The sequence below is a fragment of the Amblyomma maculatum genome, chromosome 3, assembly GCF_055883805.1.
Source record: "Amblyomma maculatum isolate TAMU_Amacu chromosome 3, ASM5588380v1, whole genome shotgun sequence".
Taxonomy (NCBI): Eukaryota; Metazoa; Arthropoda; class Arachnida; order Ixodida; family Ixodidae; genus Amblyomma; species Amblyomma maculatum.
Window position 1 is genome coordinate 39747936 of NC_139346.1, and position 71115 is coordinate 39819050.

Sequence of the window (71115 nt, forward strand, 5' to 3'; positions counted from 1 at the left end):
GGTTGCCCAGTTGTTGTTGTTGTTATGAACTTGATTTTTCCACCGATGTAGGAGGCCCCCTACTCCCGCCCCCGGCACGCAGGCCTATGGGACAAAGGCCGGGGCCTCCGCGACTAAAGACAGGCGAAGCGACAGTGTTTCTTCGCGGCTTCAGCCGCCAGGCGGATAGCTTGCTGCTGGTTGGCGGAGGACTCGCTCCGCAGTAGCAGTTCCCAGCCTTCTCTACTATTTATGTTTTCCTTGGCGCCAGGCGAATCAAGGCATTGCAAGATTATATGATCCAGAGTACCCCTTTTTTCGCAGGTTTCGCATTCATCGTCCGCCTTTTCCTCCACTTGCGTGTGGAAAAGCCAGACGGGACTTGGGAAATTCCCAGCTTGCAGGCGCCGCCAAGCGACGGCCTCCTTGTTAGCGTTCGGTCCGGTGGTGGGAGGGACCTTCTGCTAAGTCTGTAGTGTTCTAAAATTTCCTTATAAGTTTGCAGCCTCTTGTCCATCCCATCGCAATCAGGCGGCTCTACGGCTGCCCGGAAGTAGAGAGCTCGGGCTAGCTCGTGCGCCGCCTCGTTGCCGGGGACGGACTCGTGCGCGGGGGTCCAAATAATTCGAATCTTTCAAGTTTTCCTTTCTCTAAAATTTTGGCTGCCTCCGTCGAGACCCTCCCTTTTCCAAAGTTCCAGACAGCTGTTTTGCTGTCACTAATAACTATGCTGGCTTCCGTTCCAACGCAAGCGAGCGCTATTGCAACTTCTTCAGCCGTGTCTACATTTCGGCTTCTAACGGACGCGGCGGCGGCGGGCACGCCGCGGCCGTTGACGACCACAGCCACCGCCGCCCCCGACTTCCCGCTAGCCGCGTCCACATAGGCGACCTCCCCCGGCTTCATTTTCCCCGCTTTCTTTGCGAGAGTCTCGGCCCTCTTTTGTCTCCTCTCCTTGGTGTACGTAGGGTGCATGTTTTTAGGTAGGGGGGGCACTGTTATATATTCGCGACACTCTCGTGGAATGTCTTTGTGGCTTGTTCCTCTATCTGACTGCAGTCCCACCCAGCCGAGGATGGTTCTGCCCGTGGTGGTTCTGCTCAATCTTTCTAGTTGCGCCATGCGCACAGCCTCCGCTAGTTCCGTCCAATTGTTGTGCACCCCCATTTCGAGGAGGCGTTCAGTCGAGGTCGAGATGGGTAGTCCCAGAGCCCTCTTCGCGCATCGTCTGATGAGTGCGTCTATTCTCTGCTTTTCGTCTGATCTAATGTTTAGGAATGGTGTGGCGTAACATATGCGGCTAGTGATGTAAGCCTCCATTAATTTCAGGAGGCTTCGTTCCTTAAGGCCCCGACCCTTGAGTGCGATTCTCCTGAACAGACCCGTGACTTGCGTGGCGTACGCGTTCAGTTTCTTTACCGTTGTATCGTTGTGCCCATCTGCTTGTAGAAACAGCCCCAAGGTCCTAATTTGTTCGACTTTTGGCATTATTTGGCCGTCTACTGTTACGCTGATGTTTATCTGGCGTTTACACCTGAGCGCCTTCGGGTTGAAGATAAACAGTTCAGATTTTTGTGGAGAGCACGAGAGGCCCCTTTCGGCCGCGTAGGACACCACGGTGTCCGCCGCCGCTTGCAAGCGCTCCTCGATGCTCGCGTCACTCCCCTGGGTGACCCACAGGTTGACGTCGTCCGCGTTAATGCTGAATTTCAAATTTTCCACTTTCCTCAGTTCTGCCGGGAGGTTTCGCATGGCAACATTAAAGAGGAACGGGGACAGCACCGTACCCTGTGGCGTACCCCTGCTTCCTAGTTTGACGGTGGAGGATTCAATATCCTGAAACTTTATCGTTCTACCCGACAGGAAGTCTTTTACGTAGTCGTACGTTTTCTTTCCGACCCCCAATTCTTGGAGGCCAGAAAGAATTGCCGCGTGTATTACGTTATTGAATGCCTTTGTCAGGTCTAGACCTAGTAGTACCCTCGCTTTCTATGATTTCGTGTCTCAAGCGGAGCATTGCGTCCTGTGTGCACAGGCCGGGCCGGAACCCAACCATTTCGTGCGGCCACAGGTCGTTAAGCTCTATGAAACGCGTTAGTCGCGTTTGGACTACCCGCTCCATCAATTTCCCTATACAGGACGTTAGAGAGATTGGTCGTAAGTTCTCTAGTTTAGGCGGTTTGCCTGGCTTCGGTATCAAAATTACGTTTGCCGTCTACCACTGTTGTGGGAGGCGGCCTCTGTCCCATACGATTCTCATGTATTTGGTGAGCGTTCGGATGGAATTATCGTCCAAATTTCGGAGAACATTGTTTGTGATTCCGTCTGGGCCGGGAGCCGATTTTGTTTTTAGGCCTAATATTTCGGCGCGAACCTCCGCCTCCGTGATCGGCGCGTCTAGGGCCTCGTTTAAGGGTCATTCATAATCCGGCAGGGGTAAGGTGTGTCGCCTACGTACATGTTAATTAGTTTCGCCATGGGTTCCCCGTCCGTGCCCTCGAACGCGTGTCTGACTTTCGTCAGTCTTATGCCCAATTGAGTTTTCGAATCGTCAGGATCAAGTAGGTGTCTGAGTAGGCTCCACGTATTAGCAAGGCTCATGTCCCCTTCCATCTCGTCACACCTACTACACCAGTTTTGTTCGCAAAGTTTTACTGCGTAATCTTCAATCTCTGTTATATCTTGCTATCCTTCGCCTAAGGTTCCTGTTCCATCTTTGCGACCGGAGACGCCTCTCCATGCCGCATTTTGCTTCCCACGAGTTTGCTGTCAACCGTCACCGGCGCATCGTCCTCCCGTAGGGTGTGGTTGCTTTCTCTACTTGTTTCTTAAGCGTCTCTGCCCATTGCTCTATGTTTTGGATTTCAGCTCCCGATTCGCAGTTTTCTCTGATTTGCCTAAACCTGCCCCAATCGGTGATTTTGGGATTTTTGAGGCAACGCGTTTTGACGCCCTTGCTGAGGGTGAGAGCCGGAACAAAGTGGGCGCTGCCAAAATTTTGAGCTGTGTTTATTCCAGACTGCGTCTCGTGTTTTTTCCTAGGGTATGGTCCGGAGTGGTGTCTGCACAGACGCTGTTTCCCATCCTGGACAGACAGCTAGGGTCCGTCAGGAGGGTTAGGCCGAGCTCATTTATGTCCTCCCACAGTTGCCTACCCTTGGGGTCGTGTCTATTGTAGCCCCATTCTTGGTGGACGGCATTGAAGTCTCCTACAATTATAAGAGTATTGCTTCCTACTGTTTTGATCGCTTTGCGGAAGAGGGCGCGGAAACGTACCTTTCTCTGCTGGGGGGTGCTGTACACGTTTAAGATGAAGAGACTAGCCTCTTCCTTGCGACCAGTGATAATTTCTATTAATACAGCTTCGATGTCTCGCGAGTTGACCTCATGCTCGACTACCGCTATGTGTCTTTTAACTAGCGTGGAGACGCGGGATTTTTCTCCCCGGTCACCGTGGAACGCCTGATATCCCGATAATTTTGGTAGACCTTTTCCTGTTTCCTGAAGGGCTATAGCGAAAGGTTTTTCTTCGCTCTGCTCTATGTGCTGTTGCAAGAGCGCTCGCTTTCGTTGGAAGCCGCGGCAGTTCCACTGCCACACCAGAGTCTTCATTTTTACTGCGCCTGTCCATTTTGTTGCATTTGGGTCATTCTTTTCTAATGTAGTTAGCCTCTCGGTAAAAACGTTCTGCATCGCGGTGAATTACGTCTGCATTTGATTTACCGCACCCATTAATTGGGTGAGGAGGGTCTCGATTCTTTCAAATGTTGCTTCGTATTTAGCGTCCAGTCTCCTTTCTAATGCCACCAACGGATCCGTCTCGTCCCCTTTACGTTTTTGCGGGGGTGGCCTGATTGTTTCAGTAATCATTTTCTCCTCTTCATTATCCCTCGGCTCAGGGCGCGCGACTAGACCTTTGTAGGCGGGGGAGAGGGCATCGGTTTCTGTACCTGTTTTTGGGGTACCAGTTGGTTCCTCGGTGGAGGAGGGGGGGGGGGGGGGGGGGGGGTACTCTTTTCCATTCTTAAATTTTGAATCTCTGCAGTGAGCGTGCTGAGCATGCTTTTGAGCTCTCGATTCTCTTTTCCTAATTTTTTAGTTCTCTCGTCTGCCTCCCTATTTACCTGGGAACTGCTAACCGCGAAGCATACCGTTTTTCGATCTCCGCTCAGACTGCGTCTGCGTGCAGGTGGTCCCCACGACGTCTTGGGGTCCCGTGTAAAGCCCCCGGTGCTGCTGACAGTGGATGAGTCGGCCAAGGTCCTCGAACTGGAGCGCCTTCGTCCAGAGCTGGATTGGTCCCTTGTGGTACCGGAGCTCGAGCGGCGTCGCGTACTTGGCGGTGGCTCCTTCCTCCAGCCTTGCGAAGTCTCCCTCTTTGGCTGTGAAGTGGTGGCAGTCCTTACCCTACTGAAAATAACTCTATATAGGACCTATTCATATAGGGTTATTGGACATGGGAGTTGTGGGAAACAGGAGTTGTGGGATAGGAGTTGCGGGATAAAGGACATATGGGACAAGCGAAACAGTGTGCCTATATATATGTATATATATCCTAACACGGTTTAAATTTCCAGGTGCACTGTTTCTGCAGCACTAACTGCTTTGCATGAAACGGATAAGCAGCTTTTACTTCTCATGGATGAAAATTGTCACACATGCTCCAGCTACAGCGAGCTCGGTGTAGAGGAATTAAAGTGTACATACAACTTAGGAGTGACGTGCCCGTGTGTTTATTTCCAAAATCACTTGTTGAAATCGTTTAACATCTCTCCGATGTATCTGTTCATTTTTTTTATGCGGGCATTTCCTGGGAGCTCTGATGGGTTTGCAGCGACGTACGCTTGAAAGGCATCTGAAAAAGATTAAGCACAAAATGGTTGTAACATACCGATGGGTTTCAGAACGCTCATTTACATCTCTGAATTCCTCGCTAGCATCAATCCTAAACAATGTTTCAATATGCAGCAAATATTATACAGTCGAACCCGGTTATATCGAACCCGGATATATCGAATTTTGGTTATATCGAACTCACGAAATATCCCCTTGAAAATCCTATGTAAAAGTATAGGAAAGCCGGTCGTTCGATATATCGAACTCCGCACCACGCACTGGAAAGTGTGCCTTCCCCAAAGACGATCGCATCACCCTTGGCCGTTTGCCGCGTGACGTTTTCAAGCCACGTGCGGAAGGAATGAGAAGGGACAGTTCGGCGACAGCAGGTCTGGGCAGCGCCGCACCCATTCCCCAAAGGCGCGTGCATCTGCAGTTGTCGTTTCCCGCGCGCCAACACATGACGCTTGCAAGCCATGTGCGTGGGCGTGCCCATTCTTTTGCTGAGCCATCTCTCTCCTTCAGCACGCGCAACGCATGCGCCAAGCCAGCTCAGCCCGTTTTCAGACAGAGGTCGGACGCTTTCTCCAGTGTGTGTTGCGAACCCTCTACGTGCGGCAGCGCAGCGCGGCGGCGGACGTGGCTATGGCGCCTGCGGATGTTAAGAAGCGCCAGCTATGTTTTTTTTTTTCGAGAGTCATTCTTTCCTATCGTTGGGCTGTACACGCGGCGTAGCGCAAGATATGGCGGCTGCGGACGTTAAAAAGCAGCAGGAATTTTTTTATTTTTTTTTTGCGGGATGTTTATTTTATATTTTTTTTTAATCGTTTCTCCTTGCATGATGAATCAGCGAAAGCACGCGGTCAACTGCTGCGATCATGACGCCCGCCCCAAGCGCGGCATGATAAATCGAACCAGGCTTGTGCAATCAAGCCATCACGGGCACTCTGCCAAGTTCGCTCCCCGCCACCGCAGGAGCTATAAAAAGATAAACGCGCCCTGACGTTATTGCTGCGCAGCATCTTGGCACGCTGCCAATGAGCTGTGGATGAGACGACCGAAACGGACTGACGCGCGCCATCGACATGCAAGTAAAGATGCTCGCGATTTCCTGCCGCCGTGGCGACACAGAAACCTTGTTTTGAGCTGCCGCGGTGGCTCGAGCGGTTCCAACAAGTTTGAAAATTTTCGCTCTGTCGCTGCCGCTCGTCGCTTGCATGTGAGCGAGCTAGCCTTAACACATTTTTATTTTTTAAAATTCTCGGATGCAAAAGTGGAGGGTGGGTTCATTATGCGAGTGGGTTGATTACGCGACAAATACGGTATCGTTTTTTCGCATCGTAAGTGCCGTCGCAAGTCGATTTCTGTATATCGAATAATCGATATATCGAACTATTTCGCGATCCCCTTAGAGTTCGATATATCCGGGTTCGACTGTATTTCTTGTAATTGTAAATTGAGTTTCAAAACTTTCCTGACGTACTGTACACCTCTGAAATCTCCCGTGCATCAGTGCTAAACAATGCTGCAATACACAGAAAACAATCTACTTCCTGTAATTAGTTTTTGCCAAACCTTGAGAAAGTGGCGGTTATTGATCCTCTCTCTCTGGGAACCAATATGTTAAATAGCTAAGATTACAGGGGCGAGCATGCAAAAATCAAGCAGCCCTGTATTAATGTGCCGTGAACATAGATGAAGTGTGGCAAGATTGGTTTAATTCTCTGGCAAGCACTAACAAAGAGTGAATTAAGGTACATTTACAGTGGCATGTGCTATTTGCAACTTTTTGCAATCCTGGCCCCTCCCTATATTTAGAACAAAATTTAGCTGGTGAGAAGGTGATAGCAACTTCTTTTGGAACTGCTATTCCACACTAGTCGAACCCAGATATATCGAACTCAAAGGGGATCGCAAAACAGCTCGATATATTGATAATTCGATACAGAAATCGGCTTGAGACGCCACTAGTGATCGTGAAAAATTATACTATTTGTTGCGAAATCAACACACTCGCATACTGAACCCACCCCCCACTTTTGCCCCCCAGAATTTGAAAACCAAAAAAAAAAAAAGCGTTCGGAGGCACGACCTTCCGTTTCAGCCCTTGCATCCACTGCTCATTATTGGCAACGCACCAAGATGTATGCAGCGATAACATCACGCCGTGTTTATCTTTTGACTATACTTTTGATAGATACTGCAGTAGCAGGGAGCAAACTTGGCGATAGAGCGAAGTGCAAGAGTGTGCCCACTCTTCTGCCGAGCTTTATCTCTCCTCTTCCTCTCCCTTTCCCAGTCTGTGTTCGCAGCAGCCTGCACTATGCATGCGCGGACAAGCCAGCTCAGCCCGTGGCAGACGCTTTTTCCAGTTCTCCAGTGTGTTGTGAACGCTCTCCGTGCGGCGGCTGACGCGCGTCTCGTGTCCTCGCGCTGCACGTGCGTTATCTACGACGGCTGCGGATGCAAAAAGCGGCAGTGTTTTTTTTTTTTTTTTTTTTTTGCGGGAGCTGATCATTGCTATCGTGCTGAACATGCGGTGCAGTGTAAGCCATGGCGACTGCAGACGTTAACCCTTTCACTGTCACGAACGTACCGGTACGTATTTGCGTTTCCTCCCCGCAGTGTCAATAACGTACCCGTACGTATTCTATCTTGCGTTCAAATCTTCGCGCCTCACCGTAAAGCTGCCGCGCTTGGACTTGCTCCGCCATCTGTTGAATCTTTCTACAAGCTGATATGCTCGCCCCGCGCCGATAAGACACATATATGGAAGAGTATGGTGCAACCGCGCCCGCCCGTTCTTTGCTCGTGGGAGGGGGCGTGGTCGCTCCGTGACACTACTCTCTCGAGCGAGCGATCCTTCGGCGCGCGCGTGCGTTTATGGGTTCAAAGTTTGTTCTGCCATCTGCGGCAGGTTTGGAGGTTTTTATTTTTATTCTTTGTCGCGCTTCCGCTACGGCGTGGCAAGTTCAGGGTCGCACGCGGTTGCCTCTCTCCGACTGACATATGACTCGATTGCTGCATTCGCTCTCTCCACGCGCCCTCGCTTGAGGACAGCTTGCCGTTAGCAGCAGCAGCACACGAGTGTTTTAGCCCCTTTCCATCTTTTTCTCTTTCGACTTCACTACGCGCCGTTTCTCTCCCTTGTGCTGGCCACTGAATGTGCGCCCTCCGCGCGCGCTTACTTTCGGATGGCGGACCGCGCGGGACCTTCGACGGCTGACTGGAGCGATGGCTCTTCGGGTTCTGATTACCAGCCAAGCTCGGATTCGGACTCAGGATCCACCACACTCTGAAGAAGTATTGAGCGTGTTTTTTTTTTATTTTATCATATATCATTTATAGTCAGACTGATGATGATGATGTTTATTTAAACACCTGCAGAACACTGAAATGTGCAAATTGCATTGACTAATTTATTTGTATACCCATCATGATGCAAAATAAATCTTTATGCTCGTTCCCTGATATGCTCGTTCTCTGAAACCAAGCCGACACTGGGGGTGCGTCCCAGTCAGAAACAGCCGACAGTGAAAGGGTTAAGGACTGGCAGGCGTTTTTTTTTCTTTTTTTTTTGCGACAGACGTTCAATCTTACATCTATGAATCAACGAAAGCACGCGGTCAGCTGCGATCATGACACCGACTTTTAGCATTGTTCGTTTCAAACGGCCGTGACATTTAGCATCTTGGAGCGCTGCCAATAAATGAGCTGTGGATGCATGGAGGGACGTGATGGTTGAAACGAAGGGACACGCCTCCGAACACTTTTTTTTTTAATTCTCAGGGGCAAAAGTGGGGGGTGGGTTCATTATGCGAGGGGGTTGATTACGCGACAAATACAGTATCATTTTTCACGATCTCAAGTGGTGTCTCAAGCCGATTTCTGTATATCGAATTATTGATATATCCAGTTTCGACTGTATTTTACTGCGCCGTTTAGTGCCTCTATGAAAAATTCCGATGAAGACAGAATGCCTGAAGTAAAAGTTACACTGGATATAGCCATAGATTGCACTCACAGTGGGCGGCTGCCACACACCATTTTGTGTGTTAACACGATATGTTTCAAGATATCATTCAGTAAGAGATTGTCCCAAACAAGGTAACTGGCAACTTGCCCCCCCCCCCGCCCCCATTAAAGGTGATTTGACAGTTACTAATAGCTCTACCCTCTCATGCAATTGCTTGATCAATTATTTGGACAACTTTGAAGCAATAAAACCAGTCACCTTGCGATTTTACTTCTTGATGCTTCAATTTCTGTCACTGATACGTACTGATATAAGAATTTTCTGCTCAAGCTACCCAGTTATGCCACATTTCTGTTGTCTTCCCCATTTTTGACATGTTTCCTAATTAGTGGCACAGTAAATGCCATTAACCACACAGTGCATAATGACTTCACTCTTAGAAATTGGATCTTATGAGCCAAGATGAAGCACCACAGTTGTGCATACTCACTTGCAACAGCTTCAAGTTTCACTGGAGTCAAGGCCTTTCTTCCTTGCGTAGCTGGCCCGTCTTTGTTGGAAAACCGCCGGCTGGGGTTCCCTGTCACACTGCGATTCTTGAGGGCTGGCACGCCCCAAAGAACCTTTGTAGCCTCCTTGCAAAACAGCGAATCTCTTGTTCTTCTCAAGAGCCAACTCCACTGCTCTGAGGTCACGAAAACTCCTTTTCCGAGATGGATCTGTATCAAAGAAGCATTTTGCAGATATGAGCAAAAGACAATATATAACTATCATTAGGGTACAGTGATTACCACTGGATTTAGAAAAACAGGATGCATTAGAAAAATTCAACAGGTCTCAACTTTTTGCTTCAATTACATGGGGCAAGATGCACTAGCACAGGAACAGTGATTTAAGTTGGTATTTTCTTCGTCTATTTTCAAATTATGAAAATAAAGATGTTATAGGTTTAGGACGTAAAATACACCGTGGAAATAGATAAAATCAAGAGTCCTGAGAAAAACTACTGAGAACCAAACATTCAAGGTATGGTTGTTTTAGTATTGCTCAGCATGTTCACACATCTCCCATTCTGATACAGTCGAACATCAATATTGGAATTGTGTGGCAGCTTTTTTTTTTTTTTTTTTTCATAACAGCAGCAATGATGCAGCCAGTCTGCGTCGTCGTGTGTAAAGCTCGCCAGCTTCAATATCACTGATTTGGTGAAGTGCTTTCTTGCCGATTGACTGGGTCTAATGCATCAAATTAAGCTTATAAAGGCCCAGATCAAGGCCTACATTAAATAAATGAATGCAATGCTAACGCGCAGCTGAACTGCCTAGGAAACCACCCTACAGCAGCAATTTAGCTTGCGTTATCCCACTTAGTTCTTCATGCGGGCTCTTACAAGAGGTGGGTGGCCCCACGGTATGGCCTTGCACCAAATAACGAACCACAATGTAACGAAATTCGCGATGTAACGCCATCAGCCCTAACGCAATAGTTTTAACGGCTTCCCCTGCAGATCCTCATTACTTTACAACTTGCTTAATCACCAATTCCTGAATTCGCGACACTATCATCTCACACCTACTCATTAGCCTATACTCGTGAGCTACCACATTCATCTTTTTTTTATTTCCCAATCTCTGCCCTATTGAAAACCATGTGTTTTTTCGTGATTTAACAAAGTAATTTTATGCCACACTTTCAAAGTCCTCGCACATCACATGCATGTATCAGCAGCCACGTTAAGATCCTAACATGAGAACTTTAGCCGAGACACAGCGCAATTTGCATTTCTACGACATCGACGCAAGTTTGAGGGGAAGGTTCAATAGGCGAGAGACTTTTTTTTCATGACAGTTGTCCATCCCTCCACCCTTCAATCGTCAAAGAAGGCATGCGGTCAGCCACGATCATAATGCGGGCTTTTAGCATCATTTGCTTCAAAAGGCGTTTACTGATACAGACATTCCAATGATTTTATGGCAGCGGACAGTGCTCACCCCAATCACTGTGTGGTAAAGAGAAATCAAGGCCCATCCTTTGGATGGCGCTGAGCAACCGAACCAGCTGAGCAAGCCACTACCCCGCACTCCTGTCTAAGCCACTGGCACTCTGCCAAGTCCCCCCCCCCTCACTGGAGCTAACACCCACAGAATGCACCAGTGAAGTTATCACTGCACGTCATCCTGGCACCCTGCAAGAAGTACACTGGACTATGACGGTGCGCAAGGAAGGGAGATGCTAACTACGAGTGTTTTTTTTTATTTGTTGGCGGGAACAGTGGGAGGCAAGTTCATTAGCATGTAAATAGAGTATGTGTACGTGAGGCCTGAACAATTGCCACGCACAGGTAGCCACAGGTAGCCCAGAAAAAAAATGATGCATTTGCGTCCGTTTGCTATCACCCATTATCCTCTTGATGTACAAAACATCTGGTACCCTTGTTAGTGCTATTATTGCCAGAACTTTTTGCTCATTTCCTGAATTCATAATTTACAAATTCCCACCTACTAGAAGTGTTTCACTAACCTTTTACCTTGTTTGGGCAGCTAGAACATGGGGAACCTTGCCGTAACGAAATTCGTGGTTTAACAAAATTTTCACCTGCAAGTAGGACTTTGTTATATCGAGTTTTGATTGTATCGGACACCCCACCCAAGGGAAGCGTACAAGCCAGTCAAGATGTGAACTGAGCGAACGCACTAAAGGTGTACTCAAGTGCTTTTTGAAAAACATCATTCTCATTTTAATTTTGCCCATTGGGTTGTGAAGAATGAAGTGTTAGTCACAGTCAATATAGCCAGAAATTAAGCCTACAGATATAACACTGTGGCCATACTTATGTCTTCAAGACTAAACCTCATCACTCTGCAGTGGCCAATGAAAAACAGCTACAGTCAAATCTCGATATAAAACATCAAAGTTCGATAGACACATCTCAGAGTTCCCTGAAGTTTTAAAAGCTTGTCTCGGTCTTTCAAAATGATCAAGGCAGTCGATGGGGCAATGCTTGCAGTATGCAGAGGCCGAATTTGCTTTTTCTCTGCATCGATTTCTTGCAGTGAAAATTTCTTTCGTATCTTCTTGGCGCCATCGCTGTCTGCAGTCATTGCCAGACCTCGCAAAAACTTTGCAGCAAGATAAGATAATCCGTTACAAAAAAAAAAAAAAAAACATCTTCCCATACGCATGAAAGGCACGACCCACTCACCAGCGAGCGACATACAAAACAGAAAATAAAGAAGGCTAGATCTGCTGGCTACCGCGCATTAACCGTAGCTTTGTGGTGGCCCTAGGAGCTGGCACCAGTTTTAGTGATGATGGAAGCTACAGCCCACGGACCATACACTGAAACGTCAGTTTCTATGTCACGCAAAAGTTGCGGCGCTGTTAATTTAGCCGAATTCGTAATACTGATGTTCCTATATTATAGAAGAAAATATTTTAAAATGTACATTATTCTGAAACATACGCTATATTGAAATTCACAATTCTGAAATATTTTTACATTAAAAACATAGGAAATCTGTTGGCGATTTCTAAAAAGTTTGTTAACTAGACTAAAGACTAAACCACCCTAAAAACAAGCACACATGGCTTGGCCATTCCTGGAGTCCGGAAAAAATTTGAGTCTTCTCATCGGATCATGTGAAAGCACTCCATCAGGCTGACCATTGGAATTTGCATAAGCAAAGCATTATGCTGCTGAAAGTTCACATGAAAACATACCCATCACGCAAACTAGCACCTTTAGAATTTCAGCCAGTGGTTATGGGACTACAAAAATGTTCTTACCTGGCCATTTACGTTGGCAAAGAGGGCTGGTGGCAGACTGTGGTCCATAGGCTGCAATTAAACAAAAAAGAGCACCAGGTAACTTATCAGCACAAAACTGTCTTGCATATCATGACTAAAAAACCTGCCCCGTCTGTACAATATACATTAGGGGCTAAAAATGTGTGCAACCAAGAAAGTCTTGAATAATGAAGCACCTGACTTAGCGACTCTAATGTTTGCATCTTTGCAAGAAGCTGATGCAATCGTGAAATGAGACTCGCATGTACACTGACAAAGAATGCTGAAAGCCCTACAGGCTCTAGCACTTGCCACCAATCCACCGCAGTCATGAGTGAAATAGTCAATTTATGAACCTCAGTGGGAATGGTTGCTAAATTTTACTATTTACTTGAATCAGTGACATAGCAAGCATAATTTCAGGCTTAACTAATAAAGCTATAGTATGCGACACAAGTATGCTCTGCAGCTACCATACCTGGTCGGGTGACTCTTTGGCAGCCTCTGCTGTAGTGTCATCAGTAGCCTGAACCAAGAATAGAAGAGTGATGCTGTGATAAGTTCCCAGGTAAACTGTCAGGGATTAAAATACACCACTGACACAAAACAATCATCTATTTCATAATTAAGTCCAGCTGAGTACCACATAAGCCCCAAAACTGGAACTAAAATGACTACTACTGTCTTTATCACATGCTTTTGGTCTTTTTACCTGGCTTAGCAGAACGGCAGGCCCTCGATCACACACAATGTTCATTTCATGGCCTTGAGCCTCTTCCACAAGCTAAAAAGAAACAACATAAAACTGCACTCAATTGAGCATCTAGGACACTAATACACCACAGAAGCTAAAATCACTACACAGTTTCCTGCTTTACATAAGAATTTGTATGCATGCAGTAGCAAATGACTAATACAGCAGCAGCTCAACACCAATCATATTACTGTAATATGCACATGTGCAGTGAACTGGCAAAAACTTGATATTAGACATCCAGTGGGAAAAAAACGCAGTCCTGTAGGTAGCACAGCCCTCCAAAAACAATGCTGGTATGACACACACTGAGCTATTAATCTAGACGTAAATGACAGCCAGAATTTACTTATTACACTGTGCACAATTTTAGGCTGTGGCAAATGACATGCTGCAGGCACGATTCCAATTTCTCTTTTCATACCTGGCCGGACGGCTCCTGAAAAGCTTCATACTCGATTTGTGCCACAACCTGATGACAGAGCAAAAGAAAACAGCAGGCCAAAATTAGTGAATGAAGCTTTAATACAGCTACAAATAAATTTTAAGAGGCAAAATTCCAGCACACAGGGGTGCTACAGCTGAAATAGGATATGTAGAAATTTTTGGAGCAGCAAAATTTTAGTTTTGGAGCAGTAAAATCCATATTTGGAACAGCTCAGAGGAAAAAATACTGCACCTTGCAGCACTAATTCAAATTCAGGAGCCGTTAAACATTGAATAAACCTTAAAAACTTCAGTAAAACGCCAAGTTGCGCGAGTTAGTGCATAGTCAGGCAAGACACAGCGCAACAAGGGAGACAAGAGAGCAGAAAGAAGACTGGACCAGCGCTGAATAGCAACTGAAGATTTTATTGAAAAGAACACAAATACATACTCCATTCACAACCAAGAGCATGCATGGGCAGAACTAACAGCACTGATACCTGAAAACGTGAGCAGGATCGTTGTGCTCACATATGCGGGTATTCACGCACCTGCCCGTCTGGCCTATATATCTTTTTCCACAGGTAAAGGGAACATCATACCCTGTGCCATGGTATGATTTTCCTTTTACCTGTGGAAAAAGATATATAGGCCAGACGGGCAGGTGCGTGAATACCCGCATACGTGAGCATTATGTTTCTTTGGATGGGGCCCCTTCTTCTAATTTGGCCTTACACTCGGATCTCAGTTCTAACTCAGTTCCAACTCAGATCCATGTAGTCTGCTCTTTAATGATACCGGGATTCTTTACAAGCCCGGCGATAAATTAACCACGGAAATCAGCGAGGCATTTCACATTCACAAAAATCACGACACGTGTTAGCACCCCATCTATTCTTATTCATGATTGTGAACTGCGGTATCTTGATTGTTAATTTTCACGTTTTCAGGTATCAGTGCTGTTAGTTCTGCCCATGCGTGCGCTTGGCTGTGAATGGAGTATATATTTGTGTTCTTTTCAATGAAATCTTCAGTTGCTAGTCAGCGCTGGTCCAGTCTTCTTTCTGCCCTCTTGTCTCTGTTGTTGCGCTGTTTCTTGCCTGATTAAGAAACCTTACTTTCAGCACAAAAAATGAAGAGGTGTGAACATCGAACCGTATGAACGTGATCCAAAGGAAATCTAGCAAGGGCCGCCTATCAGCGGTTCTGCGTGTACCTATCTTTGCAAATAAGTGGTTTGTACTGCAAGGCATGCATAACACTGAAAAAAAAAAAAAAAAAAAAGTGAGCCATAAAAACGAGGAGGCTCATTTTTCAAACTTCGGAAATCGAAAAAAAAAAAAATTGAGAAAAACTAGAGAATATGCATTTTTTTTTTGCATCTAGCGCAGTTTTACAACCTTAATCCCAGGATCTAATCTTGCTTGCGAGACTCATAAAACAATGTTTTACTATCTCCTAAATCCACAGCTTGTGTCGTGCAAGGGCAGCTCCAGAAAAGCTCAATTTGAAGCCTTGACTGCGAGCTTCCTATAGGCTGGCGATGACTCTGTGGTTATTTCGGGATGGCATGATGCTGTTCTAATGCCCATTCATACTTTTATCTCTTGCATTCACATGCCTCTTCCACTCTTGCAATACCGTTGCACTTTGAGGATGCTGCATCACAGGGGTCACAAGTCGTGCGGTGAATTACCACCATAACACAAAGGTGTTATTTGTAACAAGTGCTACTGTGTCTTGCTGCAAAAAGGGCCACGGTGTTACTTTTGATTTTGGAGCAATTCTTCATCAATCCCATGAAGTTTGCGAAGTTTGCTCACTTTGGCATAATACTTCTGCATGCACCATGTCACTACAAACTGTGTATGCTAGACTGCATCTTTATTTTTGATGAGAACATTAACTATAGCAACTATATTAACTATAGCATTAGCTATGCCTTATCACTGCTGTCATTCATTCTGAGTTCTCTTGAAAGACACGTCAGCCAACTTAATAACAGACAGAATTTTGTCTTTTTTGTTCTTTACTCCATAAAAAACTGGACTCTCTAGCTTACAGGAAATTACCACGATCAAAAACAAGTGCAAGTATACATAAGCTGGCCTCAGATGACAGTCATTCATAAAAGTGCCATAGTGAGTCAATCGCAGAAGCACGTCTAGGTTGTGAAAACTGTCATTGTAGCAAAAAAATATTCAACAGCAAAATATCAAAACGCCACTAAACATGCATTAAAGCTTCCATCCTCACTGTATTTACCTGGTTGGGGAGGACAGGTGGCACAGCAGCTGGTATCGCAACTGCTTGCCAGGTGGCTGGCACCTGAATGCCATAAGAGAACAGGAGAAAACCACAAATTGGACATCTCAGATCAAAACTGCAGTTGACTGGCTTTGCCTAACAAACTATGGTCAGCATGAAAGATGAGCACTTGACATTAAAAAAAACCAGAGCAACACGAACAAACAGGATGCATTACCTTATGCGGGAGAAACTTCGTGCTTGTTGAACAGCAGTCGCTGTCACTGTTATTTGCTGTGCCAAATGCCAAGCTTTGTCTATCAGATTTGAACCAAGCCTCTGCAGAAAAGTAAGTGAACAAATAATAATCATTTTCAGCTTCAACACTGACATAATTTCAAGTACAAAAGAACACTTGCTTGTGTAAGCGCAGAGCAATACCTGAATGCATTGCCCATTAAACCTGCAAAGTCTAACTCACCCAGCTTATTCTCCAGGAGATCTTGGGGGTTGGTGTACCGCTCTTGGAACTTTTCCAGGAGCACCTGTAGTCATTCGGAGCGGTCATTGGCAGCTTCCAATTTGTCCTCTGCGTGGCGCAGCCTTTCCTTCAGTGATCTGCAGCGCTCTTGTTCTTCCTTGAGTTGTTTTTTTGAAACCAAGTCGTCATCTGATTCTTCTTTATCGCTAAAGAACAGCTCTTGTTTTCTTTTCATCGATGTGGCCACCTTCCTTTTTTTTTTGCTTTCAGACAGACGACTATAAAAATAAAAAATCACTGACATATCAGTAACTAGAAACTAAAAAGCTACAGCTGTCTAATATATAATGTGTGAAATACACAGTGCCACTTGCATGTACCAACACAGTAATTTTGGCTTCATTGTGAACATAAAACCATTGCCTAGAATGAAGTAAACACTCCTGAACAGATGAGAATACTTCACCAGAATATTATGATACATCAGTAAGAGCAAGATGCATTCTAGCTTCCAGCTTTTTTTTCTTTACAGCATGCAAATATCAAACCCAACCTCAATGCAAGTGTGGGGTAATGCAATGACAATGTGTTAAATACCAATATAGAAAGCCTGCCGACTTATTAGCTGCTTTCCTTTCCTACCATAATTACTCACAATGCTTTATCCATGATTTTCTCAACCTAATAACAAGCAGAAACTTTGCTGTCTGCAATCAAAATTACGAGCTTGTTTGTGCAGTTGTCAATGCTGATAGAATGACAAATGAGGCTGTTTATATACCACGCTATATGCTGGTGTTCATGCATGCAGCCAGACCCCAAGGAAAAGCACCCATTAAATGACAGGTACATGACAGCCGTCTGCCACCAATGCACTTTAGCAATCAAGTTTCATAACTTTAGCATTGCCATAGACGTTGTGCACTGAGACAATCTTTCCCTAACACAGCTTAGTTCTCTACATGTGTATACATGTAAACGCATGGAAGTGCCACCCCCTGGTTTCCTTGTAAGGGCGGCATCTGAACTTTTCACAGCTCACAAAGCAGCCTACCAAAAAACAAGTGTATAGGAAATTCAAGGTGCCGCCCATAGATGACACTCAATGCCACGGGTCATAATCTGTATCAACCTTTTTCTCTCTCACGAGCACCTGCTGTCCATAATCCGCATCAGTATCACCAGCTCGTTTTTTGCAGCTATTATAAGTTTGAATTGTGGTGGCACGGTATTTCACTGCAGTTGTGGCTTTTGTGGTCTGATTTTTTTTGTCAAGAACTGCCAAAAATTGTAATTTTAGCATGAAGTGCAAGCACCTTCACAGCTACACAGCTGGCTTGTGCCTTGTCTATTGTGAACATGTAGCCACTGATCTGCACTTTACTATCACTTAACAGGGAAACTCTTCTAGTTTGGGAAACTTGTCCAGCCACTTTGGGATGTTAGACCCTATAAACTGAACCAAACCAAACTTGTCTGGATGGACATAAAGATGGGCTTCGAGATAAAACATGAATCAACCCTTGAGAAAAATGCTGAGCTCTCAGGTTGATATTAAAAATCTGAATACAGGACATATAGTTCAAGCACTGTACATCATCATCCAGATTCAAAGTTAAGGTGATGGAACCACAGCTGGCCAAGAGTCTCGAGTGGTCATAAATTGCAGTGTAAGAAGGGGTGCAGAGCTACAACACTGCTTGCTCTAGGCCAACTGACAAATGAGCATATGAAGCAACAGCTACGCACGAGTCAGAACTCTCGGCCAAATTTTCATCTGCTCACAGGGCCACTGTCCAGGAAAGGAACTTCTAAGCAAAGGAGCCCACTGTTTCGATCAAGTACCGGAGATAGTCTGTGGAAAATGTTACAGTGACAAGCGCGCCGCAAAGCAACGAAAATACAAATCAAAACTCTCTCATGCTCTCCTTCAGAAAGCCAGCTTCCCCGTTTCCTGCGCTGGCTCGTCGAGCCACAGTTATGACGTACTTGCCGAGAACGACATCCATTGGTCCGTCTCGCTGACTGACGGGAGAAGCTAGGATGGGCGTACACCACTAATTGTGTCCACCCATCGCTTCTGCACTCTTTTCCCTTGCCCATTTCGTTTCGCGCAGCAGAGAGTGCCACCATCACCACCCCCCTGCTCCAAGTCCGTTCTGTGTGCTACGCCATTTCTACAGCCTTCCCTTCTTTTGCGCAACCTGAAGCTTTCACTCCGACGTGACCTCTCGTTTTCTCTCCCTTTTAGGAGAGAGGTTCGGCGACTCGGCCCAACGTCAACGACACAGCAAAAGCGAAGAAAAAGAAAAGTCTCAAAGGCGGGGCCATGACGCACGCGAGTGACGTTCTCCACAAGACACCCCACCTCCCGTCAAACGCGAAGGAGGAAGGGGAATTTGGCTTACAGAGGCTAGGCGACCGAGCAGGAGAGTGAAAAACCTCTGAGAAGGGACCGAAGGAGAGGGAAGTGCAAAATCGGTTGATTGCGGTGGCTGTAACTCCCGTTATTAATTACTCTTTTCAAAAACTTCTGGTGGCCTTGCGTTGTGGGGACGAAGCCTCACAGCCACCGAGGAAAAAAAAAGTTTTACCGGAGGGTGGACAGTGGGCCTTTAAGAATTAAATGACATTGATCACATGCGAGATTTCAACTACTGCTGAAATAATGATTTCCCTTTATGGCCTTTTTGGAGAGAACTGCTTTTGAGCAGTTGAAGAGCGTAGCGCAGGGAAGGCTACAGGCATATATCAATGGCTAGCAACATGTGCTAACAGTCACAAGAGAATGGGACACTTCCATTTTTTTTTTTTTTTTTTTTGCACCCCGCCGACTGCCAACTGAATTCAGAACCGTGTGTCTCTCTACCACAAGCACGGCTGATGAACACGGCCTTTTAGTGCATTTTTGTTATTTTATTGCTGTTCATTGGGATTACTGAGTCTAGCTCTTCTATGGGAGGAGCTTGAACGGCCTCATGGAATACATGCTGTGATTGCGAGTAAACAAACTCTTGAGCACGGTGTTTCTGCACACGCTTCGACGCTTCCAAAGAAAACGAGCGTTGCCGGGGCACCACCCAGTAGAACCATACGGTATGTGCAACAGAAAGGGCATCTGTACCCTTCTCCACTGCGATTCTTTCCGGTCGTCTCCACCAGCCGCACATGCCAGGAATTGCGCCTCCAAAACCCTTCTATCTCCGTGACCCCTAAATTGGAGTTATGGCAATAATACGAAGAATCCAAACAATCTATGAACCTGCTAAGCTGACTGTGAACGAGCTCTGCACCATGGGAGGAAAATACGACATCATCACCAAATAGATAACTAATCATATTGATAAATGGTGCTGTTAATGGAAAAGGTTGACAAAATTCACAGACACAAATAAACCACAAATGCAGCAAAGAAAACAATAGTAGTGCATGCTTTCATGTTCACAGCACAAAACCGAGACGATGTGCACTAGTAGCCATTTTATAGTGCTTGTGTACTGCTCAGACAAATGCCAAAGGCAAGCCAGTGACAAGCGCAATGGGCATACACATGTACAAGCTGAAGATGAGGTCGAAACACAGCACAATTGCAAAAAAGCAGGTAGGTGTTGCTGCACTTTGGTTTAGTTTAGGGGGTTCTTCACCCTGAAACAACTCAAGCTATGAGAGACATCGTAGTGGAGGGCCCCATATATTTTGACTATCTGGGGTTCTTCAATGGCCACTGAATCACACAGTACACAGGCCTTAGCATGGCGCCAAACCTGTGCCTTTCAGGTCAGGAGCTCAGCCCTGCTTTGTTGTGTATTTGTGATACATGCATTACTGTCTTTATAATACCAAAAAAGTTCAAAGGCAGAATAGGTAAATACAGCACTTTTTCTGAACAAAATGCAGCCTATTCCAGTTAATTTCATAAGTATGATGCCACAATACTGTTTTCATCTTTGTCAAGCTATCTTATCTTACATGCGACGTCATGCCGCATCTTCGAGAAATAAATGATGTAAAATCAATTACCTTTTGCGAAAGTGTGTCTTTCTCGGCAGTTTCCATTCGGCATTCCCCAAATATATTGTCAGGCACAGCAATGTGCTTCTTCTTCATAGTTTTGATAAGGTCCTGCAGGTTTGCTGAAAAAAATGGGACCACTTGTGAACAAAGGGAAAAAGAAAAGCGACAGCAGAGGCAAAGAATTATTTACTACCACGGCCAACTACACCTGTGGGCTTTTGTTTCAGTCCCCTTCCCCTAGCGTAGCCGAATGGATGTGCACATCCCGGGACACTGCGGGGCTCTGCCAAAGTTTTGCTATTTTGCTACGGCGAAGACTGAAACAAGTGAGTTTTGCACGAGGAGTCTGCCTTCAGTCTGCTGAATGCTTATGTGGGAGTAACCACCGTCAAGTGAAAAAAGCGCACTGTTTCGGACAGCCGGCAGAACCTACGCGCAAAGCTGGGAATGACAGCAATTTGCGATAGAGATCGACTGATTAAGTAGCTCGTTAGCGCTCACTCGCTCGCCCAGACAGCCGGCCACCGCAGAAGCAAAGTGTAGTCTCTGACTGCTTCTACATAAATTCGACGGACATGCGTGCACGAACAGAACAGCGTGTTAATGAAGGTGCACAGCAAATATCTCAAATGGGACGGGAATTTATCACTGCAGCGTACACAGCGACTGCGAGGCAAAAATTACTAGATCAACTTACCTCCGAGAAGTACCACTTCGCCCGGGTAATGGCCCTCCAGGACCTTGCCATCCTCCACTGACCGCCAATATATTTCTTTGAACTTGCCGAGACATTCACTTCCAAGCTAGTATTCCTTGATCAGGCTTAGGTTCACAATTGCTCGCCAGCCGTCCTCGTAAACTACATATGCGAAAGTATGCCCTGACATATTTCGAATAAAAAAAAAGCTGGCCAAACATGCAAACACGCACAAGTCGAGTGCTTATGATTGATTTGTCTGACTAAAGCCAGAACCCGAAAACCATACGCGTGTTTACAGTAGCACACACTAGTAACGTGGTTATCAACAGTACCATGCTTGTCACATGTATGACAAGCAGACTGCCGGATAGAAGTTCGGATTGCTTTGGATACTTCCTTTCTGGAAAACTATAGATTTAAAAATTTGATTCCAAATAAACTTTATGATTGGCTCTAGTGTTATTGTTTTGGTTAGTTCTGTAATTGTAAAATATATATTGGGTATGAAATATTTTTTATATCTTGAGCACGGTGATCCTGAGGCCATGAGGCATGGTTACAGCAGTTACGGCACTGCGGTGTGTCCTTCTCAGCCACTGCATTCTTGTACTTTCTTTTGTTGCTTTCTAGTGCGGTCTGCAAAGCTGTCTGCTTCTTTCGCGCTTAGCTCTGCTTGCGACAATTTGCTGAGACACCAAGGATATAAAATACTTGTGCGTTTTTACGGTGTCTCCGGTCGTCGTCATGAATGACGGCGTCGAAAAGAAGAGAAGAAAGTTGTATTTGGGCCCGGGTCAGCCTTTAATCGTGCCTCGGTCGACTTACTACTATGGCAAGCTCCGTAGAGCAGAAAGTTTTGTGGCTGTTGACGAATCGTCTTCGACAAGCTTGGACTACTCCAGTAGTGAGCATGACGATTCCATCGACAGCAATAACGGATCACTCGCACATGATGTGGAAAACGACAGCGAAGCAAAAGAAATCGATAGTGTGTGCGATCAAGGGAGTGACGAGGAAGACGACCTGCTCCATGAAGCCACTGCTGTTCCGGATTTTGATCAGTCGGAGCTTCTGGCAAAGTGTATTGGCGACTTCGGTTCGAAAACTTTACCTGGCTCAAAGACGACAGTGACAGTGGCAATAGTCCTTATTATGTCCTTTATTGTAGCTCATGGCCTTTCCTGGTCTGCGACAGACGACTTCCTGAAACTTGTGGATGCTCTCTTTGGATTTCAGAAAAGCGGTCTGCCTCGGACAAAGTACCTCCTGAGGAAGCTGTGGTCGCACAAATGTGCGTCTGTGGTAAATTACCATTACTTTTGTGAGGTATGCACATCATTGCTCAAACCCGTGACAGACAGAGTGCATCTTTTTTGTGACATGTGTCAAATCAGTTCAACTGTTCAAGTTGTGAAAAGTGCTGGCAATTTTTTTTGTCATTCTCGACCTCAAAAAGCAAATTTCGGGATTAATTGGTAAACTGAAGGGCATCCTCTATGAAAACCTTTGCCATCTGAGGCAGCAAATTCAAGAAGATTCACAAGAGCTGCAGGACATAACAAGCGGATTTGTTCATCGATCCCTCCATCGCAAAGGTGCTCTGAACTGGTGTGATCTCACAGTTACTGTGAACACTGATGGCAGCCCATTATATAAGTCATCGAACGCATCAATTTGGCCGATTCAGCTGACAGTGAATGAGCTGCCTCTGCCCCCCCAGGTGGAAATTTTCTGCTGGTTTCCTGCTGGTTCCAGCAGTGCTGGTTTATTAGCACATTCCCAGCAGCTGCTGGAACCAGCAGCTGCTGGGACCAGCAGCTGCTGGGACCAGCAGCTGCTGGGACCAGTAGCTGCTGGGACCAGTAGCTGCTGGGACCAGCAGCTACTGGGACCAGCGGGTATTGGAACCATTGGCTGCTAGGTTTCAACCGAGGGCTGAATATAGTCAGAATTTGGTGGATTGGTTCTCTGGGGGCTTGTCAGCCTACGAGAATTTGGTGCAGTGACTGCCTTGGACTGCACAAAGAAAATAAAGGCAACAGGAGAGGCTTCAGTCATGACTCATAGTTTAATTTTATTTTCCATGCCCATATACATTCTGCAATCTGCATGGACACATTTTCCCTTCGAGACTGTGGTACTGCAGCAGGTGTGCTCCAGCTCCAACTCAGATGGTGCCATGAAGGTAGCTGCATAAAAAAAAAACAAAAAAAAAACAGAAAGATATACTAAAAGATGAATAATGGAAATTGAAAGCATCTACCCAAGAAGCACATATTTGGTGCAAATCCACATGATAACTGGTCAAGTGTGATGCAAACCACATTTAGAGAAAATTTTCAATGAATAGCGCTTCTAATAATGTGTGGGTGGCTAGCTTTTGCATGTGCCTGTGCAGACTGCACCAATGCCCACACGCACCCATGGTGTTTCATTCATTCAACCATGAGAATGCCACTCCTAGGAAAGTGTCTGCATTGCTTTAGGCAGATGCCACGTAACAACTGATGTGGTATTACCAGAAAGGTTAGATGAAATGAGGGGCTCGTTATGATACAGTTTAAAGGAGCGAACAGTCTAGAAGTCCAAGGTAAACATTGGGGATAATTTTTCTTTTTAGGTTTGTTGTCGATGTTGACAAGAATGAGTGTTAAGATGATTTAGCGAGAAAGAATATTAAATGAAAAGTGGAAGGAAAAACAATGCCGCTTTTCATTTAATATTATTTCTCCCTAAATCATCATAAGGCTCATTCTTGTCAATATCAACAACAAACCTAAAAAAAAATTATCCCCAACGTTTACATTGGTCTCGTAGACTGTTCGCTGCTTTAAATTAAATCAGAGAGGTTAGAAGTATACCCATTGCTAGCCAGACATGACTGTTTAGCGGCATATTCTTTTAACCTTGTTTGGTATGCCACTAAAGTCATACACCCATACCCTGCAAATGGATTGACATGGAAAGATAGTCTAGTTAGTCTATTTGCAACGAACCGTATCGAATATGTGTTAACTTGCGATTAGACGTTCTTTGAATCCTTGGCTGTTCACCATTGTTCGTACAAAGCGAACAACAATCGGGCGACAAAGATATTTTACTTGCCGAAAATAGCATCAATGATACTTCGGCAAAATGATATGGCCTATTTTAAACTAGGGATGACAAAATTACCAGCTCACTTTGATAGTCACTCGACTAGTAAGCGGCTCTCACCACTGCCGAACTGCGCTGGCAGTGGTGCGCGCTTGAGTCACTGTTCTTTTCCTCCGTGCCTATAATAAGCTCTCGCAAATCCACTATACGTTACACAACGCGAGGACTACAAAAAAAAAAAAAAAAAAAAAAAAAAGAAATGAGATGCACTTTTTTACTTACCAAACACACGCTGGTCCTAGGCCTTGCAGATGTCGCATCACATTTCTCAGTCTTGACAGAAGTTGTCACACCACCTTGACCGGTTCAAACTTACGTAGATGTTTCAGATAAAATGTCTTAAATAATTCATACTGACGACGACGTTTAAACATTGTAAAAAGCACAAAATACTCCTGCATTCGCAAACACGAGCAAGCACAAAACAGCTCACTACGTAAATGTCTAAACTTCGGAACGGCTTCTTTTGGCTTGTTGAGCGTCAACCGGAGACTGGTTACGATAATGTCGTAAGCGCTGAAAATGCGCGTTTGTCAAACGTTACGAACAAATACTCCTGAAATATTTCAAATTGTGCTAATATTACTATTTGTATACCTTCTTACACGTAATTGCATTCGCTCTGCTCTGATCGTTGCACCAGATCGTTCGAAGGCGCGTCGTCTGCTACGCTAGCAGATGATGAAGGTGACAGCAGTAACAGCCTCGTGCATTACGCCGTGATAAACAAAATTGTAAGGATCAGATAACATTTTTTTGCATCTTTGATGTTTGCAATAGCTCATAGCGGCATACCACTGCGGCTACCGGCCGAAAAAAAAAAAAAAAAAAAAGCTTAGCTTCTTTAGAAAGGTTTTTTTTTCGTAGCTACGGTGATATTTTGATCACGGAGCAGAAACATGCTGTAAAAACGGGTATATACTTTCCGTGCTGCGTTTTTGTAGAATGAATGAGCTCGCGACAGGGGAATGCAACAAGTTCTCACGTGCGTAAATGAACTTCATTACATGCGTTTGTAAACTTGGGTGGGTTACTTGCTGGTTCCAGCAGCATTCCAGGAGGGAACCAGCAAAATTGTAAAACCAGCAAAGAAAACCAGCAAGCACCCTGCTGGAACCAGCAAAGCCAGCAGGTTGCCTGCTGAGACCAGCAGACGTACACTGCTGGAACCAGCACAGCCAGCAGGTCGCCTGCTGGGACCAGTGGAAAACCAGCAGGTCGCCTGCTGGGACCAGTGGAAAACCAGCAAGCACCCTGCTGGAACCAGTACAACCAGCAAAAATCCAGCAGGCTACCTGCTGGTTCCAGCACAAACCAGCAGCTTCCAGCAAGAAACCAGCAGAACATTTTCACCTGGGCCTGAGGCACCAAAACACAATATTGGCTGGATTGTGGTTTGGCCATAAGCATCCAGACATGTTGCTGTTCTTGGCCAAGTTTGTTGATGCTTTGGGACATCTCGGACAACTTGTCTGGGAGTACGGGTCAATTTCAATCCGTACCAGAGTGTATGCTACGTGCATCTGTGTCGATGCTCCTGCGAGGGCATCTGTGGGCAACCATGTCCAGTTTAATGGATACTTCGGCTGCCCATGGTGCCTTTCATGTGGAACAAGAAAGGAAGGTAGGCCAACTGCTAAGTATACAACAACATAGAAGGCAGCTCATTGCTTTGTTTAACCATTGAGAACATAATCAAAGAAAGGCAGGAATTTTCACCACAACATAAATCCACTTAAAAAGATAAAACCAAAACAAAGACATACCAGGGTAAATGGCTAAAGCCTGCAATCCAAATTTCTGCCTTCTTTTTCTGGCAAATCAATATTTTTTTTGTGTCTACTTTATGGTACGGCTTCTGCTTTGCCTACAATGTATTTCTCGCTCTCATCTGTTTCATTAATAAAGGTTCTGATCTGTATTTTTTTTTCTTCGTTAAACTGCCTTCCAATTTTGGTTCACAGCATTATAAGTAGCTGATTTATTGCCATTGTCCTTTTTATCATTCTGTCTACATAGCATACATGCTTCAATACTCCCCCTTCAATATCAGTAATGCTGCCTTTCATAAGCAGTGTTCACATGGACTCGACAGGAGGGGGTTGAGTTGAGTTATCGGGTCGAAAATCGGTTACAGGGCTCGTGTAAATGCTGTCGGTTTGGGTAGAGGGGTCGAGTCAACTCCGGCGCAGGAAGTGGGTTGACTGGACTTGACTCCGGTTCAGGAAGCATGTAAACGCTGTCATGTTGAGTCAGGGCACAGTGGGAGAGAAGAATAGTACAGGAAACACTGGAGATGGACAGGGGAAAAACCAGAATCATGTGCCATCTGCTATGTCTTTGCCTCGACGCGAAGTGCCGCTGTACTTGCCGCTCGTCCAGAGTCGGTTCTGCGCTCATCTTATTGGGTTCATGTAAACTCGGTAGTGTCGAGACCACTCAAATCCAACTTCTCAACTTGACCCCTCGCCATCAGTTCTATGTAAACAGGACTATATATTCGTGTGCGTTTTGGTTTTTATTGTTCACAACTAAGGCTATCCTGTGCCAAAGATTGAGTTGAAAAAATTACGGCAGTTGTGATGAATTACTATATTTACAATGTAACACTTGCTTATTTCTACTGTTGCATCTCCCTAAAAGCAAGTTTGGGTCGAAAAGAATATTTTACTTGTAAAATACAGTAAAATGCTTTCTTTCGTTTCTCAAGTCTTCTGTTCGCAGAAATCAAAATAGCCAAATGCTCTTCTTTATTGGCGGCTTTTACAATAACTACTTTTCTCTTTACTTTCCTCCGATATCACAGGGAGATGGTTATACCTGGACTCTGCGCCTGGCACCGAAAGAACCACTGCAGGTGTCTGTAGAGACATGAAGCTAGCATTGAAATATGCGACTACAGTGAATGGACTCAAAGGGCCATCGCCATTAGTCAGACTCCCTCAGCTCGACCTTGTCTGGTGCTACACAGTAGAATATATGCACTGTGTACTTTTGGGTGTCACCAGACAATTCACGGACTATTGGCTAGATCCATCAAACAGCCATGAGCCTTACTACATTGGTAAGTGCGTAAGTGCATGCAGTGCTAATTGTGAACAAACCTGAGGAGGCTTTAAACTTTACTGCCTGAAATCAGGCGCCACAGTAGAAACCGCCAGAATGAGGATATGTCAAAGCATGGTAGATCACTTCAAATGTGCCTATTATGTTTTTACTATGGTGTTGAGTGAACCTTCGCTGAAAGTTGCGTGGCCACTTTTCTCCCCCTTTACATATGACATGAAAAGTATGAAAGCTAGAACATGCACTGAAATTGAAGCGCTAACACCACACCGGTGTCGTCTAAAAAACACTGAATGGTGCAGTCTAGTATTCATTGCTCTTCAGCCCAATTTGAAGTAATTGTATCATCAGATGCCCGTAAAGGGCCTTTAGGGTATGTGAAAAAAAAAAATAAAGCAAACCTTTATATGCAGGACGCCCAAGCTTGCTCGAGGACCTCAACAAGCGCCTACTGAATATACGTCCACCTCATCACATCACTCGCCTGCCCCGCATCCTTAGGGAGAGGTGTTATTGGAAGGCTCATGAATGGAGAAACTGGCTCCTCTTTTACTGTATTCCTTGCTGTCGCCTTGTTCTCCCAGAGAGGTACCTTCGACACTTCGGGCTGCTTTCAGTAGCAATTTTCATTTTGCTACAAGAAAGCTTCTCACTGGAGCAAACTCATCGTGCAGGTGAGAGCTTTTTATCTGTTCTTAGCTTCTTATGCACAAGTATATGACTAACACAGATCTTGAGCTGCTAACTTTGATATACTATGTAATGTGCTGCACCACAACTTTTGAATCATGCGCAAAGAGAATTGCGACATTAAAAAAGTGTTGATGACACTTTAATCTCTTTCTTGGGTACTGTTTCTTTGATGACTTTATCTCTTAACTGTCCATTTTGGATGAACTGAATATAACCATCTTTTGTGTTGTATGTATTAACAGTATTATGGTCCTGTTGGGCTAGTGCATCACTTAATGTGCTCATTCACACTGCATGGAATCTCATTTCAGAACAACTTCTTGGAAGATTTGTCCAGCGTGCTGCTGGCCTTTATGGGGAACGCTGCATGACCTTCAATTTGCATCAAATCTTACACTTGGCACAAGCAGCGCGTAACTTTGGCCCTCTCTGGGCGCATTCTGCCTTTACATTCGAGAGCGGCAATGGCCAGATTGTAAAGCTTGTGAATGCGGCTAAAGGCGTTCCAGAGCAAATTCTCGAAAGAGTAATTTTTTCACAAGAACTCAGCCTGCTGATTACAGTGATGCCTATGCCAACAAATGTGAGAGATATGTGCATGGGCTTTCTCGGCCACTTAGATACACAAAATGCTCGGCATGTCAGTGGTACATGTGTATTTGGTGTGCCAAAACCAGTGCCCTCCCTTTCCCCACAAGAGGCTGCCTGCCTGGAGTCGTTGCTCGGTGGTGTCCCTCATCTACAGGAGCATTTCAGGTTTTCTTTCCTTGGAACCATTTTTCATAGTGAAAAATATCGACCCAGCAAAAAAAACTGTGCAGTGTTTGAATCCAGAGATGGTAAATTTTACTTGATAAAAAGAATATTTGAAGTCTCAGACACCTCATCTCCAGCACATGGAAAACTTTTCTTGATGTGTTCTGAGATAGTGGCTGAAGGCAGTGTTGCAGAATTCCCACTGCATATTTCAGGATGTTTTTTTTCTTTGGTGTATTCTTTGCTTGCACTCAGTGTTTCTGACATTGCTAAACCTTGTGTTTTCATTTCATTCAGCAGCAGAGAGCAGTACATCTGCTCTATTCCAAACTTGGTTGAACGAGACTGAGCCGTTTTGTGGATTTCAAAGTGCAGTTGCCTATCTGCGATAAGAATTAAAGGTTTTGTTTGAATGGCTAAAGCTTAGTTAAGATCAACAAAAATGTGGCTTTTTCCCATCCAGACACTCACTTCCGACCAATGGCTGTCCAAGATACAAGCCAGTGTCCTCAATCTCTTCAACTCGCCCCACTTCTAGCCTTAACAATGAAAAAGTGTGGGAAGTTGTTCACTTGTCTTGGATATTTTTTTGTATGGCTGCCATTTGCTGAAATGGAGTGCTTGGAAAGGAAAAGTTGCAATTTTCGGCTAAGAGACTTATTCATATTTTGTTTTTATCCAACGTGCTGTTAGTACAGACTTGAATGATAGTTTACTATACTAGAATATTTGCATCTGATTGTAGAGTAATGCTGATTGCATGAGTGAGTGAGTGAGTGAACTTTATTAACTGCTCGGGGATCTTTTTCTTCGCCTCTTCAACCGAGGCTGACGAGCGGTTGGCGCCCCCAGTCCAGGGCACCACTGGCTTTCGCCAGTTTGCGAGCTCTTGTGACCAGGTAGAGCTGAGCCTCCGGGTCAGAGCTGGCCAGCAAAGCCTCCCACTGTCTTTCATTTGGGTTTTCAATTTTTTGTAGTTGATGTGAGCTGCATTCCCATGTTATGTGGTACAGGGTAGGGGTCTTCCCGCACCACGGGCACTCGTCTCTGAATGTCGTGGGATGCATCATGTGTAATATGTGTAAATTAATGAAGGTGCCCGTCTGTAGCCGCCTCAGATCTATGGCCTCCTCGTTGCTGAGCTTTTTATGCGGCTCCGGATATACTTTCCGCAAGCCTCTATAGTGTTGTAGTATTGTGGTGTAGTCAGGGTCAAGCGGAATCAGGTCCTCTGTCCCGAGACTGTTGGGCGCACGGTAGGTTGCATGTCCTCGTGCTACCCTGTCTGCGTACAAATTCCCCGTGACCCCTGCATGCCCTGGAATCCACACTAGTGTTTGAGTGCATTGTTTTGTTGGCTCGCTTGTGGAAGAAAGGATTTGGTGCGCTACCTTAGATAATTTACCCCGTTGAAAATTTCTGCATGCGGATTGAGAGTCGGACAGTATCGTCAGACTCTCTCCCGTTTCTCTTCCTTGCCTAATGGCCAGTGCGATAGCCACTTCTTCTGCCTCCGTGACTGTACAGTTTTGGATCGAGGCGCTAACTACCTCCCGGCCTTCGCAGTCTGTGACCGTGGCTATCGCCCTCTTTGCGTTGGTTTCGTATAAGGCTGCGTCGGTGAACCTTGACGTGTCTTGTTGGCCAAATGTTTTTTCATAATACTCTGCCCTTGCCTGCCTTCTTCCCGGGTGTAGGCAGGGGTCCATGTTTCTAGGTATGGGCCGAACTCGGTACCAATTTCTGACTTCCTGCGATACCTCACTTGTCTTGTTATAACCCTGTAGGTGTGTGCTATATCCCAGTCTTTCCAACACCCGTCTTCCCGTCCTCGTTTGTAGAAGTCTGTTTAGCTGTGACTTGATTTGGGCTTCTGCTAATTCTTGTATTGTATTGTGCAGACCCAGAGCTGCTAGTTTGTGGTTCGGTGTGTTCTTGGGGAGCTTGAGTGCGGTCTTGATAGCCATTTTGATGATGGCGTCCGCTCTGTCTTCCTCTCCTTTGGTCATATTGAAGTAGGGTAGAGCATACGCTACTCTGCTAATAACGAGGCACCGGACAAGTTTGAGTGTGTCGGGCTCCTTCATCCCCATCTTTTTGCTGGTCACCCGTGCTATCATTCGGGCGACCTGCTGGGTCGAGGTCTTGAGCAGATTAAGCGTGTGTTGACACCTTTGATTCGATTGGAGCCACATCCCCAGGATCCTCACGGTTGTCTTTTCGGGCACTGTCTCCCCTTGTAGCCGGATCTCGAGCTTGTGGCCTTGATCTGTGGGAGCAGAGCGGTTGCCCTTCCCTCGCCAGAATCTGATCAGTTCTGATTTCCGTGATGAGCACTCCAAGCCCCTCTGCTTTAGATATTCTTCGATGACAGATGCTGCTTCTTGCAATTTCGCTTCCTTCTCCCCGAGTGATCCTGTGGTCGTCCAGATGGTGACGTCATCAGCATACATAGCGTGCTGTATGCCCTCCACCTTCTCGAGGCGCCTGGCCAGGCCAATCATTGCCACGTTGAACAGCGTGGGCGAAATGACTGCTCCTTGAGGTGTCCCTTTGTTGGGCGGGGAGAAGGTCTCTGTTTCTATATTGCCAATCTTGATTTCGGCCGTCCGGTTACTCAGAAAGCTCCTAACGTACTCGTAGACTCTGGTTCCACAATTCGTGTCTGCCAGGCCATCTAAGATCGCCTTGTGACTAACATTATCAAATGCACCTTTAATGTCCACTGCCAAAACTACGTGTTCTGCCGAGCGTGGGATACCTGTCAAGACCTCTTCTTTAATCTGCAGGAGAACGTCCTGGGCTGATAGCTTCTCTCTGAAGCCAAACATGGTGTCCGGCATCTGAGCGCTATCCTCTTAGTAATTTTTCAGTCTATTATTGACAACCCTCTCGAAAATCTTTCCCAGGCACGAAGTTAAAGAAATGGGCCGCAAATTCTCTATTGCCAATTTTTTCCCGGGTTTCTGGATCATGATGACCACCGAGTGTTTCCACTGCGCTGGCACCGTTCCTGCTTCCCAATGCTTGTTCATGAAATGCGCCAGTGCCTTGATATTGCTGTTGCTCATGTTCCGAATTATGCCATTAGTGATCTTGTCGTCACCAGCCGCTGTGTTTCGAGTGGCACTTGCTATTGCCGTCCGGACTTCTTCCTCCGTGATCGGCTCGTCCATTTTCGGATTTGGGTTTCCTTTGTAATCTTCTGCGTATGGATATGGATCCTCTAGGTCTACTCCGTAGCATTTGTCGTGGACAGCCTTGATCACATCTTCCTTCGTGCCTGGGAATGTGTGTAGCAACCGCTCCAGCGACTTCTGCCCCTCTCGCTTGGTTTTGGTGGGGTCCATGATGGCTTTTAGAATTCGCCACGTCTTGGAAGTGCTGAGCGTCCCCTGCAGAGAGTCGCAGAATTTGCCCCAGTTGGCTCTCGTCAGTTGTTCAGCGTACTCCGCCGCCTTCTTTGTGATCTCCACAATTTTCATCCTAAGCTTTCGATTGTGCCTCTGTTTCTTCCATCTTCTTAACAGTCCCCTCCTCGCTTCCCACAGGTGGAGTAGATGGGCGTCTATTTCTGGTGTCTCATTTGTGCGTGTCAGTTCTTGGGTAAATCTCTGCTTGTTTTTCCGCAGCGCCCCGCACCAGCTATCAAGATCCTCAATCTCGCCTTGGTCCTCCTCCTGCGCTTCTCTGAACTTGTGCCAGTTGGTAATCCTGGCTGCGCCAACCTGTCGCCTGATCTTGTAGGTGTGGATGGTCGTGCTCACTATATAGTGATCACTGCCGAGATCGTTAAGCGTGTTTATCCACTCAACATCGCCACAGTTCTTGACCATCGTAAGGTCCGGGGTAGTGTCCTTGCTCACACTGTTGCCCGTTCTCGTGGGCACTCCCGGGTCCGTTACCAGTGTTAATTCATGTCTGTCTATTAGCTCTCTAATAATGCGGCCTCTCTTGTCCTGTCGAGTGTATCCCCAGGCCAGGTCTTTTGCATTAAAGTCGCCTAATATAATTAGCTGATTTCCTCTTACCAAGTTTAATGTTTCTCCGAGAAGTCTGTCGAAGTCGATCTTTCGTTGGGAGGGGGGGCTGTATACATTTAGGATAAAAGTGCCCTGTTTTTTGTCACTCTTTTGGACCACCTCCACAAGGATATGGGGTGTTTCAATCCCTTTAAATTGGTCATGCCGAATTGTTGTAATGGTCTTCTCAGTATGCAATTATATTGCATACTGGTATGATTGCATGAGGTGCATATATATGATGTGGCAACGAATTGATACTATGGGAACACAATGTTTTGTTTCCCTTTCAACTTATTTCTGCACTTTCAGATTCGTTGATTACATGTATGGTTTGATGGATGTTTAAAAATAAAATCAAATGTGTAAATACTAAATTACTATTTACTCTGTTTTATATCTGATAGCCAGCTTTGTGGCTACCTGTATGTCACAAGCTGCCTCACAATAGAGCAGAAGTTACAGAGTCTCCTCGCTCCTCTGAGCATGCTTCGACATGACTCTCTGGGGCAGTGACTGGCCAGCGCGCATACCTGACGATGGGCCACAGTACAGCCAGCCAACAGTATAAAAAGGCAGACTGCAGCACGCCCGCGGCAGTACGCTCTGGGGAGATGAGGTCTCTCGGCCCACTCTCGTGGCCGCTTGCTCTGGGAAAGTGTCTTGTTTTTTCACTGAGCCTGCGATCAACTCGTTTCTCTTCATCTTGTACGGCCGCCACTACTGATCAACTCTGCGACTACGATGGAACATGAAGGCCGTCAGAATGCCTTTTTTTAACAGACTGTCGGTTAACTGATTATTGTTTTTGTCTCTGTTTAAACCTTGATCTGGCTTAGTATTTTACGCTCTGTGTAACTCTCGCCCTTACTTACTTTATCTGGAATACTTGCTTTTTTTTCTTAGTCTTCTTTTATCGCAGTGTTTGTTCATTATCAGTTTTTCCTCTTGTCATTTACCAAGTCATCTTTTATCACTATCATGACCTGGCATTTTTTTTATTATTATGCAGTGTAATTTGGACTACTAGTTATAAATATCCAATTGTTTGTAAACAAAAAGTGACTGTCTAGAACATGTTCCTCAATCACAAACTGACAAACATTCTTCACGGGTTGACCAGCCTAACCTTTAACTGTGTCCTTAAGCCTGATAGAGGTATAGCGGGTAACTATGAAGGGGATCCCGCGCCTCTGTTGACCGAAAAGGCGGGTGTTTGTGACACTCGCAGCCATCATATTATTGCGTTATTTTCATGTCAATAAAAAAAAGGTGGGGACTATTTTTTCCTTGCTTTTGTTATTCTTCATTATCTTCCTCATATTCATTATCCTTATGCAAGTTTTATGCTGCCTAGATATATAGGTACAGTTTGCATATGTATCTTTAATGGTGATACTATATACACAAATGTGGCAGTTATTAGTAGTGCTGCATGTATAAGATGTTTATTATTTTAAACAATGTAGCCTATAGACTTTTTCATTGGGCGAGGAGGAGGTCAGAACGCCTCCTCTCTTGGCTGTTGCAAACAGATTCCACTGCCGCTTCCATTGTACTGACGTCAAGTGCTCGCAACAGCACAGTGAGCATTGCGAAGACTCCTAGGGGGCCCTCGTTGCAAAGGTCTGTAGACTAGTGGTTTTGTGTCGCTCACAACAGCACAGTGAGCATTGCGGAGACTTCTGGGGGCCCTCGTTGCAAAGGTCTATAGACTAGTGGTTTTGTGTCTGCCAACATTTTGTCAGTGCCCATAGTTTTAGCATTGTGCGACATTGTTTGAAATAGAATTTTTTCTTTGGATACATATTTATCAGTTTTTTCCAGTGTACAGTATGCAATAAAGAAACATGAAATTTTGTATGAAACAAAACATTTTTCTTATGCCATATTTCTCAACCACCAAGTATATTTACTTGCAGCCCTGTCACTAGTGCATATTGGATATCACATTCTCTGACTTTGCTGCAGGTAACGCAGGTGGTTAGCACCTTTTGCATATTGAAAAATGAAATAAGTTTGCAAAGAAGCATACATGCTTTTTCGGCCTTGGGCCATGTGTCTCGAGTCGCTGGTATCTAGTTTTTATTATGCCACTCCTGCTTGGGCCAAAATGGGTTGCAGTATTTGTAAATAAAAAAAAAATTGCACGGCATTTGCACGCTGCCCTAAAATTAAATAGCACTGGAAGTGAAAACTAGAGCAGTCTTAGTCCAATTTTAAGTCAAGTGAATATTTTGGGGAGTTCTGTGAGATACATCACGACAATAGTAATTTTTTTGCCGCAAGTTAATTACTATTATTTGACATCAATATGGTTATAATATGCAGGAGTAGCAAAGTTGTTCAGCACGACATTAAAATGTCGACCCCACCGAGATACTTCCGATGGAGTTGTCTTAGCTTATCCCCTATTATTCGGTAGAAATGAAATGCCAAAAAAAAAAATTGTAAACAAGCTGGCAGCTGTTCCGGTCGTGCGCCCGTGAAGCTCCGCAAGATCAGGGTCGATCGTCCTATTTTTATGGCGCTCGATGGCAACAACTATATTTCACGGCAATAAGCATAGATCGATTAATTATTAATGCCATACATATATTCAAAGCTATATGTGCCTCAACTCTCGAGTTTAGGTTCGTGCAGGAGATAAAGTACAAGTTTGTTCCGGACAAATAGGCGCGTCTATCGACTCGCTTAATTGAGATATATACGTACGTATCTCGACCGAAGCCCGCTGCCTTCACTGCAGGGCAGTCGGCGCTCCCACAGCACGAGGCCATGTAGGAGCAATTGATCGCGACACGGATTGGGCCGTCGTAACCGCGTAGCATATATGTACACGGCCTCCACCGGCCGGCAATGTACGCGCCGCAGCGAGTTGACATTTCCATGCGCCGCGCGGTCCGCATGCAGCTGCTTGATCCATGCTTTAAATTCGTCGTGGCGATCCATCAGATATACTATACCCGCGCGACATGGTGGTGCACCGCGGGCATGCGCCGTCGACTGTATACATACCTAGCACTCGATCGATCGGACAATTAAGGAAAATGAACGAAGTGAGCGCGTGAGTGAAAGCTATAGGTGCACGTACGTATGTATGATATACAGCAACGTACGCGATCACGTGGAATTCCCGGTGTTTTCCGGCCGCATATTTTTGTGCGATTGTGGTGCGCGCGCGCCTATAATATACACGAATGTATTCGCGGACTTAATTCATATCTCGATCGAGACAATATTCACTAGAGTCGATTGCAGAACAGTTGTTTGCAGTCATTTTTTTTAAATCATGATCCAATTGAGCTGCGACACCGTGTATATAAAGATTTGCCTGCGGACGTACGTCGTGCGAACATGTACATAATATCCTACATGCGGTGATATAGGAGCACATCCAGCTCCTGTAATCTAGTACTCAGGACCTGCATGTGTGGGACAGGACCTACTCAACCTCATTTACCTCCTAAAACGTATCCTGCATGCAATATGCAGGAGTTATAGGAGCCTCTAATGGGAGTGCACAGGACCTCTTCCATGTCCTGTACTTTCTCCCACCAGTCCTGTATGCTTATTTGCGGGTCCTTTATGCCCCATATCGACTCCTGCATACTCTCATATCGTTTTATAAAGGACCTATTCAAATCGCAAATAGGTTTTTTCAATAGGGTACTGTTTGATCTCGATCTCCTCCTTAGTAGTCGGGGGTCCTCTTCACCATTTCTGGTTCTTGGGCGTCCCTCGCGCTCTCAGTTTTGCGTTGCATCAGCCATTTTCAGTTGTTCCTGCTGACCCAGTTTTTTCTCCCATCGTCATTTTTTGGTGTTTTAAGGGGTTCTACATATCTCCCGGCATCGCTTGTCGCCGAGGAGGTGATTCTTTCCGCATAGCTGGCACCTCGGTTCGCACAGATGAATTTCTTTCGGGTTTTCCATGCCGCATCCGCGGCACTTTTTATTCGTCGGATCCGGACAGACGTCGTCTCGGTGTCCCATGCGCCCGCACGCGTGGCAAACTTCATATTTCTTCTTGTACAAGACGCATCTTTGCGCGAAAGGAGATAGGTACACCCAGCGCAGTACCTTCTGATCTTCGAAGAGGATTAGTATTGTCTTGGAGGTTGCTCCCAGTCTGCGAACACCGAGCACTGAAGGGTTCTCCTTTCTCCTGCGTATTCGCTCCAATAGCTCTTCGTTGGAATAGCGTAGGGGGACGTCGTGCACGACTCCCTTGCCGCAATCTTCAGGCATAGCGGGATAGGCCTTTGCTTCTATGTTCTCGCTGCCGCAAAAAACTACGCGCAAAGCCGCGTACCTTCTTCCACGCTCTTCGCTAGTAGTGGCGATTAGTATGGATTGTTGCTTTATATTTGCCGAGAAGATGTCGTTCTCAGCGTCCTTGAGCTCGATGCCGGCGGCGCGGGCGATCGATTCAGCCAGTTCAATCATTCAACCTTCTATTAGGCGGCTGACTCCGCCCCGGGGGCGTATTATTATTTTTTCGGCGTCCTTCGGTACTGCACGGACTGCTTCTCTACCGATTTTGCCGCTAGCTTTCTTCCGATGGTGGCCTTGTGACCTGTAGTCCGCCGCTCTTCCTCATCTTTGGTCGCGGTTCGCGTTTCCTCTTCGAGGGGCACTACGCGGCCTTTCTTTTTCGTAATAAACCACGTACCCTTAGTTAGCTCCGCGGGGTCGATAGTCTCTCCCTCCACCAGCTCCATTGCGTTGCTCATGCTCTTCTGTGGCTCCCGCCGCCGAGAGCGTTTTTCTTCTGCTAGGCCTACTGGTAGGCCTAGCGGTCCCGCGTGGGCCGCCGAAAAATAGGCAAATTAGTGTGCCTACCTCCGAACTTGGGGTCTCCTCGGACTCCACTTCACGTGTGTAGTCGAATCCAGCAGTATAATGCACGCCGTAGTTCGAAACTTGGACTTCAACGGCTGCGTTCGACGGAGCTCATCGAACGCGCGGCCGCTCACTCCTGCTTCCTAACCTGGAATCCCTTGGTTGCCCAGCTTTGATGCGTGACGTCATAACACCTGTGGCCCTCCTGGCGGAGAGAGCGGGAGTTAGGCCGCCGTTCATGCGCACCGCCGTCTCTCACGGACGGCGCGAGTTGGTCGCCCAAATGATGATGATGGTGATAACAACTTTATTTTTCTACCAAATAAAGACGCGCGACTACTGTGCCGGAGTACCCGGGTTCGAACCCGACCTCGGCGGCTGCGTTTCGATGGAGGCGAAACGAAGAGGCGTCCGTGTGCTGTGCGATGTCAGCGCGCGTTAAAGGGCAACTCCGGGGGTTTTTCAACATTCTAATATTCTAATAAAAATTTTACCGTAGATTCTCCTCTCCGTCCTGACGCATTCTACAAAATTTGGCCGCCGTACGATAATCCGTTCGCGCGCAACACGACTTTAAAATATGCTGTTTTCATGGCTTAAGTTGAGACTATTTCTGCCGGCAACATTGAGTTTCTGACGTCGCAAACAGTATACCGGCGTTACTGTCCACTTCCCGCATGATTATGAAATTGTGAGGCTTATATTGAACTACCTCAGACATTTTATGCAATGCTTCATGATTTCCATACTTTATTTTCACCATCCAACGCGCGTACGAGTGTTTCTCTAATACTGAGTGTGACGTCACCATTTCGTCACCTGGGACGTCGTTTCTGGCCGTGAAAGCAGTTTCGGTTTCGATTTGCTGTTTTTTCTTTTTAAAAATACTTCTAATTGGAATTTCGAAAAACGGTTTTTTGTGTTCAAGTCAGTACGTGCCGAGGAATGCAATTCAATCAAAAACACAGAATGATGGAAAAACCACCGGAGTTGACCTTTAAGGTCAACTCCGGTGGTTTTTCCATCATTTTCTGTTTTTCATTGAATTACATTCCTCGGCACGTCCTGACTCCAACACAAAAAACCATTTTTCGAAATTCCAATTAAAAGTATTTTTAAAAAAGAAAAACAGCAAATCGAAACCGAAACTGCTTTCACGGCCAGAAACGACGTCCCAGGTGACGAAGTGGTGACGTCACACTCAGTATTAGAGAAACACTCGTACGTGCATTGGATGGTGAAAATAACGCATGGAAATTATGAAACATTGCATAAAATCTCTGAGGTAGTTCAATATAAGCTTCACAATTTCATAATCATGCGGGAACTGGACAGTAACGCCGGTATACTGTTTGTGACGTCAGAAACTCAGTGTTGCCGGCAGAAATAGTCTCAACTTAAGCCATGAAAACAGCATATTTTAAATTCGTGTTGCGCGCGAACGGATTATCGTACGGCGCCCAAATTTTGTAGAATGCGTCAGGACGGAGAGGAGAATATACAGTAAAAATCTTATTAGAATATTCGAATGTCAAAAAACCTCCGGAGTTGCCCTTTAAAGATCCCCAGGTGGTCGAAATTACTCCGTAGCCCTCCACTACGGCTCCTCTTTCTCTCTTTCCACTTTCATTCCCACCTTCCTCCCTTCCGTTGTTACGTTTCTCCACCGAGAAGTGGGACAGCTGACGCGGCCACCGCATAGCAACAGGCAGAACCGCGAGCGGATCGGCCATTTCGACGCCGTTCATCGGCCGCGCAACGCTTCTTCCCGCGGGCAAGACTCGACGTGTTCCTGCCACGCGCCAAATGTGTGTGCGTGCGTGTGCGTGTGCAAACGCCGGCCAAGCCTGGAGCTCGTGAGAGAGGGCGCCGCCCTCGCCCGTCTGCAGGAGGTGGAGGAGATGAGGTCGGACCATCTGCGATTGAGTCATTCGTCGTGAACCAACATGTTTGGCTCTCCCTTTCCTGTGAGGGTTTACCCTTTCCCTGTGAACGGGAAAACCTATAAAAAGCAGCGGCCTACTCCGCTGGGACAGAGACTACTTTGACGCGCCGTTGGCACGACGCTAGACACCAGCTGTGTGAGAGTGTCTGTAATCTCTCCGGGTCAGCTTCACTGCCCGTTTCTTCAAGATGTTGCAGTAAAGGTTGTTTCGTTAGAAGACGCCTCGTCTTTGCTGGGACCGTTCATGCCGTCCGCCGTCCACGGAGCCGCCAGGCCAACGCTACCGAGGGGCGCACGCGACCCAAACCTAACAACTGGTAGGCATCGGTGGGACGACCAAGCCGTAACCGTGGTTGGAGGGACGAGCCAGGCGATACCGTCGTCCAACAACTGGTGAACAGCGGAGAGACGAGGACGACCAAGCAGTGACCGTGGTCGATGAAACGAGCCAGGCCTGACTGAGGTGCAACATCTGGTGGGAAGAGCGGAGATGTCCGAGGCGTGACCCGTGAATCAAAGCAGCTCAGCGGAAAGGCGGGAGCAGTGCAATGAGCCCTGTGTGATGACTGGTTGCCTGCAGCGGAACGACTGCGTTGGATTCTTGGCTGCGAGGTTGGTGAGTGCGGGACTTTCTTCTACTGAGTTTTGCCAGGCTTTTGTTAAGTAGAGAACAGAGCTGGTAATTGTGTTGTCGTTGTTGCTGGGTTAAGTGCAGCAAGGCAATAGTGGGCAGTAGAGAAGGCAGCATTCGGAACAGCCATGAATTTGGATTTGAAGTCGTTGCGCAAACCGAAATTGCTGGAGCTTGCGGAGGAGTTGGGTCTGAATTTGTCAGACAAACTCAGAAAACCAGAAGTGTTAAAGGCTATTCTTGCGTTGGAAGCTGAAGATGACGAGCTTTTGGAATGCCTTGAGATCATTGACGAACGTCAAGAGGAACGTGAACGTAGAGAACGTCACGAGAAAGAGATTCGTGAACGTAGAGAACGTCACGAGAAAGAGGATCGTGAACGTAGGGAACGTTACGAGAAAGAGGATCGTGAACGTAGGGAACGTTACGAGAAAGAGGATCGTGAACGTAGGGAACGTTACGAGAAAGAGGACGCCCGCGTAAGCAAACTGATACAGCTGGAGATTTCAGCACATGGAATGAGCGTGGAAAAGATTAAAGCTTTTAATGCCATTCATTGTAACAGTTCAATACCGCGAGACAGTCCGCCACCGTTCCTCATCGCCGAGGATATGGCAAAGTATTTGGCAGACTTCGAAAGTGTCTGCAGAAGTAAACGTTTCGAGCGAGATAGTTGGGCGCAGATGTTGGTAGCTCTTCTCTCCGCTGAAGCGTCGGAAGAAATCAAGCGATTGGTTGGCGACCGCTTGAAAAATTATGCTGAACTAAAAGAGTCATTGCTGATACGATATCAGATAACGCCTCATGATCTTCGGAAAAGATATGAGAGCGAGAAAAAGTGTTACAAGTCGTACTTTGATTTGGCGTACCAGTTGAAAGCCGCTGTAAGCAAATGGCTAGACAGTGCGGAAGTTTCGGAGCAAATCGAACTTGCACCGGAGTGTGAAGAACAGCACACTGAGAATAAGACCACGTACGCCGTAGACACAAATGAGCCTGAAAAGTCAAAGGTACCAGACTGTGAGAAACAGCTTGGGGAAGCGGCCGAGCAATGTGACCGCAGTAGCGAGCCGACCGAGCCTCTAACAGAAGAGCATCGTGTTACCTTGGCCGAGCCACTAGCTGAGGCGGTTAGCACAGGCTTAATCGGCGAGAAGTCCGAAGTGACGCCGTTAAGCGAGGTGAACTGCATGCCAACCCAAGTAGCTGTAGGAGATACAGTTCCATCAAATGAGAGTGGGGAACTGGTAGTAACTAAACCGTCTCTCGAGTCGAAAACAGAAGCTTGTGTAGAGCATGGCGGAGATGGAAATGAGCTAGAAAAGGAGAAACTTTCAGTTTTCGAAATCAGCTGTGTCGTAGAGCAGGGCACGCAGAAAAACGAAGAGCCGATCAGGGAAACTGCGCAGCCCGCGAGTTGTGATCAGCCAGGGCGGACCGACGAGGAGTGCGCGTCCGCTGTAGAGGGCGAGACTTGCGAAGGCGACAGCGAACGACCAGAGCAGAGTCAGAATAGTTCGTGCTCCGAAACCACGCTAGGTTGTATTCGCGAAAGCAACCCCAGTGCGAACGCGGATGTGGCACACATGACCCTCACGCAATCCGAAGCGCCCCAGCTGTCGACGGAGCTTGATCGTGCGCCGGTTAACGCTGAGCGATGCGGCTCATCGGAGGACCCGTGTAACGTGAGTGGCGAGCCAGTGGAAATGCCTAGCTTGAGGGCTGGCATAAGCGGTTGTTCGGATTTGACTGAAAGTGAGTCATGCGATGCAGCCGCGGCGCCGCCAGAGGAAATGCCTAGCTTGAGGGCTGGCGTGAGCAGTTGTCGTTCGGACTTGACGGAAAGTGAGTCATGCGCTGCTGGCCGCGATGCAGACGCGGCGCCGCACTTTGACCACTCAGACGACACCGGTGTCCTACTAGCTCCGGTTACCGCTAGCTTGCCAGAGCTCGCGCCGAAAGAAAGTGGGACTAGAGTGTTCAGGTGCTGCCACCGAAAAACGCGGAAAGGCAGATGCGAGAAAGAATGCTGCCATAGTAAGCAGAGCAAACTCAAACGGTTTCAAAAAGAAAGCAGAAGGGTAGTATTCCAGCGCTCCCGACGAAAAGCGCGAAAGGGCAGGCGCGAGAAAGAATGCTGCCATCGTAAGGAGAGCAAACTCCAAAGATTGCGAAAAGAAAGCGCAAAGCATGTGTTTCAGTGCTGCCGTAGAAAAAAACGGAAAGGCAGGCGCGAGAAAGAATGGAGCAAGTGGAAGCTATCGCTCAAAAGAAAGCGACTATCCCAAAGGCAGAAATGCGCCCGTGCCCAGAAAATGCGTGACTGGTGCGCCAAGCGAAAGGAGAGGGATAGGTTGTTTAGCAAAGCTAGTGACTTATGCTCATGCGTTTCTTTGCACAGAAACAGGAAGGTACGGTTGTTCCGAGAAACGGACAGCCGAAGCTTTAGTGAAAAGGGTGATCTCAACGGTAATGCCGATGGCTTAAGTCGGAGCCCAAAACGTGAGAAGAAGCCCCAGTTTTCACTTCTTGGTGTTTTTCTTCCTGACATAGGATTTTGAACAGATTGCATTGCATTATTTTTGTTTGAAGCGCTGTTTTGAAAATGCGATTTTCAAATTTGTGGACGCGTTCCAAGTGCTGCTAAGCTGCCCTTTAATGTAGATGGGGGCATAAGAGGGAAATAGTCTGGCAAAACTTAGTGAAGTTTGTGCCGTGCTTGCTGGCTGAACGGTTGAGTTTTTAGCGTGGTTGTGATGCTGTAGGTTGTCAGAAATCTCTCCTGAAGACAAGTTGCAGAGTGCCTTGGAAACCCGGACTTGCCAAGGAATTCTTCAGGCTGACTAGCTCAAGAGAAGCTGAGTCGGACGATCCCGGCTAGCAGCAACATCCCGATCCCTCCGGACAGCGGATGCAGTCCCCTCGGGGCAGTCTGTTACGTTTCTCCACCGAGAAGTGGGACAGCTGACGCGGCCACCGCATAGCAACAGGCAGAACCGCGAGCGGATCGGCCATTTCGACGCCGTTCATCGGCCGCGCAACGCTTCTTCCCGCGGGCAAGACTCGACGTGTTCCCGCCACGCGCCAAATGTGTGTGCGTGCGTGTGCGTGTGCAAACGCCGGCCAAGCCTGGAGCTCGTGAGAGAGGGCGCCGCCCTCGCCCGTCTGCAGGAGGTGGAGGAGATGAGGTCGGACCATCTGCGATTGAGTCATTCGTCGTGAACCAACATGTTTGGCTCTCCCTTTCCTGTGAGGGTTTACCCTTTCCCTGTGAACGGGAAAACCTATAAAAAGCAGCGGCCTACTCCGCTGGGACAGAGACTACTTTGACGCGCCGTTGGCACGACGCTAGACACCAGCTGTGTGAGAGTGTCTGTAATCTCTCCGGGTCAGCTTCACTGCCCGTTTCTTCAAGATGTTGCAGTAAAGGTTGTTTCGTTAGAAGACGCCTCGTCTTTGCTGGGACCGTTCATGCCGTCCGCCGTCCACGGAGCCGCCAGGCCAACGCTACCGAGGGGCGCACGCGACCCAAACCTAACACCGTTACGGCGCGGTTGCGGTGTCCACAGAAAACAAGTGAGACAGTTACCTCGCCTTTCCCTTCCTTTAAAAAAAAAGAAAGAAAAAGGAACGAAGAGGCGTCCGGTCCGGGTGCTGTGCGATGTCAGCGCACGTTAAAGATACCCAGGTGGTCCAAATTACTCCGTAGCCCTCCACTACGGCTCCTCTTTCTCTCTTTCCACTTTCACTCCCACCTTCTTTTCTTCCCTGATGGCGCGGTTGCGGTGTCCACAGAAAACAAGTGAGACAGTTGCCTTTCCCTTCCTATAAATAAATTTCGTTTTTTTAAGGAGGCCCCCAATTCCCGCCCCCGGCACGCAGGCCTAAGGGACGGTAGCAGAGACCTCCGCGATCAGAAGCAGGCAAAGAGGTCTTGGCTCTTCGCGGCTTCTTCCGCCAGACGGATGGCTTATAGCTATGGAGCAATGACGTCGCTCCGCAGCAGGGCTTCTCAGGCTTCTCTACAATTTATATTTGTTTTAGCCTCTGGGGAGCTAGCACATTCCCAGATTAGATGATCGAGGGTCCCTCTCTCCCCACAGTGCTTGCATTTATCGTTTCTCCTATTGTCCATTTGGACATAATATGCCCAGACCGGGTTTACAATGTTCCCAGCTTGCAGGCGCCACCATGCGACTGCCTCCCTATTGTTTAGGCTTTTATCCGGTGGTGGCACCAGTCCCCTGCTTAACCTGTAATTTTGAAGAATCTCCGTATAATTTCGCAGACGCTCGTCCATGTTCCGGCAATCGGGCGGCTCCACAATTACCCGGAAGTAGAGAGCTCGGGCTAACTCGTGGGCCGCTTCGTTGCCAGGAACGGACGTGTGTGCAGGGGTCCAAATTAGGCGAATTTTCCTGTTTAGTCGTCTACTGGCCAGAATCCTTGCCGCTTCCGGCGAGACCCTACCCTTTCCAAAATTTCAAATAGCTGCTTTGCTATCGCTGATTATGAAATTGGCTTGCGTTCCGACGCAAGCGAGCGCTATTGCAACTTCAGCCGTTTCGGCGTTGCGTCTTCTAATGGTGGCGGCTGATACCGGGGCACCTCGGCCGTCGACCACCGAGGTGACCGCCGCCCCCGTTTTGCCACTTGCCGCATCCACGTACGCAACCGACTTGCTGTCCATCGAATCGAAGCGTCTGATTAGTGCTTCTGCTCTCTTCTCCCTCCTCTCTGTGTTGAATATGGGATGCATGTTACGAGGGAGGGGGAGGGGGGAATGATTATATTTTCTCGGCAGTATGTGGGATACTTCATTTTTTTCGTAGTCCCCTATCTGTCTGCAGGCCTACCATTTCGAGTATAGTTCTGCCCATTGTCGTTCGACTTAATCTTCCCAACTGCGAAACTCTCACAGCCTCCGCTATGTCGTCCCAGCTATTGTACACTCTCATAGAAAGGCGCTTCTCTGTGGATGTGGTAATTGGTAAGCCCAGGGCCCTCTTTATGCACCGTCGAATGAGAGAGTCTAACCTCTTCTCCTCCGACCTGATATTTAAGAACGGCGTGGCATAGCTCACGCGTCTTATTACGTAAGCTTGGATGAGTTTAAGCAAGCTTCTTTCCTTCAGGCCTCGTCCTTTCAATGCTATTCTTCTAAATATTCCAATGGCTTGTGTGGCGAATCCCTCTAACTTTCTGATTGGTCCATCATTATATCCATTTTCCTGAATGAATAGTCCTAAGATTCTGTTTTGATCTACCTTTGGAACTGGTTTTCCTTCTACTTTAATGTTAAATTCCCAGCTGCGCTTGCATCGGAGTGACTTTGGGTTATAGACGAATAATTCTGATTTTTGCGGCGAGCATGATAGACCCCTACTGGCAGCGTAGTCTACGGCAGTGTCCGCCGCCGCCTTCGCTCCTCAATGCTCGCATCACTACCCTGGTTAACCCAGAGATTGATGTCATCCGCATAAATACTGAAAGTTAGCCCCTTTATGCTCCTCAGAGCTTCTGGGAGGCCCCTCATCGCCACGGTGAAAAGGAACGGGGAGAGAACCGAGCCCTGCGGCGTCCCCCTGCTCCCTAACTTCACTGTGGGGGACTGAATGTCTTGAAACTTTATGCAGGCAGTTCTGTTTGACAAGAAGTCCTTGATGTACTCATATGTTCATTCACCTACTCCGATTTCTTGGAGACCGTCGAGGATCGCTTCGTGTTTAACTTTGTCAAAAGCCTTTGTCAGGTCCAGGCCGAGAATCACTTTGGCGTCTCTAGAACGCGAGTCGATTATGTCGTATTTGAGTCGGAGCATCACGTCCTGCGTGCTCAAACCCGGTGGAAAGCCGACCATCTCGTGCGGCCACAGGTCGTGTTTCTCCATAAAGCTATTATGTCTAGATATCCTCCTTCTAAGATTACGGTTCCACTTTTGCTTCTGTAGTCTGCGCTCCATACCATGTTTTGCCTACCACATGTGAAGCAGTTTGCTATCAGCTATCTCCAGGGCATCGTCCCCTTCAAGAGTCTTTGTTGCCTCTCCAACGTGACGCATGAGGGTCTTCGTCCATTTTTCTGTTTGTAATCTTCCTTTCGGCAGCCTTCCCTGGCTTTTCCCTAAATAGTTCCCATTGCGTAACCCTCGGTTGACACACACGGCGCGTCTTTACTCCCTTTTTTTAAGGATCGAGGCCAGAATAAAACGGGCGCTGCCAAAATTTTGCTTCGAATTTTGCCAGTTCAGATCTTTCACATTTTTGGAGAAAGTCAAGTCAGGGGAAGTGTCTACGCAGATGCTGTTACCCACCCTGGAGGAAAAACTAGGGTCCGTGTGCAAGGTGAGTTCCAGCTCGTGCGCGTCTTTCCATAACTGCCTGTTTTTAGGATCTTGTTTAGCGTAACTCCATTCCGGGTGCGCCGCATTGACCGACTATTAGCAAGGGGTTACTCCCGGCTGTGATTATCGCTTTGCGAAAGAGGGCCCTAAATCTCACCTTTCTCTGCTGTGGCGTACTATATAAATTTAAGACGAACAGGCTTGGTTGCTCTTTTCGTCCCGTAAGAATTTCCAATAGCACTGCCTCAATTTCTTTCAAATTGATTTCGTGCATGATTGCAGCAATGTTCCTCTTAACCAATGTTGTGACGCGAGATTTTTCACCTCTGTCACTTGAAAAAGATTGGTATCGCGAGAGTTTTGCTGCTTTACCCTTCTCTTGCAGGGCAATAGCTAGTGGTTTCTCATCTAACAGCGTCAAGTACTGTTGCACTAACGCACGCTTGCGTTGGAAGCCGCGACAGTTCCACTACCAGATTAAAGACTCACTTGGTGCGTCTCTGGCCATTATGGAGCTGATCAAATTTTTCCTCAGCTTTTTGCTGCCATTCTCCGATGGCAACTAATTCTGCCCTTTGAAGTTGTGCTTCGCCCGCAAGGGTTTGGATCTGGCTTTGAATTTGGTTTATTGCTCCCATAATTTGGGTCATGAAAGATTCAAATTTAGCTTCGATTTTGGTTTCTAATCTTTCTAGTGCCACCAATGGATCAGCGTTTTCGCCTTTGCGTTTCATTGGGGGCGGTCTAGCCGATTCTACAATCATCTTTTCCTCCTCCGGTGCCGCAGGCTGCGTGGAAGTCGCAGCCTTAGGGGCCAGGGCAGTTGGTTTCGATACCAATTTCGGTGGCGCTCTACGGGGGGAGAGGGACCCAGTACGCGCTTACCCTTTCGGTCTATGCTGCTCTTGAGTGAGCTTATTAAGGAGATCTTTAAGCTCCCTAACTTCTTTCCTTAATTTATAGATCTCGTCTTTCTTATCATTTGCCTGGGAAGCCCCACTCTTAAAGCTTACATTTTTACGAACCCTGCTCAGGCTCCGCTTTTTAGTCCACGGGTTCTCCGGGTCCCTGGAACTCGATCTCCAGCTTCGTCTGGGTCCAGAACACCCCCTGGAGCGGGAACTCGACCGGCCGCGCAGCTGTCGCCCTTCGGTAGTCTCCTCCAGCCTCGGGAATGAGTCTTTTCTGGCTCGAAAGTCCTCGTTTCCGCGCTTGACCTTGGAACGTCCTCGGTGATTTTGCTCGACGATCGCTTCGATTTGCTGTTGCTGCTGCTTCTGAAGTTGCTGCTGCTGCTGTTGCATGTTGACCTTGCGTTCCCATATCCTCTTCTTCACCTCGTATGGAACGTGGTAGAGTTCTCGACATTTTTTGTCACCAAGCGGGTGTCCTTTCCCGCACAGTTGACACTTGCACTCACAGAAATGGTGTTATGGTGGTTGTTCCATGCCACAGCCACGGCATTTCACATTTGCGGTGTTCGGGTAGACGTCTTCGCGGTGTCCGAGCCTGCCACAGGCATTGCAAACTTCAAACTTCTTGCGTTAGAGAACGCAGCGTTGCGCCACGGGCGTGAGTCTCACCCACCGCGGCACCTCTTTGTCTTCAAACAGTATTAAAACTGTCCTCGAGTTTCTTCCCAGTCTTCGCACCCCCAGGATCGGAGGATTCCCGTGAGACTTGCAGCCTTTTCAAAATATCTTCGTCCGAGTAAGACAAAGGGACTTCATGTATGACGCCTTTCCCGCAGTCCTCTGGCATAGCGATGTACGTAGTCAGTTCGATTTTTTCCCCTTCAAACGAGAGGAGCTTCAAGTCGGCGTACTTTCTCTTCCTTTCCGCGCTGACGGTGGCGACAAGAATGGAATGTTGCTTCACATCCAATGAGATTATATCTTCCCCGGCCGCGTCTGGACTCACGCCAGCCGCCCTAACTATTATGTCAGCCAAATACGCACTTCCATATTTCATCAGACGTACGAGACCGCCGCGCGGCCTCATGACTATTTTCTTGACGCTGTCCGGAATTCGGGCAAATTGCCTTTCAACCGACTTTGCCGCCATCTTCCTGACTGCGAGCTTCTCGGCGGCTCGCTGGCGTTCCATATTGCGTGCCTCGTCGTTCACTAGGGCAGCCGCTTTCCGTTTCTTCTTACTAACGTACCATTGTCCCGGCACGTTCAATTCTTCTGGATCTATCTCCGTACCTTGCACGGTCTCTCTCATGGCTAAGGCAGTCTCCGAGCGGAGCAGTTCCGCCGCCGGTGGCTTCTCACCGCTAGGCCTAATCTCAGGCTTAGCTCACTATGTGGCTCGTCGAACACATCAAAGTCCCAAAAATCGTAACGAGACGAGGAAGTCCCACCTTAGAAGAATTGATATCCTCGGCGTCCATTCGTCGAATATCCAAAATCCGTCGAATCCAACTTGTGCTTGAGCGACCGTAGTCGATGGAGACCATCGAACGCCTTGGTCGCCCAGCTTTGAGGCGTGACGTCACACAGAGGTCATGCGAAAGGTCATTTCATGTGCACCGCCGTCGCACCGCAAAGGCTTGAAAGTGAAAGTAGTGTTGCTTTCGCAATAAAATATTAATAATTGGCTCACAGGAAGACAAAGGCGCAGTATCTGTCACACTTGTTTCTGTGGACACCTGAACTGTGCCGTAAGGGGAGGGAGGAAAGTGGGAGTGAAAGTGGATAGAGAAAGAGAGGCCAGATTGCTTTTTGCGACACAAGGCAACTCGGGAGAGGAAGCCTATACACGATAAAAGACCATGCACAGGAGGGTACAACAGCCATTCACCTTGCTGAAGGTGAAGATTGCCCTAGGCACATGTAAGAACTCAGCAGCAGGCCCTGACAGCATCACATACGGAATGCTCGGACACCTTCATGTGGACACACTTCAAACCCTACACTGCCTGTATTATAAAATATGGATCACAGGACACTTTCCTAAAGCATGGAAGGAAACAATAAATATTCCAATAATAAAACCCGGAAAAGAGCCCACACTTGCTGCTAGTTATCGGCCTATTGCTCTAACCAGCTGCGTATGTAAGCTTGTTGAAAAAAATTGTATATTGTCCCCTTCTTCATTTCCTTGAATACAATGGTCTTGAAAACCAAGCTGGTTTTAGGGCTCGGAGGTCAACAGCGGTTCAGCACATTGCATTTGAGTTTTATGCAAGGGATGCTTTTGTACACAAACAACATTGTTTATATGTCCTTTTCAATCTTGAAAAAGCACATGATACCACTTGGCGCTATGGTATCATCCGTGACCTCTTCTTTCTCAGCATCACAGGGAACATGTTGAATACAGTACGAAGTTACTTGTCTGAGCGGATCTTCGAAGTTCGTGTTGGCAATACATACTCAAAACTGTACGTACAGAAAAATGCTGTCCCTCAAGGAGGTGTCCTAAGCTGCACACTTTTTATAGTCAAAATGAACTCTCTAAAACGCGTGTTGCCAAGAACCATTTCTTGCTCTGTATATGTTGATGACGTCCAGATAGGCTTCAAATCTTGCAACTTAGCCATCTGTGAACATCTGATTCAGCTAGGTGTTTACAAGCTATCTAAATCGGCTGATGACAATGGGTTTAAATTTAACACCGGAAAGAGTGTTTGCATACTTTTCACCTAGAAGCGTGGCATCAGACCTGACCTCAACATAACAATGAATGGTCAGAGCCTTGTCGTTCAAAAAGAACATAAATTTCTTAGCATAGTTGACGAAAAACTTTCTTTCATTGCACACATGAATCAGCGGCGGCTGAAATGTCTCAAGGCAATGAATCTACTAAAATGTATCTCACATTCTCTCTCACCGGTCATGGGCACATGCCGTGACTGCCTCCTGAGCCTTGTGAATGGTGCATTTCTATCGCGCATTGACTATTGCTCGATGGTCTATGGGTCAGCGTCATCCTCTGCTCTAAAATTTCTCGACCCGGTGCACCACCTTGGCTTTCGCCTCGCCACGGGTGCTTTCCGAACTAGCCCAATTGCCAGCCTCTAAGTCGAGGCAAACCGGTGGTCACTGCAAAGAAGACAACTTACTGGTGTAACGTATGGCACTAAGGTACTATGTCAAGTGGATCATCCATGTCGGCAGCTCCTGTTTGACACAACTAGTACAGAGCTTTTCTCAAGAAAACCGCCAATAACACCACCCTACCCAATCAGACTAGCCACTGATATTGAACATCTGGACATTACGGTCGCCAGGCTCATATAAGACTTAATTGTTCCTTGGGAAATGCACACTGTTAATTGTGACCCGTCGTTCCTTGAAGTGGGGAGACATGCATCTCCGATTGCCATACAGCAGCACTTCATGTCACTTCAGGCGGAGTACACTTGCGATAAATATTACACTAATGCTTCAAAGTCTGCTCAAGTGTCCTGTGCAGTACATAGACCGCAATTTTCACTTTCAAAAACACTGTACAGACATACAAGTATATTTACCGCTGAATGCAATGGAATCCTGCTAGCTGTGAGACACATTATTGAAGACAAAATATGTACAGCGGTAATCTACACAGACTCCCTCAGCGTTTTAACCTATTTATCCTCTTCGAAATGGCATAAGAACCCAGTCCTGAATTCTCTTTTACAACCTTATGTCTGCCCATAAATTAGAACTTAAAATTATGTTATGTTGGGTAGCAGGCCACCGTTGTATACCAGGCAACTAGGTTGCTGATATGCTTGCTGCGTCAGTTTCCCTTCGAAATAACACAGACATTGACAAGTTAATTTATCATGACCTCAAGCCACACATAAAAACATGATTCGGCAACAATGGCAAGAAGAATGGGACGCAGCAACAGTAAATAAACTACACGCAATAAAGCCTAGAATAGGCAGGTACACTACAGAAAAATAATAGATTGAAAGAAATAGCTCTTTGCAGGCTGAGAATTTGTCACACATACCCAACACATTCATACCTTTTAACAAACTCTCCTGCACCACACTGTTCGAGATGTGGGAATGAATGAAAACTTTTATCTCCACCGAAAAGGAGCCCTTCATCTCCCGCCCCCTGCACGCAGGCCGGGGAGCGGGTCAGGAGGGCCCCGCAGGCTGAGGTCAGGTGAGGTTACAAGCACTCTTCACGGCCTCAGCCGCCAGGCGGGTAGCGTGCCGCTGAACGGTGGGATCTCCGCTCCGCAGCCAAACCTCACAGGCTTCTCTACTATCAATGTTAATGCCGGCGCCTGGGGAATCGGCGCATTGCCATATTATATGATCTAGCGTGCCTTTTTGGCCGCAATTTTTACATTTAGAATCTTCTTCCTCCCCGGTCTGTGTTAAGAAAACCCAGACAGGGCAGAGGTAGTTATCGGCTTGTAATCGCCTCCAGATGTGTGGTTCATTGTTAGTGAGAGACCGATCTGGGGAGGGTGTACTTTTCGATCTTGTTTGTAAGATTCTGTGATCTCATTGTATGTGATAGCGCAATCTTTAATTCCCTTGCATTAGGGCTGTTCTACCGCTGCCCGGTGGTAGAGATCACGGGCCAGCAGGTGTGCAGCTTCGTTGCCAGGGGCAGACTCGTGTGCTGGTATCCATATGATGGATATGGTTCTAGTAATGGGATTTGTGAGAAGAATCTTTTTGGCCTCCTGTGAGATCCGTCCTTTTGCAAAATTCCAGACAGCCGTTTTGCTGTCGCTGATTGTAGTTTTGGCCTGTGTACCAGTGCATGCGAGCGCTATTGGGACCTGTTCAGCTGTACTAATGTCACGGGTGCGTGTTGAGGCCGCAATTTTAGGTGCACCTTCTTGATTTACTACTGCCGAGACAGCTGCTCCGTGTCGTCCGCATGATGCGTCTACATAAGCAACTTCATAGACTGCTTTGCGTTTCATTCTTTTAGCGATGGCTTTGGCTCTGTGTTCTATGCGTTCTTTGTTGTAGTCTGGGTGTATGTTTCGAGGTAAGGGTGGTACCAGTATGTGTTCCTTTATGTTGGGTGGGATAGATGTTTTCGTCTGTGGGCCTCTGTCTGATTGAAGTCCGACCCAGCCTAGGATGGCTCTGCCTGTGTTCGTCTGACTTAGTCTTTCCAGTTGAGAGTTTCTGACAGCTTCAGTGAGCTCGAGAATAAGATTGGGATGGAGCGCATTTGGCAAGCACTCGCAGATTATGACTAGCAGCTGACCGGTATCGCTCAAGAGGAAAGTATACAACAGTTGCATCTTGCCTGTACTCACCTATGGGGCTGAAACGTGGAGGCTAACCAATAGAGTTCTACTTAAGTTGAGGACAAACCAGAGGGCTATGGAAGGAAAAATGGTAGGGGTAACATTAAGAGATAGGAAGGGTGCACAATGGGTCAGAGAAATAACTCAAGTTACCGACATTCTAGTCGAAATTAAGAAGAAGAAATTGACATGGGCCGGACATGTAGTGCGAAGAGAGGATAACCGATGGTCGCTGAGGGTAACAAACTGGATTCCAAGGGAAGGAAAGTGTAGCAGGGGGCGGCAGAACACCAACATCTCACCAACCCCGGCCCAACGTCGACAAAAATTGGTACCAACATTGGCGTAACACTGGTTTTTTGAGAAATTACTACATTTTTATATATTGGTCCGGCTTATATGCCAACATTGCACCTGTCTTGGCACTGCCAACATCGGCTATCAGCTGGCCGTGCCCCTTGTGTCACGTATTGGCATGCCACTAGTATTCATTGGCACATTTTGCATTGGCAATAAACCGGCCGTGCCGCTAGTATTACATATTGGTATTTATTGGCATGCAACCAGTATTCATCGGCGCACGTGGCACTGGCACTGCCACTGTTAAGCCACCTTTAGCCATGCAGTTATTTCACCCTTGCCCTTACTGCTGCCTTTTGCTTAACTGTCACTCTGACAATTGTGGCTTTCTTATGCAGTCATTTCCCAATACCATCTTGCATGTCATCTCCCTAAGGAGCCATAAAAACCATGCAATTAAACGAGGCAAGCAAAATATTTTCCGAAAACATTTTATTGAGAGCTCATATACATGTACATGCCACAAGGACATCAGAGGGCCAAAATGCAGTGCAGGAGGCATTCGGTACAGGGCTAACATGGGAGATGCTAGTAGGTGTAATTGGAAACAGGGCACTAAGCAGCACATGACCAGGTAGGCAGGTAGAGGTGATGGGGTGCAGTGTGCATTGCTCATGATGGAAGGGGCTGGACATGTTGAGCAGGGTTGATGCACTATAGCCTTGTAGTGCAAGAGGTGTTGCAGGAATAGGAGGCTGAGCATGGGTGCATTCCAGGGCAGTGTCCACCATGGATGGAAAATGGCAGTGGACTGTGTTGAGCATAATAGTTGGCAGTGAAGGGTCAATGGATCAATTGATGAGGTTGAGGGGGCGGGGGAAGCGCATGGCCCAGGTAGTAAGCTGGGCACCCCGCAGGAAACAACCATTCAGGAACACTTTGTTGAGGAGATTGGCCCGTGGGTGTTACAAATGACATCTGCACAGAAGACAAGCATATATCACCATAAGATTTAAACTCACCTTCTCAACACTTATTCAAACACATATTTGAAGTCTGGGTGCTCTATACGATTGAGTACAAAATACAGAACCCCGCTATAGTAAAGCCTGATATAGTAAAGTGAAACTGAAGTCCCAGTTCATCTTCCATAGGCAACTGTACATTTTTCCCCTTTATAGTGAAGATGTTTTTGGTAAAAAACGGTTAAAGTGCTTCTGGCCATGGCGACGACTCCCGCGCACTACCTAGAGTCGCGAGGACAAGACTTTTTGTATTTGAAAACAGAACAATAATCCCGAGTGTTCGTTTAGGTGGCTTTACTACTAGCCATAGCAGCAGTCAGATGAGGGAAAGCACGCAGCGCGAAGAAGAAGAAAGTAAAGCTGTCTACAAACATAGCAAGGAGGCAGCGTGTTCCATTCAGAAAGTAAAGGAGTAAACGTGCAGCAAGAAATAGGGAAGGGAAAGAAATGGGTCAACATACACTGCAATGTGCAGTACAAATCATGAGGCAGTGGTGGCAGAAAGTGGAGGTGCAGCGAGTAAGGTCTTACAGCACTTGAGTGCCATGCGAATTTATCATTTATTGCCTTTTAAAAGACAGAAAGAGCAAAAAGAGACACCATGTTTATGCAACGCTTTAGTTTTTACATGAAATCGAACTTGGTTGCATTCGTAATCACGTCTTCATGCTTCAGAGGTACTTCCACAAGATGTAGAGACATTTTATAATGAAAAAATCACACAAAGAGATGATAAAAGCGAGATGGAAGGTATTTAGGCTTTTTTTTTCATTAAGCAACAAGACGTTTCAGTAAGTGCCTATTTAACTACTAGACAGCACTTTCAGGACCATGTCATCAAAGACCACTGATACAGTAAAGACCATAATATAGTAAATATTTTCGCTGGCCTCAGTGGCTTTACTGTAAAGGGGTTCTACTGTATATATTGAAGGCCTATTGCCACACATTCTTCTTTTACAGCACTTTGCGACAGGTTTCCGGTCCTGCAAGGGCATGCAGCATCTTATAACGTAGGGATAATAAACATATATGCAAAATAATATCCATTCCAGATACAAAAGAAAGATATTTGGAAGAAAAAACCTGCTTCCGGCAAACCGATAACTTCAGGTGGATGCTTAGTGTGCATATAGAATTACATTTCCTGAAAATATGACGGTTCAGGCTCCAGAACGTTCAATTTTTAAAAACTTCTTAAACATTCCTGCAATAGACAATATGGATTACTAAGCATGCAAAACTGGATATTAAAGAACACATTAAAGAATATTTTTCTGGAGTACACCAGTTACAGGCACGCATACATTACTGCGGCCAGAAAGAAGAAATAATTGCCCTGACAGAATCGATCAAGCTATCTTCAATCAGCTGAGAGAGATGTGTACATCGCAGATATTCTCTAGGCTGCACACGCATATAATATTCTCAAGATAACAGTACCATTTCAAGTTCCAGCTTTTTAGTTTTCATGGCTTTATTGCTTGCTGCATTCTACTATAAACAATTGCCTTACTTGTAATGTACCAAGGAATAGTTTTCATACAGTGCTCATTATAAATTAAAGACACCAGAACAACATTCACACAAACAAGAAAAGAAGAACGGGACAGAGCGCCATTCAAAACTGATTTATTGTGCAGAATAAAGTACATATATATCTCACTGCCGGCATATGCACAAGGAACCCATTCAGCGTCATGTAGTTTAAGATAAGATATGTTCAAGAAGCCCATGCCTCATACCATAGCCTCTTTCTCTGAGAAATCATTCTTGAATATAGCTTATCTTAAACTACAAGATGCTGAATGTGATGTAGCTGAATGTGTTCCTTGCGCATGTGCCGGCTGTGAGATATATATGTACTTGTTCTCCACAATAAATCAGTTGTGAGTGGAACTCTGTCCCGTTATTTTCTTGTGTGCGTGCATTGTTTTGGCGCCTTCAGTTTATAATAAATAAACACGAACAAGCCCAACAAGAAGTTCTAGAAATCATACAGTGCATGCTTGTTCAGCTAAAATTATTACAGTCAGTCTGCAATGAGCAATTGAGCAAGTACTAGAAATTTACTTTGCTTAGGCAGGAAAATGTTATGCTAGATCTGAGCACAATGACTTCCTTATCAGCTAGCAGCCTACCAGGTATGCATTTTCCCTCATCGCAACTAATCATATGGCCATACCATCGGCAACCTTCCAGGTGCAAGATTATATTCAGTTAGGCATACCTGGGTGATTTCATGTCCAGGTACCAGGTGTGGTGCTCGGGCATCTGATTTCTTCAAACCATTTCATAGTAGTTGTTGGTATAGAGAATAGTAATCTGCCTGAATATCTGAGGCCAAATATTATTTCATTGCTTAAGCACACCTTAAAATACAATGCATGATGTGACTTTGGGATCATAAAAAACGATACATCTAGCATGACAGTGATTTTTCACTTCCACCCTATCACAAGTTCCTTGAAAAACCAGTTTAATCCTGAGCTGAAAAGTTTTTTCGCACACATTTTATATTTCAGCATCTATAGAATGTTGATATTTTGTGAATATATTTCAAAATCAAAATTCCTTAACAGCCTCACAAATTATTTTTTTTTTCAAAAATGGACAATACTTTGTACTCAAATTAAAAATAAGATTGTGTCTGGAGAAATAGTATTGTTTGCAGAACAAAACAGCACAGACGCAAAAAAGCACACATATCGCTCAGATTTAATGCGCAATACACGAACTGAGAGTTCACCTAAAATTACAAGTACAATAGCCTTGTATACATGGACTCGACAGAACGGGTTGAATCAGCGTTGAGTAAGCAAGGTCATCATTCTTGACACGGCTGATGTCTACATGAACTCGCTTTCTAGTGAGTAAGTATCGTAGCAGAGCGTAGCATCGAGATTCGAAGTTATTGTGCAAGTTCTTACTCGTATTTGATCCCATTGACTTTTACTATCGAGAGCTTCGATTATTTTTTATCGTTGATGAGCGCTAAAAAGCATTCATTTCGAGTGACGCTCGTCGCCGCTCCAGAGGCTTTTTCCTATCCCAGGATTCCCCATAACTATACTCCCTGACTGGACAGCGTCTACATGCATAACTAGACTCCCTGATTGGACTGCGTCTACATGCCTTTAGATAAGCGGGTCAAGCGAATTAACCTGCCCCCTGAAATTGAGTTAACGCGACCCGCTCCGCCGCCTATTTTACTCGACCCGACTGTGTATACATGAACCCCACAACTGATTTTTCACTCGACAGACGTACCCGACGCAATTCTGCCGAGTTCATGTATACAGGGTTGGAACGCACGTGTAACAAGTAACAATGCAGCTAAGAATCCAATCTGCTTTCTTCTGGCTCATCCAGTTTTCTAAAAAAATATCTTGTCTGACAAAGGATGATATTTGGAGTTAAGCAGCTAAGCAACACAAGATCCATATGCTTGCTCTAACGCATGACTCCTCAGTGCACTTACAGTTGCAATTTGCTTGGTCATGTGGCAGTTCACTAAACCGTCTGACTAGATATGATAACAAAAAAGAACATCGGGGGATCATTGCTACTTTTATTAAGACATGCAAAAGCTTTTTCGTTGTTGACATAGCATTCAGAGACTGCGGGAGTTTGGCAGTTTTATACGTCTTATTTCGTTTGGCAGTTGCAAGGGGATGTAGAAAAAGAAATATGAGTAAGGAATATAAGGGGTGACAACATCCCGAAATGAAACTAATGAACCAATGATGCACACTGCGTATCTTAGATGGCGTCACTGGTAGCATCAAACCAAGAAAATCGTCCTTGAGTATGACAAATTTGAAGCCCAGGAGGTGAGTTGGTTGTGAGCAGGTAGTTAGAAAAGGGCAGCCCCCCTGAGAGGTAGGCGGCAGGATCACTGCCACCCATTATGGGGAAAGCCCTGGCAAGCATGCAGGCAAAGGTGCACATATATAAGAGCAATAAATGCACAAGGAATGCACGCCTGAATGAGCAGCTGCACTAATAATTTCCTTTTGTCTTTCAGCCCACCCCTCCTGCACTCTAAGCAAGTCTGCTCTGTTTTCCGAACACAGAAGCATATGCAAAAACAAACAATGCTCTCTAAAATTTACAAAATTTGAACGAGTATTGCATGATGATCTTTCTGCAAATGTCTTGCTCTAGGGTTACAGAATAAATTCATTGCAGCTGCGAATAAAGCGAGTTGGGAGCTAATGGCGAATCTCAATGGCTTGGGGAGAAAATTATTTAAAATTGTCACTTTGAGCAAAGTAAATAGCCTGGTTTAGATCAAAGTAATATTACATCTACATGGCTGAAGCCAGTGTAGGCAACCAGAAATGTACAAGCAGTCAGTAACTGCATGTCTGTATGAACAAATACATACAGTGCAGGCAGCAGTAATGAAGGGAGAGTGGAAGGCAAATAACCTGAGCAATACTGAATGGCTTTCTTCTCTGCAACCTCAATACAGGCTTCCTGCGAATTCTTGTAATGCAAGCATAATTAAGTATGCTAAATATTCCATCACTTAAAGCACCTGCACTCCCGTGTTACGCAAATGACAACTACTTATTCAGTTCAACAAGCTATGTCTGTTATTGTGCTATTACACCACAGGTTCACTCAATCATGCTTCAACTTGAAATAGTCACATACTGTTGAAATAAAGCAATGAAATATAGCACCAGCTATTAAAGCACTGCCAGGGACATGAAGGATATTATTTTCTGCGTACTGGTGGGCAAGACTTCTGAACAAGTAAGCCTTGAGCTGAAAAGCCAGAAAAAGTCATATAGCATGCAATCATATAGCAAAACGCCAGCAGAGCATTTAAAGCCTTTATATAATGCAAAACAAAGTCAATGTGTCATACCTACCGAGGCAATGTTTCCTTACACACAGCATGTTTCATGGCAAGGCTCCCACAGTTGTTGACAGGTTTGCAGCACCAAAATGTTGACGATGATGTCTGCCTCACATTCAGGCAGCACCCCTTTGATGGCAGGTGATTGCTTGTGCAAAAGCAGTGCGATGATACAAGTGGAGCAGCTGGACTGCGGGCGTTATAGAACAAAGAGCCCTAAATGCAAGGAAAGAAAGTCTCCATTAAATCGATGCCTCTAAATCATGATAACAGAATACCACGGCTCTTCTCTGTTTAGTTAATCTATAATTTCAATTGAAAGCTGTCTCAAAAAATGGACTAATTGCAACTCTATGTTACACATGGTATAACATAGCTGTGCCAGGGCGGTGGGGCGATCAGTTAGCATAACGACCGCAAAATGCATGCTGATGTTTCATGCAGTCTTGATGCTGGAGCAAAGTGTCATGGTGCGAAGAACAAAATTAAAGGCAGGCACGGGCGCAAAACGTGTGCTACACAACCGACGCGACTAGAGGTGTGCACGGGCATAAATTTTGAGCCCGACCCGGGCATCATGCTACAAACCCGAACCCGGCCTGGAACTGAAATTGCCTGAGCCCACCCAGCGCTCACACTTAAGGCTCCGGCCCTGCTGGAGATGCTATAACAGACCAGTTGCAAAACCTACAAGTCGGCTTCCCTGTGAGGCAGGAATTCGTGCACAGTGGCGACAGAACCTGATTCAGGGATAATAGTTAGGTGGAGTACATGCATCTACCACAGTCCACGCTGCTTTGGATGCAGTTCCCTACTCACAGGCCATTGTCAGGGAAAGGTTTTTGGGCATTCTTAACGCTGGAATAAAGGGAGGCGCACTGTCACCCTAGGGGTGAAGAAAGAAAATTTAGAAAAGGGACACTAACCGGAGAGGGTAATAGTGGGGCGACAATGCGCAAGCGAATAATACTGTGACGAATGTGCTAGAGGTGCGGGAATTACCCTACCCGTCAGGCGATGTGCTAGCACTGTGCCGAACTATTACCCCAAAGTGTATGCCGCCATTGTGCAGGAATGTCTGCCGCAGCAAGAAGCTGACGTGTAGGTTTTGCAACTGATCTATTGCAACTGAAGCAACGATACAGAAAGAAAAAAACAGGCGACAATTCCTGGCGATGCATCGCGCGACGACGACGCCAACGCCTGTCGCTGCTGCTGGTGCACATCGCACAGAGCGAAGGACCTCAGCGACAGAGACGCGTTTTCAGTCTTGCTTTGTTAGCGCCGCCTCCTCGCTTGGTAAATGAGTACAGTTACGCTATATCCAGTTTCTTGCACTGAACAGCAACACTGATGAAATTTCTTGAAAAGCGTCAAGCCCCCCCCCCCCCCCCCCCCCCTAAAAAAAATGGTCCCAGTGCAGCGGCGTGCTACTATACTGCGATGCAGACATGATTTAAAGCAGAGGCGTTTTTCTGCAACTTTCGAAAATTAGCAATATCTAGCCACACTAGCATTTTTTTGTTTTGCAATACTACCCTACCAAGCTTTTACTAAACCGTCTCGATGCGCTCATATATGCACGGATCAGATGAAATGAGCGTCTGCAGGATTTTCGCTCATACTGGACTAGGGAAACAAACTTTGCATGCAAGAAAAACAAAAAAAAAACAACTAAGGTGAGTACCCCGAAGCCTTTTGCGATTGGCTGCCTCGCGAGCTGGTTCCAGCATCATGAGCGATTTTCTAAAAACCCAGAACCTGGGCGACAGCGCCGAGCGGCAATGCTTTAGCGGTCCTCAGCGCACTGCGCATCGTGCTGCCGCGCGACTCATGCGGTTAGCGTTTTATCGCACCAGACACGAGAAAATATGCTTTTGCCCGGATTCCGCTGACTCCGCTCGAGGTCACCCGAGGGAACCCGAGCGGCCGAGCCACGCAACGGCTATACGCCGTTCCAGCCACTGTAACGCCGTGAATATCCGAAGTTGGCTTTTAGGGCTACGATGCCACGCAGTTGTTTACTTTAGAAAATCAGTACTCTGCAAAACAGTAACGGTTTAACTTGAAATAAGCTGCAAAATGATCGGCATCAAGTCGCGCACACTTGAGAACCACTTTTGAAAAGTTAAAAACGTAAGAAATATACTAAAAGACGACAAATCTCCCTAGCACATGGCTTACGCAGCCTGCAGCAACAATGAAATGTAAGACAACGCTTGTAATTTAAAAAATGCTCAATCTAAGAGGCTAATATTTTGCTCCAATATACACAAACGCTTTATGAAATCTGAATGAAAAAATTTGAAAACTTACATGGAATATTTCTTGAAGAAAGAAGAATTTTCCGTGCGCGGTGCCACCGAACGTCGAGCCGAGCGAATGAGTGGCCGTTGGATGGACGAAAGAACGGAGCGCCCTCTTTGAAACAAAATACAACTACCGCCGTCATGCCGGCTAAGCGATTGTCGCGTCATCCTTCGAGCTTTTTAGTAATCGCCTTTTCAGCAGCAGCAGCATAAATGCGCTCTGCGGCTGCTCATCTATGTAGGGCTCTGTGCCAGCAGCGAAGCGCGTCGTCGCCCTGGAGAGGCGCCTAGCTGTTTTGTTTCTAACACCCAAACCTGTTCAAGTTGTATTTTGTGAATGCTGTGTTCTACTACGAATAGTTTGCTCACTTTTAGCATACCAACGAAAATTCTTTCATACAATACTGCTCAATCGAGTGAAATATTTCAATCACCCTGAAATGAGGATTTGAAGCAAGTTTGTTGAAAATTATTGAGCTAAGCATCTCAGTACCACGACTTGCCACCTCTTTATAAGCTAGTTGCATACGATGCTTATATTTTTTCTCATATATCCGCACCGTCAGCATCATTCTATCTCATAGATTAGTCGTTTGTTGGCCCGATTCATTAGGCGCTTGTTTCTTTCTCACAGTTTAGTTTCTTGCGTATATTTTATTGGCCAAGAAAATGCGGTAAAAGCACATTTCTCTATGCAACCTGTTATGATAGCCCGGAAATGTTTGAAAGAAGTCTCCAGTCTGTTAGCGTTCGTGTTTTTATTACTGCGCAATTCCTTCCCCTGGGCGGCGGCCGTCCGCCCCTTGGACCCTGAGTGGTGCGTCGACCCGTCCACCGCTTTGGCGCACCTGCGTGGATTTCGACGCGCGCATGCAACCTCGGACCTTGCTCGCATCGCATGCGGTGAGAGAGTGCGATCCGGGGAACGACAAGAGTGCGAAGTGCGCGAGGACGGGATTGAGCGGTGCGTCAGCACGGAGAGCAGGCGGTGGAAAACTGTGCGAACGAGCGTGTGCGAAACAAAGATGTGTCATTGTAATTCAGTTGTTAATATACCCATTGTACCTTTTCGTATTTTATTTGTGTTTCCAGTCTTTTCTTTCACATTTTTCTTTTCGTTCTAATGCGAACAAGTCAGTTTACATGTGGGTAATATTCTCTCCATACACAATACTTGTAAAAAAAAAAAACTCCCTTCCCCGCGCACGCCTGTAACTGTTCCACCACGAAGGTAGTTAGAGAATAATAAGCTTTGATACCGAAATAAGCCTAATTGTAAAACAACGACTGCTTTATTTAGTTTTGAACTCTGCAGTTATTCCTTCTTGCCATTTGTAGCGCAAGCATTGTAATGCAGTGAACGACGACGGATTCGCGAAATTGGGGGTGCGAATAAAAGCGGAGAAACCTTACAGACTTCTTTTTTTTCGCACTTGTGCAAAAAAAAAAAATAATCCAGAAATTCAAAAATTATGCTATCAATGCACTTGCATGGCGTCCAATCAAATGTTGTTCTGCTGAGCTGCCGTTCTTGTATACTGGCTGCTACACGAAGCTATTTTGATTTCCTATAAAATTCAGTGTGACAAAGCCCCACGCGGATATATTTCGCGTTTCAAGTTCTTGTGAAATGCGGAAGCCGGCCCGTCGCCGTGCCGCGGGCGACTCTAGCTGGCTCTGCGATCATTTTTGCCACTGCAGTGATTTGAATATTCGCGGCTTGTTTAGCAAATAACTGGCGTACTCGTTTGCCGAATGAGTGTTTCAAGATAATCATAGAGCATTTACCAGTACCGTATGTGTGCGATATTCCATCAGTGATTAATGCGCCATGGTCATTGCAGTCGTATTTTTGATTATACACGTATGGAAAGGTCTACTCTCGCAAAGCCTAAGACGTAAGTTACGCTAGCTCTACGTATGTCAAATAGGTATACGAAAGAAATAGAGCCTTAAAGTGTAGCGGCTGACGCATTGCGTCGTAAATTCCCGCCCGGGCGGCGGCCGTGTGCACCTTGAACCACACGTGGAGCGTCAGGGCCAGCGTCTTGGATTGCATCGCGCAGCGTGTAACCCGACAACCCCACCTGCAGAGCGCATCCACTCGGGCAAGTCGGCGCCGCTGTTGCTGGCGCCGTGCCTCCATGTTTTTCTTCCTTTGTTTGTGATGTTTTCAATGCACCTAGCAAGCAGCGAACAGAGCGTTCATATTTCGACGCGAGTGAGTGCCATCAATGGACTGGAACAAAAGTGCGCGGTGTGTCGTCAACAAGGGCGGACGCTTGAGAAAAAACAAATGTGCGAACGAGTGCGATGAAGAAAAGTGGAACTGTAACCCAGTTATTTGTTTCAGCATAACCTTAATATTATTCATACTGAGATTGTACGTGCAGTGTTTTCTCTCAATTTTTTTCTAATACTTCCCTTCTTAGAGCGACAACGAAGCAGGAAGCGTCGATACGATTTGCCATATGTGGGAACGTCCATGCATGTGCGGACCGACGTTTAATTTACCGCTCAATAACCCAGCTTTAATTTAGATCACCATTGTTAAATCGTTTAAGCGAAAGTATGTGCCGCCGCCCTGACGGACCAGCAAACTGGGGTGAACTTATTGATATTTGACGCCGTTGACCGATTGTCGGTCTCATCCAAATTCGTCACACTATACATGTGGATTGATTACAGTGCCAGCTTAAGTCAATGAAGATCTAGTGTAAAAGAACATGGTGTAATCCCGAGCAACATCAACAACAGCTAGGTGGGATTAAAGCAAACGCGACTGAAACCAGCACCGCGGAACTTCACAAGACTATTTAGACACAAGATTTCCGAAGTGTTTAAAATTGCAAAGGTAACTTGAAAACATCGATTATAACAGCACAGTTAACGACTCCAGGTATTAAACGAGCCTGCCAACCGCAAAAGCACGCTAATGCGGTTTCCCACGGAATATTTCCACCACATGCTAATTTGCATCTAATAGTGACCAGTAGGTGAAATAGACAAGAAAATGTTGACTGAAGTGTGTGCTAATGCATTTGGCGGGACATGGTAACAGAACTGACAGTATTGTCCAGCATATGCCATATATTAGCCAACGTCAGTGGAGTAATGCCTAACGCTGTTCGATATAGCCATCCTTATGAAAGGGCAATGCCAATACTGTTGTATGTAAGGTATGCCAGTGTATATCTGACATTGGCGGGCCATTGTAGCAGAGCTCACATTATTGTCCAGCATATGTCGAATGTTGGCCAACATCAGTGGACTGACGGCTAATGCTGTCCGTTATAGCCATCCTTATCTCATGGCAGCGCCAACACCGGTGATACGCCGGATATCCAGGCCCATCATTGCCATCCTCGTATAATGGTACCACCGATATTGTCAGGGCATCGGATATGACGGGCCAATGTTGTTTTCAATATAAATAGGTAGGAACAATATTGGTTACCAATGGAATCCTCAGGGCCAGTGTTGGACGTGTTATAGAATGGCACAACCAATACCAGCCATAAGATGGCAGCGCTGGGCCTACATAGGGCTGGTCTCTGCCAACTCACTGACAATATTGGCCCGGGCTCTTGTGCTGCCTGGGTTAGATGGGCGGATTAAATTAAGAAGTTCGCAGGGGGTCAAGTGGATGTAACTAGCACAGAACTGGGTTAAATGGAGAAATATGGGAGAGTCCTTCGCCCTGCAGTGGGTATAGTCAGGCTGATGATGATGATGATGAATCCCACAGACGTTCGGTAGAAGCAATGTTAGGTAACCCAAGGGCTGCCTTATACGCCAGCCTAATCATGCGTCCACCTTGTTTTCCTCCGTCACGTCCATATTCATACAAGGCCTCGCATAAACTGTTCTACTGATCGCGAATGCCTGTACCAAATGACTTAACTCCTTTTCCTGCAATCCTCTCTTTAGATTGGCGATTCTTTCAGTGAGCCTCATGGCGGCATTTGCAGTATTCTTTACTTTTCCTAAGGCCTCCATATTTTTCCTGTTAGTCTGAAATACATGTCCTGTTGTAGCGTATGCTCCTCCTCCAGTTGTCTGTCTCTACCCCTGGTGACACAGAGTAACATCATCCGCATAACCCTGCCCTGTGGCCATCCTGCTCTTTCAAACTTCCTACAAGGTTGAAGCATACATTTTAAGTAGGAAGGTTGCAAGAGCAAGGTGGCCACAGGACGGGATAGACCTTTGTTCTGCATAATAGGTATAGTAAGAGTGATGTTGATCAGTTCCTCATGGTATGATATTTTGCAAACTTTGTTACACAGAATGTTTCTAATAGCACCATTGCAATCCAATGTTTGACCTTAGTGGAGAGAGTCTTGGGTCATTAACCAATTTTCAAAAATCTACACGTTCCTAACAAAAGCGTTTTGATAATTGATCAGTGACCTAAGGCTCGCTCTACTAATGGCGCTATTAATAATAAAAACTTTGGGAATAGTTGTCAAACATTTTGGATTTTGGCAAGGCCTTGAACTTTTACTTGCAACAAACCCAAGTCAGTGCAATATAAAGCATAGTATTTAAATGCAGCAAAGCATTTTTGGCCTTCATGCCACACTTTCTGCATATTAATCCGAACTTTCAGCCATGTCCCTGGGTTCGTGCCTGTCACAGCACTTTAATGCAGTAGCGTTGAATGGTTAACTCTTTCGGGACTGCCCCATGGGTGACTATTCATGTAAGAACGTTGGTTCCACATGCACTGCCAAACACAAAATTTCATTCGCTGGAACACTTGTCTAGCTGGTAATCTAAGAACTCAGCTTGTGGTTCAGCATAGTGCACTTTCAATGTGACAGCATTAAAGGCCTCATTCTCCAGAAAAATTGACGGTATTGAGCAAGGAATCACAGGCATGGCTCTGGTCAGTGGTAGCTGGCAGTTGACATGGCTAGGAACTAATTGTTGGGCACGACCACGTGACATGGCCCATTTGGCAAGAGCTGCCAAAACTGTCTTCTTGTTTCAGATGGGTCGGTGAGAATACAAGAACCCTTGCATTCCAAGTCAGACATATTATACCTATGCCACGCAGGCACATTCTTACGGCTTGGTTAGGCACAAATCTTTGTCGGGCGGTCTTTCACACAATACGATACCTTATGGCTGTACGCTAAAGAGCATGTGTGAGAAAACAGAGGCATTAATTAAGGGGTTAGTGATTAATTCAGTAGCAAAGTGCCTATATGCGAACAAGAATTCCCAAGTGCAGCTGCCGACTATAGCTGTCAACAATGTTGCATCATACGATTAAACGCAGAGCTTATGTGTATCCCTGACATATATCACACCAAGTGGTGACACACAAGCGATCTTTATCTGAAGAATGGTGGCAGCTTAGATGGAGAAATGTTCATGTCAGGCCGCACAACAAAAAACACTGAAATTGTGTGATTCAGGAACTTCAGCTACAGATTTTTTTTATCGCACTAGCAGCAAAGAAGCCAGAAGAGTCAGTCAGAAGAAGCTCTGATTTCAGCTTTTAGCGATTTAGGTACTACAACCGCCTGTGATGCCAACTAGTGGCCAAAGGTGCACACAGTTTTCGTACCCACTTGCTTTTGAGTATGTACACATGATCGCTGCATGTTCTCAGTTTTATCTTGTTTAGGAGGGTTTCCACAATCGTTAGCAACGATCTGCTGACAATGGCACACAAGCGTGTAGTTTTCACGTAGATAGGAACCTAGTGTATACTTGAGTGAATGCTCTCCAGCTTATGATACAAACTATTTGGAAAAATAAAAATAAATATGATTGTGCAGGGATTTTGGGGAATTCAACAGGTTGCTTGTTTTGACGGATGTTTGGTAGAAATGACTAAGTGAAATGCTCAAGTTCATAGGCCTCTTGTTTGTCCAACACGGGCATTGTGAAACTTCACTGGCTGAAGCTGCACTGGAATGAGGACAACATCTACAGTGGTGTGCCTCCACCAGGAACAATGCTGTGAATCTGCTTCATAGCAGTGCTGGTGCTCCTCAAAGTGGCAGTCCTGTACAATGTAGACCAGCTGCCACAAGTAAAGCGCCGGTACATCAATCAAGTGCGAAGCCCTCACAGCCACATTAGGCAGGATTTGCATGTAACTTCCCGAGAAGAGTTCAATAAACAGATATTTAACCTTCGTGGCACACCAGCTCAAATTTTGTCACCCTCTGCAAAATGTGCCAACCATAAACCACAAGAAGTTGACAAATGCGCGAAATGAGTTGTGCTATGAGCAAAGAAGACCGGGCTTAAAAATAATGTTTCTAGCAATTTGGCAAAGTTACGAGAATGGCAATCCTTCACAATGAACCACATAACACATTGGTTCCTGGTATTTGGCTTCACTGCATTTATTGGTGTAGTCGGGAGAATAGGAATTTCCAACTCGCAACAACCACCCTATGTTAATACATCAAGGCAACTGCTACAGACATACAACACATCCGAAGGCATGTCGCCTAGCACACATTACAATAGATGCTGTCAAGAGAGTGCAAGAAGTGGCCGATTCCATGCCAAGTTACTTAAGACAATGCCATGTTTCGGACACCACCACATACAGAGAACTTTTGCTCAGATAACCACAGCTGTGTTACCCCCGCAAGGGTCAAGTGTTGTTGTATATGACAAACTCTTTAATCCATGCCAAACCTGTTCACATATCAATCTGCTGCTTTAATTCTAAATGCTGAAAACTAGAGAGGCAAAAAATTGCAGTCACACATTTGTGCTTCTCCACCTCTCGCCACTGCAAATCATGCGTCCAAAATCACTCTGAATGCTTTTTAAATAATAACATATCAGCAAATGCAAGGGTGACAATATTCCACAACAAGATTAAATACATTGCAAGCAAGGTATTTTAAACTTAACTAGGAGCATGCTCTAAACCAGTAAAAGGAGTGAGAGTAGTCATTTGGTCACACCAGTTACAGCTCACTGCACTACTGAGGTAGCGGCGGAATCCAACTGGTGGAGGAAACTCGTACGTCGGCCCCGAGTATTCCTTGCCTCTGTAAATGTAAATAAATGAGAGTAAAACAGCAATTACATTTAGTTTGCATAAATTCAGCAAACTCACTCACAGTAGAATTTGATTCGAGTAAAGCAAGTGAGAGTGCCTGCCGCAGAAGGAAAAAGGCAGTAACGATACTGGCAGTCAATGCTAGCACAAATACAAATATTTAGCACACTTGGAAAACACTAAAATAGCAACAAAGAGACTAAGTTAAATCACGTGTGCAGTCAGTGCGGAATATGCTGCGGCTTGCATTGAATTGTAATGAAGAGTGCTTATAGCAGCAACTGCCAAGCTCTTTGACAGGATTACGAGGTACAGTCTTTGTCAAAAGTGTAGAGCCCAGGGGGTCTGCTTCTGGGCCAGTTCCTGCGGCTTGTAATGAATTTCCGGTATTCCAACTTTGTTGATGGCAAGATTTTTTGTCCTACCCCCTTCAGTGGCCTCAACTAATTCTACATCAGTGCCACTATTCGGCTCAGAAGCGGACCCCCCGGGCTCTACACTTTTGACAAAGGCTGTACATGCAACGGTGCCTCACTCTCCTCAACAAAACGTACCACCTCAGGTTAATTATTGCTTTGTTTTCAAATAAGCTGTCGATGGCTTTGACAGCAGCTTGATGCCAAGCACTGCCCACTATTTTGGGGACATTGTTTCTGCTATCATTCCCAGTTTTCTCAAAGTGATGACGCTGAGCTTGATGCCAAGCACTGCCCACTATTTATGGGGGCATTGTTTCTGCTATCATTCCCAGTTTTCTCAAAGTGATGACGCTGTTGGAGCAGGCAAAAGATATATGTTAGGGAACTCTGCGGTAGCGACATGTATCTGAAGTTTTTAATCTATATAAACAAGCTCAGCGAGTTCTACCAATGCAGTTATTTTCGTAGTAAAAGGGCAGATACTCTCATGGGCAAGAACCTATGATAGCCGAAGAGTCACCCTCATTGCTGCATGCACCGATGTGAGTACTTGACAGTGAAACGTAAGCACAATAAATTCGTGCGGGTATACGCCCGTATCTTGTAGCAATTTCATGCTGAGCAGTAGGCTCGTTTCACTCCGGGGCTCATTTCGAACTGGGCCAGTTTACATTTATACTATCAGCTAGCCAGCAACTCCCCTTCTTTAGCACTTCGTCGACACTGCAAAGAAGCTGACCTCTTGCACTGCAGCACCACATATGGGCCGCATGGATGAATACCTTACGACAGTTTTTTGACAGAAGCACGACCGTTTCTATGGGCCCAGCCACTCTATCTGCTGAAGCTGCGAGGAAGGCAATAAAACCTCCTGATCATAAACCAACGCGTTCACGCTGGCGCACACCAAAATGCCTGCTACTGCCCAAACAAACTAGGCTGCAAACGAAGAATCTTAAAAAAAAGCAAATTACAAACTTCCGTGACTGTCGATTCACAAATAGTTTCACATCATCTGTAAGTCGCCGCGTACGTCCCAATACCCCAGTGCACCCCGAAGACAACAGCAACCGGCGACCGATCGGTGCACAGCAGCAGGCATGCAACGGCTGTTTCAAGCGCGAAGAAACGGGATCGACGCAATTATGCAGTCTCCACATGCCTTCGCCCGGAGACTGTCGCGTGATTACGCCGCGTCAGTAATTGTGACTACCGCATAGCTGCACTGCCGTGTAAAAACTCGTTAAAAAAGCTGCAAGACGGTAGCAGAACGCCGACAAATGCTTTACCTAGAGCTCGCGGGCATGTACGAAACACCATCATTCGCGTACGACTCACCGTAGTCGGAGGCTGCAGACAGGCCAGGGACAGGACCGAAGGCTGCGCTGTTGAATTTAGGGCAACAATCCACGAACTGAATCAGATTTTCATCTAATTTGCATCTATCGGGATGATGCCCCACAAACTACAACAAGCCGACGCATGAAAAGCGGCCTAGGGCTCGCAAAGCGCGAGTACCCGTTGCCCGAAAAGCGCGCCAGCTTTTGCTCGGGTGCGGTGGCTCGCGCGCTGTGAAACGGGGTTATCCGCCTTATGCGCGAGTTTCCTGCGCATGCGCGAAGTCGTAGCGGCGACCGATGGAAACACATTGGACGGCGTCGACGGCGTTTCTCGGCGCCGCCAGTGCACGGGGGCTGGCGGCACGGGGACCGTCACAGGCTTGGCAAAGCGATGCCAACCATATCTACTGCGTACGGTTGCCACTCTCTAGGCGTGCCGGGATGGAAGACGCGGTTTTTCAGGTTTCCTTCGGCGAGCCGCGACCGACAACGACGTGAAGCTTGAATTAGCGCCACCAAGCGTCAAGATGTGAATGTCCTACCTTAGCAACAGATTGCGTATCTCGACTGTGCGAAATACACTTCGTTACAGGTATGTATGCATCTAAAGTAAATGTGCATGATAGTAAGTATCTACTCTAGTTTGCACCAAGCCTGTAACCAACCAGTGATAGCCGCAATGAGCATTTGTTGTGCGCGTGTCTTCTATGTGCGGCGGAGCCTGATGGCGATGTATTTTGTCGTTTGTTTTCTTTATGTGCGAAGGGGCCGGGTAGCGCAGATATCACAGGTGGCTGTGTGCCCTAGACCGTAATATTTAGCATGTTTTATCGCAACTGCCGTCTGACTAAAAAGAAAAAAAGAAGGGCGTTTGTTGTGATATGCACCGCCGTTCGCGAGCCGAGTGGTTGAGCTGGTGATGAGGCTCGC

General features: G+C 46.3%; 2 protein-coding genes, 2 long non-coding RNA genes and 1 pseudogene across 9 annotated transcripts; 2 read left to right on the top strand and 3 right to left on the bottom strand.

Annotated features, from left to right (window-relative positions):
• Positions 1-4157: 4157 nt before the first annotated feature.
• Positions 4158-21465, bottom strand: LOC146194607 (BEN domain-containing protein 5-like). 6 transcript variants are annotated; one of them, XM_084597467.1, is made up of 9 exons: positions 21197-21465; positions 20506-20618; positions 16486-16763; positions 16243-16343; positions 16023-16085; positions 13756-13803; positions 13056-13103; positions 12578-12628; positions 9374-9510 (listed from the first exon to the last, which is right to left on the bottom strand). In XM_084597467.1, the coding sequence occupies exons 3-8, from the start codon at positions 16570-16572 to the stop codon at positions 12586-12588; spliced, it is 390 nt and encodes a 129-aa protein (XP_084453593.1). In that variant the 5' UTR covers positions 16573-16763; positions 20506-20618; positions 21197-21465; the 3' UTR covers positions 9374-9510; positions 12578-12585. The 6 variants fall into 6 exon arrangements, 5 of the variants coding, with proteins under 5 accessions (XP_084453591.1, XP_084453594.1, XP_084453592.1 ...); XR_014705889.1 differs by lacking the exon at positions 9374-9510 and adding an exon at positions 13290-13361; XM_084597469.1 differs by lacking the exons at positions 9374-9510; positions 12578-12628 and adding an exon at positions 13290-13361 and having other exon boundaries at positions 13056-13150.
• A 478-nt stretch (positions 21466-21943) lies between these two features.
• On the top strand, positions 21944-23126 carry LOC146194608 (uncharacterized; annotated as a pseudogene).
• Positions 23127-23253: 127 nt separating this feature from the next.
• LOC146194609 (uncharacterized) lies at positions 23254-24803 on the bottom strand. Its single transcript, XR_014705890.1, has 2 exons — positions 24578-24803; positions 23254-23388 (listed from the first exon to the last, which is right to left on the bottom strand). It is a non-coding gene; the product is annotated as an uncharacterized LOC146194609 (long non-coding RNA).
• A 953-nt stretch (positions 24804-25756) lies between these two features.
• Positions 25757-29577, top strand: LOC146194610 (uncharacterized). Its single transcript, XM_084597462.1, has 4 exons — positions 25757-25979; positions 27162-27419; positions 27835-28095; positions 28426-29577. Exons 1-4 carry the CDS (start codon positions 25772-25774, stop codon positions 29217-29219), a joined length of 1521 nt encoding a protein of 506 aa, XP_084453588.1. The 5' UTR covers positions 25757-25771; the 3' UTR covers positions 29220-29577.
• A 24087-nt stretch (positions 29578-53664) lies between these two features.
• Positions 53665-61486, bottom strand: LOC146194611 (uncharacterized). Its single transcript, XR_014705891.1, has 3 exons — positions 61392-61486; positions 59089-59291; positions 53665-54158 (listed from the first exon to the last, which is right to left on the bottom strand). It is a non-coding gene; the product is annotated as an uncharacterized LOC146194611 (long non-coding RNA).
• Between the last annotated feature and the right edge of the window lie 9629 nt (positions 61487-71115).

Excerpts from the sequence above, each read along its gene's own strand:
- LOC146194610 (XM_084597462.1), top strand. The coding sequence starts at position 25,772 with ATGTTGCTGTTCTTGGCCAAGTTTGTTGATGCTTTGGGACATCTCGGA. Across the intron at positions 25,980-27,161 it reads ATGTGGAACAAGAAAGGAAG|GGAGATGGTTATACCTGGAC; the intron begins GTAGGCCAACTG and ends CCGATATCACAG. Across the intron at positions 27,420-27,834 it reads CCATGAGCCTTACTACATTG|GACGCCCAAGCTTGCTCGAG; the intron begins GTAAGTGCGTAA and ends CTTTATATGCAG.
- LOC146194607 (XM_084597465.1), bottom strand. The coding sequence starts at position 13,334 with ATGAACATTGTGTGTGATCGAGGGCCTGCCGTTCTGCTAAGCCAG. Across the intron at positions 13,104-13,289 it reads CTGCCGTTCTGCTAAGCCAG|GCTACTGATGACACTACAGC; the intron begins GTAAAAAGACCA and ends TTCTTGGTTCAG. Across the intron at positions 12,629-13,055 it reads CCAAAGAGTCACCCGACCAG|CCTATGGACCACAGTCTGCC; the intron begins GTATGGTAGCTG and ends GTTTAATTGCAG.